Below are 68,532 nucleotides of genomic sequence, written 5' to 3' on the forward strand. Positions count from 1 at the left end.
ATTACCAGGTAGTAACAGATCAATAACTGTATCTTCAACAGTATCCAGTCACATCCTCTTCTACTAGATTTTCATTAGCAAATGAAATATTGTATGTTTCCCTTACAAGCCAGAAAGTTAAAAATAGAATTACATCTGATCAACTAATTTTTTGAGCAGTCTGTAGCATAAAATTATACTTGTTTGCTTTTGGAATCGATACAAGTGAGTATAGAAGGTGGAGAAGTTGAGAAAAAATTAAACAGTGAAGCATAACAAGTTAGGTTTTCTTTATTTTTTGGGGGGCGGGAGTCAGGTTTTTTTTCTTCTTTGTGCAGGTTGAGGTTTCAACCTGGATTCATTGGTAACAAATATGGTGCTGAAACAATGAGTTGTATCTTAACATTTGAAGAAAGGCGTGATGGATAGTTGGTTAACTTAGTTGGTCACTTAGTTGGTCGTAAATTCGTATATGTAAGGTGCTGTGTGTTCATGTAATTGTAACTTTTTAGTTCAACTTGCTTTGTTGCAATTTCATAACTGAACAGTGGTATGTGTTCAGTGCAGTTGTGTCTGAATTTCTCATGTCAAAGAAACTTTGTGTCCAAACTCAAACTCATAAATGAATGCTATTTACAATACAAATTTTATAGGATTCAGATAAGCTTTTACACTTTGTATGGATTGAATTTTAACAGTCTTGTATTATAGAAATATGATTCACAGTTGTTTTTTTGCCCTGCTGAGTTGTAGGAATTAAATGCAAAATTTAGCGAACTCTATTCCGTTCCATGGGTTATGCTGTCAGAGCAATATATCTACCAAGTTAGCGAGGCATAGTGGAGCCCTTTCTTAAGGAACTTGTTTTGCTTGTTTTAGCAGGTATTTAAATGGAAATAAATGTGTAAAAGAGAGTTAAATTAATAATAACCACTAAAAATTAATGGTTTTGGAAACAAGTATGTTTAAAAAATTGAATTGTTTCAACTCACAGCATATTTTTAGCATTTTTTGCACTTTGTTACATCATTATCTTGCTGAATGAACAGCCTCTAGTCAGATCTGTCAGTGTTTTCAGACACAGTATCAGCATGTGTGTGTATCAGAGGTTCAAGGTGCTTTCTGGGATTGTTTTTTGTTTTTATTATTTCGAGAGGGTTTGGTTGGGTTGTGTTTTTTTTTTAAGGCAAAAATAGCTCTGTTTTAGGGAGTAGTGTGATTAGCTATTGTTTGTAAACCCACAGCTGCAAAGTAATACTGCTTACAAAAAAAGTAAACCAGAAAATGAACTGATAATGGTATTGTGTAAATTACATATTTTTAAAATATCCAATTACTGTTAACTTCCATCCATGCTGTAATTTACCTACCCTTCCATTTCCCGAATTCATCAGTAGCAGTGTTGGAAGACAGTGGGCAGTGGTTGGTTGGCACACATCTTTTGACTTCCTACCAAGCCATTAGGATTAGAGCTATTTTAGAGCTATCCTTCGTTCAGGTTGAGAAACCCTTGCATATGTTGTAGGTAGGGCCAGTGTGTTACATCTGTGATGTGTACAGTGTGTTGCAGGTATTATTGTGAGTAAGATGTAAGTAAAGTAGCTTATGAGATACTGTAGGCTCAAGATGGTTTAAGTACATGACATGCCTTAGGTCTTGTTGTAGCTCTGTTTCATTTTCACATATGGCTGTAGTAGTTGAGCTGTGTTGCTATCTGTAGACAGTTCCGTTGTGACTGTTGGTAATATTGTCTATGTGGTAACTCAGTATTGTGTTGAAAATAATTACCTTTCCTTCATTTCCCATGTCTGCTGTAGCTTTGGTAGATGCCCCTGGTTGAAAAATTTCTGAAATGGAATTTCTTGTAAGCCCTGAAGCTGTCCACATTGTAAAATGAGGCTGAGGACCCAGCTGCTGGTCCTGTGCTTGTTCGTGATAGGATGCTATTATTATTTTAATAACGATATCCCACAGACATCATCTTTATAATGACAATATTAAACCATATGACTGTGTGATACTGAAACTGGGGAATCTTTACATTGTATTAATGTGGCAGTAAAGATACTAAATACATGTGTTAGAGTTGGTCATGTGGGAAATGAGTTTCATGCTGCAGAACATTTCTATTCCCATTCTTTGGCATGAAAGTAAGCTTGATGGAAGTTTATTCTGTGGCCTTTCATCACAGGACTTGCGTTGGCATAGCAATTGTAGTTCCTGAATATAGAAAGGTATTTACACTCAGGAAGCTTGATAAAGCATAATAAGTACTGTCCATCTTTTCAGACTAAAATTTTATGTACAAATACATTGTTGTCGTGGATTAACACCAGCTGGCAAATAAGTACCACACAGCCACTTGCTCAGTCCCTGCTACAGAGTGGGGAGGACAATTATGGGAAGAAAAGTAAACCCTGTGGGTTAAGAGAAAACCAGTTTAATAATTAAAACAAAGTAAAATAAGCAATGTCAATTATAATAACAACAATAATGATTCTAATGAAAAGGGGAGATAGAGGAATAAAACCCAGAAACTCCACAAGTGATGCACACTACAAATGGTCACTACCTGCTGACTGTTGCCCAGCCCATGCCCCAGCAGTGATTGGCAGCTCCCAGCCAACTCCCTCCTGGGAAGGATGTTCTATGGTGTGGAATAACCCTTTGGCTAGTTCATTCAGGTCAGCTGTCCCAGCAATGCTCCCTCAGGGCTTTTTGAGCATCTGCTTGCTGGTAGAGCATGGAAAACTGAAAAGTTTGTGATTTAAAATAAGCACTATTAAACAACAATTAAAACATGGATGTGTTATCAGCATTATTCTCATCTGAATCCAAAATGCACTGTACTAGCTACTGAGAAGAAGGTTAACTCCATCCCAGCGGAAACCAAGACAATTGTGTTACTATGTAATGTAAGAATAGCACTATCTCAAGTTCGGCTTTCAGCTCCAAAACTGCAGAAGTGCATCTGATGTCTTTTGGATGACTTCTCACTTCACCTGTTCTTCTTCTTGTTCTATTTTTTACATTTCTTCAGCTGTGGAGTTGGACTTGTCCCCAAGTCACAGTGCTTAAATAATAATAAACGCTCAAATCAATTTTTTTTCTATGCTTTCTGGAGTTTGTGCCACTGGTATGCTTGCAGTTTAAGCTATTGGGATCTTATTTTGGTGAATTTTCCTTTTGTCTGAGAAGCTTCTAAAAACTTACTGTCGTCACTTTGGTGGTAGCTCTTTCTGGTCTCTTCTCATATGGGAAGGGTTAGAAAATAATACTGTTTTATTTTTATCATGTTTTGTTCAGTTGAAACATTGGATTCATTCTTTACCAATGTGAAATCTCAGTGGGAAAATACCTGTAATTGGCATCCTTTTTGAAGCAACCATGCTGTTTTATGTAAGGAAAACTACTGACAGCTTTGAACATCACTTTCTTAGAGTGGTTTTTAATTTTAATGGCATTCCCACAAAGTCACTGTAGCTTAATAATTTAGGGTCTGAGAAGAGTTTTGTTCTCCAGTTTGTAGAACCTTTCTGCATGTAGATTGAGTAGCTGTTAGGTTAACTGTGTGGCTAAGTCCTTCCATCCATGGCCTTGCTGCTTCTCTTGTAAAGATGCATCTTGCTTTCAGACTACATATGAAGGAAATTTTCCCAAGTTCTTGATGGAATTTTATCAGGCACCTCTCCCAATGCTATGATTATATTAGTCTTTATCATCAATCTGCTAGGATAATAGTCTTCCTTGGGCACGATGGTAATGTATTTTGTAGTGCCTACAGATAATAATTTAAGGCCAAAATACTAGTTAATAAAAACCTGTCCAGTTCTGAAAATCTGTTGCTCCTAAGTTTTTTGGCATTGTAATAGGAGAACTGATCTGATAAAATTCAATCGAAGTAAACTTTATCAGGTCTTCAGCCAGAGGTTGGGAAGGGAAATGACCAAGGTGATGGAGAGGGGTACACAAAACCATGGAATGGGTTGGGTTGGAAGGGGCTGTGTAAAGATCATGTAGTTCCAACTCCCCTGTTCCTGTGCCTCACTACTCAAAGTTAAGAATTTCTACCCAACATCTAATCTAATTCTCTCCTCTTGTAGTTGAAAAACATTTCCCCTTGTCCTATCACTGTCTGCCCATGTATAAAGTGTCTATCCCTCTGTTTTGTAAGCCCTCTAAGGACTGGAGGGCTTCAATGAGGTCTTCCCAGAGCCTTCTCATCTCCATGCTGAACAGCCCCAGCTCTCGGCCTGTCTTCTTCAGAGAGGTGCTTCAGCCCCCTAATCATCTTTGTGGCCCTCCTCTGAACTTGCTCCAACAGTTTCACATCTTTCCTGTGCTGAGGACCCCAGAGCTGGATGCAGCACTCCAGGTGGGGTCTGATGAGAGCAAACTACCACATGGGCAGAATCCCCTCCCTCGACCTGCTGGCCACTCCTGTTATGATCCAGCCCAGGAAGCAGTAAACCTTCTGGGCTGCTAGCACATGTCCAGCTTTTCGTCCGCAAGAACCTGTAAGTCCTTCTCTGCAGGACTGCTGTCAGTGAGACACACTCTGTGTGTCCTCATATCTGTGATTGCTGCAACCCAGGTGCAGCACCTTGCACTTGGACTTGTTGAACTTCATGAAGTTCTTGTGGGCCCGGTTCACAAGGTTATCCAGGTCTCCCTGAATGGCATCCCATCCTTCTGTTGTGTCAGCTGCGCTGCTCAGCTTCATGTCATCTTCAGATGTGCTGAGGGTGCACTTGGTCCCACTGTCTGTGTCATTGGCACTGGTCCCAAGACAGAGCCTTGAGGGACACCACTCATCACCAGCCTCTGCCTGAACACAGAGGCATTAACCACACTGCTCTGGCCTTATCCATTCAGTCAATCCCTTGTCCACCATTCTGTGTGCCAACAGAATCTCTGGTGAAATGAAAGAAACTGTTCTTGCAGTGAGGAGTTTTCTTCCTCTGAACACGGTTACTGAGGAAGCAGGTCTACAGGTACCAGTAACCACGGTTTTCCAACTTGCTGCTACCTATTCCATGGTGATGATATCACCATGAAATCATTTAGGGCAGTTTGATTAACACTGTGATTTCTGGCATGAAATTAGTTTAATATATTGAGGACTGGAATTGTACTTACCCAGCTGGATTTGGCATCTATGTTAAACGAGCCTTTTGTGAAAAGCAATTGTAACAACAGTGGTTTAGTTTAAATGAGCTCCTGATGTCATGGCAAAACAACTACAAATTTCAGTATTTTTCATCTAAGCTACAGGTTGATAAGAGTTTCGTTCTGAGCTTTAGTAAGGGCAGGGTAAGTAGCTTTGCTTCTGTCCTGGCCATTACTCAAAAGCACATTTATGAACATTTTACACTATAAAAATTAATCATCAGACTTAAATCTGCTGGTATAAATGAACAGGAGAATCCTTTATGGAGAGTAGTAACTGGACATTTTAACTTGGACTTATGGGGCTATATCCCCTCTTGTCTTGGGACCTTTTAATGACTATTACTGCATATTGTCTACTGCTTTTCCTTCTTGGAAGATGTTTTAGTTCTGGAGGAAGGATTCTGCTCAGCAGCCTGGGCCACTGCAGTTTCTTATAATCACTTTCATCACTTCAGAGTTTATAGTCTGCCAGTTATCAGTTTTTTGATGCAAAGAAGAAAGTATACCTATAGTATTTGGTAACATTTTCCCCTAGATGGATTTGTTCTCAGTGTCTTTGCTTTGTGGTAGAGTGATCTACTAGTATGTTGCTTTGACTTGGTAGTTCCTGGGAAGTTGTTGTTTCCATTTTTGCTTCCTTGTTGACATGTTAGACAGTGAGATAAATTGTTCCTCTTCTCATTTTTATCTTAGTGTATGTTGTGAGTGACTTTGTCACTGTTTATTTGACCCTTCTACATTTTTTTTTTTGCATGTGATTGAAACATCATGCATACTCCCAGACCAGAAATTTTTAAGTTAATTCTGATGCGGATGAGGCTTTCCCCTAGCAAACTACACCCTGAATTGCGAAGTGTGAGTGTTTCTGGTTCCTCCTTTTCATCTGTCATGGCTTACAATTAGCATTTCATTTTTAAACAAACTAGCAATAACAAACCTAAAAGGATTTGACCATGCTTTTTGGAAGGTGTTTAGTCTTTTTGTCATTTTAAGGCCATAGCTGATGGCTGTTAGCCAAGGTGCGTATCCAACAGCTATACTCTGTGATATTGCTGGTTGTTAACTCGGTTTTTGGTCACAGGCTCTCAAGTAGATAAACTGGTGCTGAATACTGCCTTTCTTGGGATTTAAAGACAAGTTCAGGGGATCATATTTGTTCATCTAGAAAATGGTAATCAAGACAAAGAAGTTGTTTTCTCGGGGGAAAAAATCAGCAGAAGTAACAATAGGAGTAATAATTGTAGTACTAGTACTGTGATATTTTTCTTATCCTTTGTACTTGGCAAAATAGCAGTAACACTGAACTTCCCAAATTTTTTATAAAAAAGATCCATATGGTGTGACAAAAAAATAAAGGCAGGGAATGACCTTGGTTATTTGTTCATTAGGACTGTTGCTGTAATGTGTAAGTAAACTATAAGAAAATATTAGCAACAGCTTGTTTTACTGCATGAAATTTTTTGGTGATGAGCGCTGAAGGTTCCCTGTTACTTCTGAGAGCTTGTCACGTTTAAATCTTGTTCTGATTATGCAGTTGTCTTGCTTGGGACCTTTCTTGTTGTACAATGAATTGTGAAACTTTCTTTGTGTTAGTGGTAATAGTGAGCTGCTTTTCACAATACCTATGAATGGTAATGCAAACACACTTCTAAAAAAAAGTACTGATCCAAAAGAAACAAACCATATTTGTCTGTATAAAGTTAATTACAAATAAGTCCTTAAGGCTTATGTGCTCCATTTATTCTGGAATGCATTTTGTAGTTTATTCTGTTCCAGAACAGTAGATGTTATCAAATAGCTGGGAGTGGTCAGCAGACCTGTACCAGGAGCAGGTATTAAAATTGTGTACAACCGCACCTTTCTCAGCTTTCCTTGATTCCAGTTTGGATATAAAGAGGATATCAATAAGAAAAAATTCTGGGAAAAAAATTACTTTTTTAAATAAAATGAACAGATTCACAGAAGGACAGACTTTTATTCTTCAGAGAACTTCAGTAAAATTTGACTCATTTGTTTAAAGATGTTCATAAAGAGGCAATTGAGAAATTACTCATTTTGACTATACCTGCTTTGACAGTAAAACTGGATAAAGAACAAAAATGCAGATGTTCAATCAAATCTACACTTTGTTATTTAAGTGAGGGCTCTTTTGAACTGTGTGTTTTGTAGCTGCGTTCTGGATCTGTCGCAGAATTAGTGGCTTGCTAGCTGATGTCTTGATAAACTGTTTTAGATACCTGACTTCGCAGGAGTAGTGGCAGAGTAACCCAGTACTGTGGCAGTAACATATTGCTGAATTTCATTTGTTTCTAAAATATGTTTCTATTAGTTATATTTTCTACAGGTATTCCTCTGTTCAGCAATTTTAGCTGTGACAATGTTGTTACTGTTTTAAATTGTTACTTGATCAGATGATTTATTTAAATATTATATGTGTACATGGAATTTCTGGAAGGAATTTTCAAGCCTGTATAATAGGTGTAATGAATAAGTGCTATGTATTTTGTAGCTGGTGGAAGTGGTGGGGAAAATCTGATTGTCTTGAGTAGAGCCAGAACGGGTGAATAAAATACCTAAAAATCCCTATTTCTGATTCATATTTTTGTAGACTACTCTGTGTAACTACTTTAGACAACAAACATCAGGGTCTTGGTGGGTGAATTAAATCTTTAATACATGTATGCTACTGAATACCTAGTGAAGTCAAGAAAAGCAAATTTAACCCTGATTTCCTTTGCTTCTTCTAACAGTTGTTACTCAACCAAGCCCATCAGTTGCCCAGCCTAGTACTTCAGAGAGTGAAGAGAGAGCTGCTGAACTGCCGAAACCAAAGAAGAACAGATGTTTCATGTGCAGGAAGAAGGTTGGCCTTACAGGTATGAGAACACTTTGTCAATTTTGGACAAATCTGGGTGATTAGTTGCCTCTTGCTAGATTAAACTTGATAAATTATGTGTTCTACTAAATTTATTTGCAGCCATTCATTTTTCTTGCTCTGTATGTCAGTGTAGATGAACACACCCCCTTTGTGGTAACTATGCTCTTAATTAACAACTTTAACCTAATTAAAAGCGAATCTAGTGATGTTGCTTCTTTTTCTGTGTACAGGATTTGACTGCCGATGTGGAAACTTATTTTGTGGACTTCACCGTTATTCTGACAAGCATAACTGCCCATATGACTACAAAGCAGAAGCTGCAGCAAAAATCAGAAAAGAAAATCCAGTTGTCGTGGCTGAAAAAATTCAGAGAATATAAATTAACCTGCTTGTGAAAAGACTGACTGACTTTTTGTGGGGCTTTTTTTTTTTCAATACATCCTAAAAAACATGAAAGAGCAGGTGCATGGCCATTTTCCTTTGTTCTTCAAAATTTTACTTCTAGTCCTGTCTGTCTAAATGCTATTTCAAAATGTTTGAGAGTTTGTTACAGGCAGAATTGGATAGATACAGCCCTTGAAAATATACATGCCCTTCCCAGAATATAGTTGGATGATCAGAAAGCTGCACAGGAATACATATGCACAGAGGACATACTCTAGTTCACTTGTGCCAAACAGATGTGTGCTGTCTGCATGTATGCAGCAGATCTGCCTTTGAGATGTGCTTGAGGTATTTAATGTTTGGCTAATGTTACTGGCCTGTTTTGGAGAAGAATACATCGAAACGGTGGCAGTCTACTTCTCTCATTTAAAATCTCATTCTACTTTTAGTTTCCACACTCCATTTTAGTTTTCCAGCAGAATGTGAGCTGTATAGGAGGGTCCACCATCCCAGAAAGATGAATGTTGGTGCCATATTTAAGTCACTTAACAATTGCACTGAGAAAAATGGAAAAAATCAGATACATAGAAGAAGAAAATTGTTTTGGAAAAGATTACATTGACTTTAAAATCTTGACAAGATGTTCCCAAATGAAATGTCCTGTTAGGAGCTTATGAACTGGCCTGCAACAGAGTTGTCTGCTTTTCCTTGCATAGCTAAAAATGAGTAGCACAGTATTGTAAGATTGGTTTGCAGAATAAGGTTACATACGTTTCTAGACATACCACAGCAGCTCTATCAAGCAACACGGGTCTAAATAAGTTGCTGAAGTATTAGAGCAGTTTATTATTCATATACTACTTCTGTTCTGTGTGTTCCGAGTTCAAAAGAATATTAGGAGTTAATTTTTCTAGTTTTAAATGTAACAGTTGCACCATTCTGCATGGAAAACCATACCCAACATGGCTGCTGTAGTGGTAGCTGGAACCACTCTTGGAGGGCTGCTTTATCATTTTTAATTGTACTTGGGTATAGGACTGTAGTGTTCTTGGGTGTATTGCATGGGCTGCATTATCTATGGCATTGTACAATAACAACTCTAGAAAAGGCAGTATTCTTCACTGATGCTTGTCTGGTAATATATATCACTTCTGTGTTATAATGGAAGGGGGTTTTGTGATGTACGAAACTTGTGTTTTTATATAAACAAATACAGTTTTAGACTAGTGTTGTGATAATGCCTGTTCCCATCTGTAAATAGTTACGTATGTACACAAGGCGCTACTTCTGACCTTCTGATTTTTATTGCCAGTGTTCAGTCTTAGTTTTTACTTCACTATTAAAAGTGTCAGGTTTTTGCTTCTAACTTTTGTTCTTCTGAGTTATTAGATATGCAAACATGTACAGATAGTTCTTATTTATGTATTGCACATAAGCTACCCAGCATCTATGCTATATTGTATTATGTAAATAATAAAAATAATGTACAGAAGGAAATACTTCCTTTTGTGATAGTTCATTGGTTTTAATTATTGCTGTAATGAGGATATGACCTTGTAGAAGTTGAGGTGCAAAGTTTATACTGAGTTCTTTCAGATGTTGCCTTTATGCTTTAGCCTGCCTTATGTCCTTATTTCTTATTTGGATGGACCAACTTCTTTTGAGACAACTTTCATGAGCAACTGGAGTACAGGTAACTACTTGATGGCCTGACAAAAATGCCAGCAAACAGTGTGCTTAAAGGGAGCAAAGGACGGTATTAGCAATGAACTTCAAACTTATTTCCAGTGGATCTGTTATGATAGAACCAGTGTGCTGACTACATCATTCTGTCCACATCTCACCAGCAGACCTGGGCAGAGTTACTGTCAGTGTCAGCAGCCAAATAGAAACGGTAAATATGCCCGATTTATTCTTCCCAGTGGGAAGAAAAAGGACACAGTACACAGCATGTGTTGCCATGGAGGAAGACATCTTCACTACTGGATTTTGCACAAAAATTGCTTGTATCAGAAATGGATAATGTGTATGCCACAAGTCAGCTGATAGTCAACATAAGTTAATACTCCAGCCGCTGTGTATACGTCCAATAAGGAAACACAGGCATGCTCGGGAACTTCATTTTCCTGGATGAATTTTAGGATGTCATGATGGAACTGCTTTAAAGCACTAAAGTTATTTTTCCACCTTTTGTATTAAAGCAATATCAGCAACTCCACTACAGCATAGAATGTTTTTCTCTTTTTCATCCTTCTTTATTCTTCCCTTCTGAACCTGAGAATGCCCTGTAACTGGATATTTGAGGAGACCTGTCTGGTTTTGATACTGTCTTGGCTAGAGTGGTTTAGGACAGGTAATAGTACTGATACTGTTAGGTAATGATGATGATAGTCTCAATCTCATGGTCTGCATTTTTCTGTACAAATCGGTCGTTGTGAACTCTTGTTTAAATATTTAATCTTGGTACATCTGTACAGGAAAGTATGAAATGAAAAATCCCTCTTTTAAAATTGTGAACTGTATCGTGTAAATTACACTTAAGAGGGGTATGAGCCTGTTCTCAAAACTAAGTCTGCAAGCTCCGCGGAGCTTTGTTCTTTTGATAGTGTATATAGTGTGTATAATCACTCAGGAGCTCTAATTCTGTTGATGCTCACAGAACAAAGGAGGGGAAGATTGTTTAAAAAGAGCAGGTAGTGACAAAGTGTGTGGAATGGGGCAGGGGGGAATGTTTAAACTTACGTGGTACATCTTCCAAGAGAGACCTAATCGCTTCACATATCATTAATCCTCATTTAACATTTGGCTGTTAGACTGAGATCTTCTTAACTCATATATAAACACACTGTTCTGGGAAGAGTCTTCCTCTGTTCCAAACAACTTTACCAGATGATCGGGACTTTTTTACATAAAAACAAATGAATAAGTGAAAACAGGTGATGAAAAATGGATAATCTTCAATCTGAAATACTTGCCTAACCGTGTTATGGCTGTGCAATACTGTGTTCCACAGGATTCTGAACAAGCTTACTGACAACTTACTGTTGACCTCAAATTTGGAATCTAAAGATGACCTTGTGGTTCCAGCCTGTTGCTGCAAAGCTCATGAGCTCCCAGATGATGTGGTTGGTTGTGATGCTTAAGGATGCCATGGGGTCAAGAAGCCCTGACTACCTTCATGATACTTAGCCCTTTGGAACCATGCTTCTGATCATTGTTTACTCTGTTTTGGAAGGTGATTGTTCACAGGTGTAAGGGAGTGTCTTAGTTGCTTTTATGTCATGTTTATCAGTCACTGAAAGGGTACTTCAAGGATTTGACTCATGTCTGGTGTCTGTAATGAGTCAAAACACAAAATGCACGTCAGTTTCTGGGTGTTCCTAAGCTGTTCTACAATATCATCTGATGTGTATGCTTGAAGGAGGAAATGTACAGCAAAAAGGAAATTGGATTGTTGTAGGTATCTGGGTGTGTTAAGCAGCTATGATTCGGTCACAAAAGGAAATTTGTTTTCTGTATAGATGTGTTCTTTTTATGTGTGTTTCATTAGTTTCTCAGCCAACCAGAAATGACAATTTCTCACAAATGACCTATTACTGACTCCCTCAATCATTTTTTGTTATTAAACACCTAGGATATTTGCTGGATTGCACTCTGATTTGGGAGACACAAAGGATTCTGGCGGTACACGTGAAAGTACCTGGATGACATTGAAATTAATAAATGACAAACCTGAACAGTTAAAAAACTTGAACTGGAAAAATAGTGAGAGTGGCTGTATGCGGAAATGTTAAAGCATAATCCAGGAGCAGAATCTGTAGTGAGAGTTAGTTATCACCACAGAGTTTTAAATGCCATTTTACAGACCTGAGTTATCCCTTAATCTACTGTAAACACTTCACAGAAAGTACTTCAGCCTTTAAACTGCCTATTTTAGAAGTAATTTAGTGATGGCAAAAGAAGCAGGGTTGGAGTTTGAGGGGTTTTTTTCACTGACCATTTCTGCTTGAAAGGGCTCATCAGCCTAATAACACAGAACCAAGGACCAGATTTCTGATGGTATGAAGAACTGAATTCTGTAGGATGCAAATTAGCAGAATATCAGAACCCCATGATTTAAATTAAATTAAAATAAAGGTAAAGATGGCAACACTGAAATGCAAGAATCAACACCCAAAATGGTAATGAAAAACACTGGCTTGACTGTTAATTTATGTAGGTAAAATCTTTACAATTTAAAAAAAAAAGTTGAAATTGAAATTATTAGTGTCATAGCTTCCTGAAGAATCTATGTCTCACTCACCTTTTCTACTACATGGTAAGATGTAGATGACAAATTCTTTTTTCAATGCCAATTTATTTCAGTGTGTTTCTCACGTCAGCTCATTGTAGCAATGTGGGAGGTTGGGTTTCTCAGGTGAGTCTTACTTTGGCTCAAACCTGCTAAGTAAGATATTTGTATCTTTATTAACCCCTCTTGTAGTACTAGCTCTTTTCTGCCTGTATCTACAACCAGCTCACGGTGTTTATTCCCAAGCAGCAATATGCCTGCTTATCACAATCTAAGGTTTATTCATTATGGAGAGAAAACAAAAAATAAATGGGATAAATATATCTACTCTTGTACCTGAGTACAAGCATGCAGGGTTGGACTTTGATGATCATTGCAGGTCTCTTCCTACTCAGAATATTCTGTGATTCTCTGATTCTATATTGTGTAATGAGTCCTGGCTCAAGGCAGGTTAAGTCTGACCATGGGCTCCTGAGAGGACTGTAGAGTGAAGTGCCTCCCTCTCTGTAGGCATTTTACAGGTTACCTATAGCCTGAACTCTCCTCCTCCTCCTCCTTCCAAGTTGGCTGCCTCTAATGCTAAACGAATACCATTGCTGTATGATGCTATTTTTGACCCATACACAAGTGACAGCATCTCTCAGCTATGTTACTATGACTGTAGAGCAAATTCTTACTTTGTTTTGTTTTGCATAATGGTTATGCTTTTTTTTTTTTAATATGTATAGGGGGTTGTATTGTATCAAGGAATTTTGTAGGTGAAATATAAAATGCCTTCATCTTTTTCATTTTTCTTCCCAGTTAACAGTCTGTACCGCAAAGGATTCAACTGAATACAAGGCTGATACGTAGTAATTACACTGACCTTCTCTGTTTAAGACTAGCCCGAATATCACTGTAACGTTCCTTTCTCTATTGAGACCAGAGTCATGTTTGCTACATGAACCATCAAAACTGGCATGCCTCATGAAAAATGTTGAAATCCAAGAAAAGAGTTAGAATCACAGACTCCATAATAGCGAAATGTATTTGCCTAATTGGACTCAAGACACCTTAGCTGCCCACTGAACCATTTGCTAAGCTACTGCAAAATGTGGCTGCATCTGAATTAGTTTTACTGCCCGCCATACCCATAGCCAGCCATCCTCACCATGGTTTGAGTAGGGAAAAATCAACAGTTTTAAACTGCTTTGTTTGGGGGTTTTACCAGGATTTTGAGATCGTTTTGGTAGGGCTGTGAGCACTGTTGATGGTAAGGTATTTTTAGCCTCATCCTGATCCATGTGTTTCTAGGTTCTTCCTATAGCGCCTTCCAATGGTACATTAATGAAATCAATATAAATGAAGGCAACATGACCTAAAAAGTATAAACTGAAGCCATGATTCACCACAGGGCCCTGCTCACTGCAGAATTTTTTTGTCAGCATCATGTTTCCACTGTGATCATATCTGAGAGCAGTGCTAGTAACACCGAGGTCACAGGTTCGATTCCTGTGTGGGCCATTCTCTTAAGAGAAGGACTCCATGATCCTTCTGGGTCTCTTCCAACTCAGAATATTCTGTGATTCTGTAAAAAACCTTATTAGTCCCTTTATCCAGTGTCTGAAAGGTGCCATTAGATGTTAACTGGGCCCATTTAGAGATGTGTATTTGGACTTCCCTTTATTGGTTTTATTTTCAGATTTCATTGATAGTGGTCTTGACCTGTAGTTAACGTATTTTGTTGTCTGAAAAGCATTTTGGTGGTGATGTTTTTTCAGCTTGTTGGTGTACTCTTATGAAAGAGGTGTTAAAAACACAAAGTGTTTGCCAAGGTACTGGATAGCAAACATATAGGTGAAGAAATGCTCCCTATAGTTCAGATCTTTCACCTTCGGAGACCTACAGTGCCCACCTATAGTATTTTTGCCTGATTAGTTTCCAATATAGGAAGGCAGAATAAAGTCCCACTGTGAATCTTCACTTGGTAGTATCATTGAGATTGTAGCACAGATCTGAGGAAAATAAAAGCAATTTAATTCACTGTTCCTCATTCCTGTTTATGTACTCTTTACCATAGTGTACATTTTATGTTGTTTGAAACCCACCCAACCTGTGTCATTTCCTGATGAGCATTTTCCTTGAGCAGCCAGCATTTTTAGATTTGACTGAAGTTTCCTTTGGTAGGTTTGTGAGATGTTGGATACATGGTGACTATACCCTGAGTTCCCAAGGAAACCTATGAAACAGTTTGTGCACGGGACTGTTTGACTTGGATAATGCTTCTAGGAGACCAGGTCAGACTAGGTTTAAACAGGATTAGGCTAAAGTAGATTTTTCTTAGTTGTATTTTAAGTAGCATGAGATTTATGAGGGGAAAGTAGATTTATGACCCTGGAAGAATCTTGATTCCTTTCAGTCTGGTTTCATCTTCAAAGTGAGATTGAACTAGTTCCTTTGATTGCTATACTGGAGTCATCTGACGGATAATACCCATATGGATTTGTATGTTTTTACTAGAAGCTCAACTTCTGACTGACCTTGTGTGACCAAAGTCTTGGATGTTTTGTTGCCAGTTCAGTCACCGCAGCAGCTCGTGAAAAACCACCAGATTAAGTGCAAGGATGATGCACAGACAGGCAGGAGAGGTGAGACCACCACACATATATTTGCACACACTTCTGGGGAACTGCAGTTTCAGTCTCAGTGCTAAAACAATTTGGCTGGTAGCTTCAAGCATGTAGCAGTGATGAAAAGGGTAGCAGTGATGAAAAGGATAGCATTTGCCATTGTGGCTTCAAGGTTTGCTAGCTGATTCTGAGCCAGTCACCTGCAGGTTGCAGAAATAGGTTTACACTTGATGTAATGTGATGGCACTAGTAATTACATGTCAGTAAATGAAGGATCAACAGTGGTAACAGTTCACTGGCTCCTCGGCAAGATTTTCTAAGCTAGAGTTTGGAAAACGTATTATGTTAGGAAATGGCCTTGAGGTTCAAGTTTATTTACTCATCATTTCACGTAAGCAGAGGTAGTTGTGTTTGTCATCTGCTGAGGCTGAATCACAATTCAGCGTGGAGTCATTTCTCAGTGTTGACCAGCCTTCAGTAGATAGAGACATTTAACACTCAGTCTGCAAATAGCTGCTGGAGACCAAAGGTTATATCAATGAATAATAGCATTAGGACTTTTACAGCCTCTTCCTCTTTGTTTCCCAGAGCCCTTCATGGTGGTGGGTAAGAGTTGCTGTCCCAATGCACAGAGGTGAGGATGAAGCGCGGAAGGGGTCAGTGAGGACACATGTGGTCCTGCAGTTCTGACTCCAGCTGTTTCATGTTAGCAGACTACTGCCACTAGCTGCTTGACTGTCCTGGAGCCCTAGTTTGGCCCCCTGCTCCACCCTAACATATGGAATTTCTTCCTGATTTGTTTTTGGTCCAGTGGTCTGAGTCAAAAAGCCACATTTTAGAGAGCAATGCCACAGATCTCAAAGAGGGTGGGTGACTTACATTACCAGGAGCAGAGGTACAACATCTGGGGATGCTCCAAGTGCAAACATCTGTCAGCAAGAGGAGCACAATGTCTGAGTTCTAAACTGTCCCCTGGCTGTGTAAAGCAGCAGTGCAGGTTGTGGACCCAGCTCTCCCTGCTTCTACAGGAGTGTCTCTGCTACACACCTGCTTCCCCCAAGCTCTGGAGTGGCAACAATTTCTCCCCTTTCATAACGGAGAGGTTCAAGGGAGGTTGAGCAGCCCCTTGGCTAGGACCTGAACAGTCACTACCCAAGACACAGCTCTACCATATCATGCTGGTGGACAAAACCAAATGAAGCCTAGAGTAACCATTTCTATTTTTACCTTACAACAAACACTGCCCCAAAATATCTGTGAACTCCAGTATGCTTCTCTGTAGGCTAAAATCCACCCACCACTACACTTGGTCCTCATCAGGCTATTAAAATTCTTCAATTGCTGACACTTCAGCACAGGAAACAACTGTGTCACACCCATGCCAAACAAGAAAAGCAGCAGTAGGCAAGAATACCTTTACACTACTGCTGCCAGACCTCAGGAACACCCTCTGTAACTTAAGTCCTGCAGAAGCTTTGGTTGGCCTTTGCTTTTCTCTTTCATTTCACCCCTGGTGGCCTAGTGGTTAGCGTGCAGGACTTTCACTGCTGCAACCACGGGTTCAAATCCCGGTCTCCTGGCCTGATGGAGGTCGTTAGCCCTGTGTGGCCATCCATCTATGAGAAGGACACTCTAAACAAACCTACGTCCTGAGGACCTCACTGCCATTGTCCAAGCTTGCTTGGCCCCGGCAGATGAACCTTAGGATTAAAGGGTGGGCTCAGTTCAGCGCAGGCTGTGTCTCACCTAAAAAATCCATTGCGCAGGCTGGAAAGGTAAAAGACCTTTCCCCAAATCTTCGTTCGCGAAGATGGGCCATTATTATTATTCATCCCCCTCTCGTGGTAGCATTTTAACAGTCTGAAACAAACTGATTTTGTTAAAGCAGTTCAAATAATTTGAAAAGCTGCTGTGTATGTTGTTTTTCAACTAACTGTGGTAAAAGGTTATGCCAAGAGCTTATCTTTGCAGACCTTATTAGTGCCAAAGTACGTTAATATATGCACAGCCTGCAGTGTAAGTAGTATGCTATTTTTGGCTACAAATGCAGAGCTAGTTTTAAAAAAGCTGGCACAAGAATCCCACTATTGACTGCAAGTCCTAAGCAAGTCCACTTTTCTTTCAGCTAAATACACCCTCTTATACCTTTTTTAGGGAAGGTTTTACTAGCATCAGTTAAGTTGCTGACTTGTGTTTATTTTTTTAACTAAGCACAATTTAGTTAGGTAAAGTACAGATACAGAGATCTTATGAAATCTCTGTTTTTTCCCAAGCCTGGTCACTGTGTTTTTAAAAAAGTCTGTAGTTCAAGCATGCCTGTTTTCTGTTCTAGATGAGAGCTGGATCTGAAAATCCCTGCCCCTCATGCTCTCACCTCAGTTGTCTGAATGCTGCTCGCAGAGAAGCAAAGCCTTCTGTTCAGAGATCAGATACATACTTTTGCATTTCAAAACCTCTTGTGTGTGCAGGGTTACAGTCATGAGCACACTTTATAGCTTTTTTTCTTTATACTTCAAGGAAAGAGCCATTCTCAGCCCACAAAGGTGATAACAACCAGCTCAAGAGACTGATTCAGCTTATATAACCTGTGGCTAGCCCCGCTCATCTCCATGCCTCAGCTCCCTACTGACATGCCTGAAAGGGATTCACAAAAATCAGGTGTAGAGGAAGGATGGCCCCAACAGCCCAAGAGGGTCTCATGCTGTGGGTTGAGCCCTGACACTGCCATGCCCATGCAAGCCATAGTCCCACCTACCATCCCTCTCATTAGTCCAGTTTGGGCAACCTGTGTCCCTCCATCAACCCTGGGCTGGCTGGCAAGGCTGTGGGGGTTGTAGCCATTACCTGCTGCAGTGCCAACCCCAGGCAATGCTGGCCCAGCAACGCATCCTCCAGCCATGGCAAACCTCTCCCTTCAGTGACTCAGCATCTAAATAACAGCTTTATTTTTTTGTCCTTCCCAGGAATTTCAATATAAATAAACTACATTTAGAAGAATAATACAATAAAATAAACTAACTGATGTCTTAAGGCTCCCCTTTACCAAAGCTATAAATTAAGGACAAAACTACCCCATTTGTTCAGTTAAAAAAATTGTCAGACATTGGCTAGTCCCAGCACAAGACTTCAGGAACAAGTAAATATTTTGGGCAGGCATGTTTGTTTTATTTGTGCTGATAGTGCCAAACTCCAGCACCACAAAATTGGATCACTCTGGCCATATCCTGCTAAGCACCAGAGCTCAGAGGGACTTCCAGTAGCCCAAAAGGCTATATGAAGGGCAGGACATGGTGCCCCAGTGGCTGTCTATGCCACACCACCACTGTGATGCTGGATGTGGAGCTTCAGCAGTATGTGGATGTGGTCAGCTGCCAGGCCCTGCCAAGTGCACCCCAAAGGGGGTGAGTGTTAACGCCTGTCATATCACCTGTGCTGGTCCCCAGGATGCTGAAACAAGTGACTATCAGATGGAGAAAATGTTTGAAGTCAGCAGACAGAGCTGAGCCTGCAAGAGGACAAGACAGCATCCCCTCCACCAGCACTGCTTCAGCATGAGCAGTCTCATACCCACACACTTGCTGCAAGTGCCAGAGAAGATTGAATGTCACCAAGAGATGCTGACATCACTTTTACTTGTGCTCAAAGGCAAGGCAAAAATGTGCCATCAAAGCCTTGCAAGCTGCCATGAAGACAGAATGTCTGCAAGATGTGATCATTCTTTACAGGGCCTCCATGCAAATTTTTTCCGTATCTGATCTGACTTGGGAGATTTTTACAGCAAAGATTTTCCTGGCTGCCCATTGAAACTGCAAGGAAAACACCACCAAAAAATATTATTTCTTGTCAGGGTAGAGGGGGAATACTTCTTTTCTCCTGTTTTATGATTTTATAGAGATTTGCAACCAGGAATTTTATGTCATATTGTGCTGGTTTAAAAGTTAACCAGCAGGGGAAATGAACTCAACTCAAAAGAGAGATTATAAGTCAGAATAACAATTTATTAAAATAACACAATAAGTACAATTATACAGACAGACAAGTGGTTTTAACCTGCAAAACCCAAATGCATAGCCCAGCACCCTGGGGCATGAACAAAAGTGGTGTTCCTTGGCCCCCTCCGAGTCCAAAGTAAAGGGAGAGGGGAAAAACCTGCTGGTGGGAGAGCTGTTGCAGTCTGGTCAAAAGTGGTGATTGCAGTCCAGTTGAGGGTGGTGGTCTCAGTCTGGTTGAGAGCGGTGGTCTGCAGTCTTCCTCTGGTTGCAAAGTGGTTGCACAAGTGGTGCAAAGGTTCCGAAACTCCCAGTTTATATATTCTCCAGTTCAGGCGGGAGTGCTCAGTCCCTCCCTCAGAGTGGGGAATTCCATAAAAGGGTATCGGAGCAGGGAATTCCATAAAAGGGTATGAGGACAGGAACATCTTCCCACCTCACAGGCCTCTACTGACAACAGTTTCTGGGAAATGGCATGGAAGGCCATAGAATACACAGTTTTGGGTTACACCCATCCAGTGATGAATTGGTCCCAGCCGTTCTAACCAGGACACATATTTAGGTGGTTTGACATGCAAACAGCAATAAATAGGAGTATTTGTTCTGTCTTTATGATGATATGATAAATTGTGAAAATAGGAATCTCAAAGTCCAGTATACATTTTTTTTTTTTAACCTCCAGTGTCATGTTGAGCCCCCTGTTGCTTCAAGATTCTCACCTTCTGCGCAGTGGATGAACCAAGGGAAATGCAGAGAGGAGTGTGGGAGCTATTTATGTCAGTGAAATCACTTTCATACTTAATTTTGTCTAATTATTAGTATAGATTTTTGTGAGCAGTGGAATAATCTACTTATCAAATACTACTTGGAAATACATTTTTATAAAGGTAACATTTAGGAAACTGGGTTAGTCACAATCTCAGTAAATGCAAATCACAGCTCAGTGCACTTAACACTAATACCACAATTAACACTTCAGAAGCCTGCCCAAATTATAAGAACACCCAAAGCAATTATTTAGATGACATTAGTAACCAAGGTGCAACATTGTTTGCTGAACAGGAAAGAATCTCCTTTATAAAAATCCTTGCAGGCTGTTGAGACTGGAAGCAGTTGGTTAAATTGTGCCTGCAGAAAGGTTTAACTCTCCCAAAGCAGCAGGGCAGAAATATGATGCAATCTTTCCCTATCAGAGCAAGATGCTTAGACCTTTGCAGTCAGTCAGCATTGGCTTCCTTTGCTCCAGAGAGGGACAGAGCTGACAGGTGAATCCTTGAGGCCAAGGGAGATACACATCGTTGTTCCCCCTATCTTGTCAGAGAAGCAACAGTGTCCAGCTGGTCTCTCCTGGGCTCTGCCAAAGACATAAAAAGCAGTGGGGCCGTGCTGTTAGCCTTGCCCTCTGGAGTAAAAGGTTGAGTAAGTCTTGCCAAAAGACTGTTGTGCTTATTATGAAGTCATTCTTGGTAATGGCTTATACCTTGGTTTTATAACCTTATGCCACAAAAGAAGGCCAAATGGAATTTTCATGGTCTTTGCATCTATAAGAATGTTGAGGTTGCATGGTAATCTTGGCTTTAGAAAACAGGTTCCAAGTGCTTATCCTTGCTATTAGTAATATTGTGCAGTTCTTTCCATCCACCCCACATTTGTCACCAAAGTATCTGGATGTTTATTGGGAAAATTTAGAAAACAAAATGCAATTTTTCTGAGGGTTCATGTGAATAACAGAAGTGAGTATGAATAGTGATCCAAAGGGATATTTTGCACTTTGTGCATCCATTTGCAGTCAAGCTACTTTAAATTTGCTGAAGTTAGAGCTCAAGTATATCTGTGGTTTGATGCAGATTTTTAAACTTCTCCCAGAACATAAAGTTCTGGTAGTGCTTACAGAATGCACACCAGCAGGAACTCACAAAACACCTCTGAAAGGAGCTGTGAAAGGTGACACTGCTGTCGGTTCCTCTCATATCCCTATTAGGAGGGTAAAATACCACGTCTTATTGTATTCGTTTTCTTTCAGAAAGGATCTATTTTTGAGGTTTTACGTACATAAGGGTAAGTGGGTTGAAAGGAAACACACTTCTCTTTCCTCTCTCCCCTCTTTCTGTGCCCTGTCATAGAGTTATTGCTCTCCTCTTCATAGTGGCTCTCCAGGCACACACCACAGTTGTACAGGAAGGAAGAAAAGGTAGACACTTGAAGCAGTAAATCAGTCTTGGATCAAGAGAAGGATATTAGCTGCACAGTATGTCTTCTAAAGTCTGGCCAACCCTGAATTTGACACTGTCCTTCAGCAATGCCCAGCTCAGCATGTCTATCAGCCTTGGTATGGAGAAACAGGATATATTCATGGCTGCAGGCAAATGCCAAGCTGTTTGGTCCTTGAAAAATTTTCTGCTGCTTCAGGTCTATGAAACCATGTGTTTTGTTTGGGGGATAGGCAGGACTGGCTGTTCTTCTGTGAAACCAGCCCAGTCTACTTCACATGTAATTTGCTATTCAAAGCTAATCTTTCTCTGTTGAACCAAATTACAAAATAAATACATGAAAATACCTTTTTGATAAGTCTAAACCAAAAATATAAGAGGCACAAAACATCCTTACTCTTCCTGGAAACCAATTTTTAAGGATAATGATGCTAATGGAAAAGGTGACATTATACTATTCAGTAAAGCTTGCCGTCTGGGAAACAGGTATGTGTTTAGGCAGCCAGCAAAACAAACAGAAGAAATGACTTTGCCAACCAATACAAAATGAACAGGTAGGACTCAGTCACTGGATGTTACAGAGAGAAACACGTTAATGTAGCAGAAAGGAATTGGACAAACTAAGGAGCTAAACCAAACTTCTCTGCTGCAGTGTTGCCCTTAAACTTATTTGATTTGTTGGCTGAAAGCAGGAGAGTCTACAAGGGAAGGTTTGTGCTGTGCCTTGCTGTCCTTCTGCACATCCTTATTCATCAGCCTTACTAGAAACAGGACAGTTTCGTTCCATAGACCTTTGGTCTGACCCAGGTCTGTCCCTTTCACATTCTTGCATAATGAAGACTGCAGTTATCCCTGCAGGAGGACACAGAGTAAGCAGTGGGTGGTGCACCATTGAGCAGATACCTGCTTCAAGCAGGACAATTGCCTGGCTCTCCTTGTAGGGGAAAGCTGATCTGAAGTTGCTGACTATGAGGAAGAATGATTTTGCATCTTTGCTGTTTATATTTAGGGTAACCAGGGTAGGGGGACACATGTTTGGTGGGAAATGGATCAATTTTTGCGGTGCCCTTTCCCCAGAGGGGACTTGTTCTGCAAATCCCCTCCATCATTTCAGATGACCCCAAGCCCAAGTGCTCAGGCAAGGAACAGGAAGGCTACCTTGGACGCCAGTGTCTCAGTGGTTTATAGGCTGCTTCCATGGCCTCCATACCCATCAGTTTAATGAGGTGACGTGATAATGAGGTAGCGTCATTCATTTTTCTGTATTTCACAAAGTTTTGATTTTTACTGTACCAGTAGTGCCTCTCTCTTTCTGCACAGTCAGTGGTGCCTGAATACTTGTATCTCCCTTTGCAGTTTAACACCTGGATAGAAGCAAAAGCCATCCCTGACAGCATTAACAACAGATGCTCTTTACTTAAGCAGGGATTAAAAATGCTCCTAAAAGAATATATAAAATAAATTCTGTGGTGATCCATTCTTCTGATTGGGGTTAAAACAGAGCAAAAATGCAGCAACATTAATATAAAAGTAGACTGTCTTGGAAACCACAGTTGTACTGAATAGAAGGACTAAAAGAAATGGCTGACCTTTCCTCCCCCAAGGAAAACCTGCATTTTTCTTGGTTTTCTTCTCCAAGCTCCCCTTTTCTGATGGGGAAAGCCTCCTATTCCTCAACGTGGGCACACTACGGTTTCCAGGGCAGGGACAGCCCTGTCATGCCCTCCTGAGAGCCCTTAAGGGGCCAGTGCACAGGGGGCTAATTCTCACTCAGAATTATAATTGACTCTTGTGCTTGTAGTGAATTCTGTTGAATCATAGAATCAGCCGGGTTGAAAGGGACCTCTGAGATCATCAAGTTCAACCCTTGGTCCACTACCACCATGGTTACTAGACCATGGCACTAAGTGCCACATCCAGTCTGATCTTAAAAACCTCCAGGGACGGAGAATTCACCACTTCCCTGGGCAGCCCATTCCAATGTCTGACTACTCTCTCTGTAAAGAATTTCTTCCTAATATCTGACCTAAACCTGCCGTGGCAGAGCTTAAGACCATGCCCTCTTGTCTTCCTGATAGCTGCCTGGGAAAAGAGACCAACCCCCACCTTGTAACAGTAAATCTGCATTATATGAGAAACTGTGGTTTAAACATGTTTCAAAATGTTTTTTTATAGTCTCTTTGCTAACTCATGTTTTCTTCTTCCCAAGACCCCCCACGGCAGTGTTATCTCTGTCTCAGGAATGTCCTGAGAAGATATCAAGAAGTCTTCTTATTGGACCCTTTTAACCCCTTCCTATTGGTTGTTAACCCCTTCCTGCGATTGGGTATCCTGTAAACCCCTTGAGACTTGTAATTGGTTATTCTGTGAATCCTCCAAGACCTATAAATGTAACACCCCCAACAATAAACTCTCTCTCTTGTCTCCTCTCCACATGCTGTGTGCTGTCTCTCCGGCTGCCATGGAAGCGTGGCAGGGGGAGGGGTGAGCACCTAACCCCTCCAGTGTCCAGGACCTGAAGAAACCCCTGATGTTGGAGTTTTCCCCTCCCTATCCACCTTCAACTGTCGGAAATGGAACCCCATAATGGGAGGAATGCAGCTAGATCTGGTGCTCCAGGTGAGGCACCTGAGCCCCCTAGACCACCTGGCTACAACCTCCTTTCAGGTAGTTATAGAGAGTGATGAGGTCTCCCCTGAGCCTCCTCTTCTCCAGGCTAAACAACCCCAGCTGCCTCAGCCTCTCCTCATTGGACTTGTGCTCGACTCCCTTCACCAGCCTTGTTGCTCTTCTCTGGACCTGCTCCAGCACCTCAATATCCTTCCTGAACTGAGGGGCCCAGAACCAGACACAGTACTTGAGGTGTGGCCTCACCAGTGCTGAGTTAAATTTTGTGAGTGTTAAATTAATCAATGATTAAGGGCTGTTAAACCTTTAGATATAAACCATTAACCAAGTCTGAGGCTGAGTCTGGACACAGCTGCACCCAGGAGTTTAGAAAGTGAGGAGGTCCTTACCAAGCAAGTTCCAGGCACTTTTCTTTGAATTACGTTTTGCAAGAAAGACCTAGAAAATAATGAAGAGGATTAGCTCCAAGCACAAGCACACACGAGTCTACAGCTTCATGTCCTGTATGGGGACTACTATGAGGTTTGGCACAGATCCTGCAGCCACACACATATGGATGGTGCTGTTGACTTACACACTCATATAGGACTAAGACAAAATGAGGCAGTGTGAGTTGGGACATGCCATGATCAACCTTTGTTTTATGCTTTCACAGGCTGTAGCCCTCAGCACTGCAGCCTGTGCAGCATCTACTCTTCAGACAATAACCACCTGGCAACTCCACTGATCCTGGATGGTCTACGTTATTTGTTATTGTTGTAGTGGTTTTATAAATGCAATTTTCGTGACCTAAACAACAAGGAGTCAGGTGTTTCTTTGGGCAGATTGTGTCATCTTCTCCAGTGCAGATTTCAATACTACAAGAAGGCTGGAGGACTGTTCAAAGAAGTACCACAACTGTCAGACAGTGTAGCATCCAAGACTCTAATCCCTTTGCCTACCCTGGATTTCAGCTATTACTAAACTATCTGTATGGGTCAGACATTTTGAATGGAAGATTTATATGTCACTGGAGGCAAAAGTATGAAATGGCAGTAGGCATGTAGGGCAATGACTGCATATTGCATGCAAGCAGTTGCTTCTCTAGGTGATGCACTGTACTTTGAAGGTGTGAGAGGCTCACAAAATGTGATGCAACATGATACTGTGACAGTATCATGAGGGTGTACCAAGGGTTTAAAATGACTATAGATGTCTTTCCAGCCAGCCTTGAGTACACATGCTCCAGGAGAGGAGCAGAAGGCCCATGCAGGGTTAGGAGAGAGCAGCATAGGCAAGTACCACCCTCCATTCACAATCTGTCCCCCTCCACCCAGATCTCTGGGCTGCTCCTACTGGTATGAAATACCAGTAAGATATAGCCTTGGAAATACAGTAGGAAAAAGCAGGAGGCCTTTTCTCCTCCCATTTTTTCCCATCCTTCTCTTATTTTCATTATTTCTTTTATTCTTCCTTTCCTTTTTCACTCTTATTTTCAGTCTTTTCCTTTCCCCATTAACTCCTCGAAGGATTTTAGAAAGGAGAGGTAGTACTGACAACCACTGTAACTTTTAAAGAGTTACAACTGAAGTACAAGAGTTTATGAAGGTTGCTCGTGGCACATGCCACTTCATGATGCCTCAACCTTGTCTCAGTTCCACATCAGCACTTACAGCCAGAAATGGCAGCTGTTACAGGGCAGGAGCAGCTCCCAAACCAGGCAGAGGTGCAGCTGAGAGTTGTTAGTGCACACAAACTGCTTTGAGATGGCTTTTGTATCAGAAGTGCAAGTGCAGCAATTTGAACTTAATTTTATTCTTGACAGTTTGAGATGTCATTGAAGTGAAGATGCTCTAGTGATGGGAGTTCCCTGATCTCCAACAGGCCTCCAGTGAGAGTTTGGGCTGCTTGTGTAGGCTGGCTGAGCAACAGGGTGTTCGAGCAACTTCCCAGACTGTTACTATAGAGTTCTTCACTTAAGGGAACAAAACCCATAATAAGTCAAGACAGTGAGTGTTTAGCATGTGCATGCTGCTTTTTATGTTCAGTACTCTAGTCCTGGTCACTCAAACTCACACTGTGTGTGTTTCACCGAGACATTCAGCCCCAAAGGTGGGGCTGAAGACATGAGACATGGGTTCATGGGATGCCTCAGCCACCCCTTTCTGACCTGGAAAGGTCAGAGCAGAGGATTGCAACTGTTCACTTCTTTATAGGTTTAGACTTAAAAATCTGTAAATATCTGTTTCTGTAACAGCATCTTCTGTACACAGTTTGAACTCTTTTCTTTTCACTCAGTTATCCCTTGGAGAACACGAATTTTTTCTAACAATGGTGGAAATGCCCCCAACAGATACAGGAGGGAGGATTACTCAGAACTGGCTTCTGTGTGGTGCAAGACAGCACACTGATCTTGTTTGGTACATCTGTTTGCTATTTCACAAGCCATAAAAATACAACAGTTGGGATTCCTCCTCAAAAATAAAAGCCCAGGGAATAATTTTTAGAGTGCCGAGAGAATACAATGAGTATTAGTGCAGTACACAGCTAGCTGGAATTGATTTCATGGCATTTATGGCCACACATTTAGAGGTAATTCCTAAAGGACAGATTTACTCACAATTAATGCAAGAATGCAGTCACAAACTTGTTGCTTTGGAAGGAAGACAGCTAATTACAGAATACAAGCGTAGGGCAAGCAACCTTCCTTTTGCATTTTAACTATGCTCTCATGTCATGAACTATAAACCCATTCAGCTCAGCTCTATGTGATCCACTGTCTGATCACAAACCAAGAAGGGTCTTTGTATTCTTCTTAATAGCCATGGGAGAAGACTAATGAAAATTACACTGGTAAAGTGTGCAGGATTATCCGATGGCTTTTTTTTTTTAAGATTGCAAACCAAGTTCTGTGTTGCCACTTATGCAAAATGTGTCTATATTAACTCATTGTAGTGAAACAGGTAATTGTAGCCTGAGATTTACTGAGCACATACCCAAAGGCTCTCAGATTTTCAAATTGACTCACAAACCCTCTACATCATAAGAACTGTGCTTTCATCTGGGCTTTATATTGCTTTAAATAGGTAAGTCTCAATGTAGTACTCCAGTGAAATATTGCAAAAGCATTTATTACTGCTATTTTTCAAAATAAAGTATTAAGCGGCACAGTTTCTATGCTGAAAGCCTAAATGGGCCCTTCTATTAAGAACATTAGTATATAAAGAAGTGTTCTTTCACTTGTCTTTTCTCGCTGGTTTGCATGACTTGTGTTGATAAACTGATTGATGAAAATACAGACCAGCTTTATTTCTTGTGTACACAATTTTGAGTAAGTTGATAACAGCTTGCACATAGTTCTGAAAATTTCAGTATACAATTCCTCAGTGTGTAATTAGTGGTCCTCCTATGGCAGCTTCTAAGAAAATCCGCTTCAGGAGAGTTTCAGAGCTGCATAGACTGGAGAAATTTTTATGCTTAAGCTTTGAAAAGTAAGAAAGTGAAGAAACACACATCAAAGGAGATGTGACTCTGTATGCTTGCTGCCAAGCACAAGAAGCAAGCATTTCAGGACGGTATACTTCAACACAAAAAATAAAATTTAAAATAAGTAACTAAATAAATAAAAAAATTAAAAGGTTACTGAAGCACTGGCTTTGACTTATAAAGCCAACAAGTCTGGTAATAAAGATGCATCAAAAGCTGTAAGATTTCTGGATCTGGAAAAGGATCCCCTAAAATGATGCTGTACAGACTTTGCAAACTCCTGTGATGAGGGGTTGCCCAAGTTTCCCAGAAAACAGTGTATTTTGCTGAGTATTTTGGTCTTCATTCTTCATTAATCAGCTTGGCGGCTTTCTCTCCCTCCTCAAAAGTCAAACACAGAAAGAGATGAGGGTTGGTGTAAACACAAGGCCCCTTTATTTTGTTTCAACAGTACACGACTTCCCATTTAGCATGACCAAAACCAAGCAGAACAGTGGAAGTCACATATACCATTTTTCTTAATACATTGCTCTTCCTCGAAACTGCATGAGTACAACAGGAAGGATAAATTCAACAATATTAACTCCAGTTAGGCATTTTCACATGTGAAAGTACCAGAGATTATGTGCAACAGGTCACAAGCAGACAAATCAAAGACCAGTATCAGGAAAACCTACTCCAGAGAGATGTGAACTCTCCTTTGGGGAAAGAGTTTGTCTTGAAGCAAGGGATGCAAACCTCCTTGGCTAAGGAGTATGTGCAAATGCTTTTTAAAAGCTTTATCAGTAAAATTTATTAAAGAGGTACACAACCCAGCTTCAAAGCCTCAAGGATGCAGTTTAAAGCCTTCAGTTGTCACTAACGCTAGCCCCGTCACCTAAAGGCTTATCTCCAGGGAATTTTTTTACCTAACTGTGCCCAGGAGCCCTTGGCTAAGGAAAGCCATTGGTGATTTAAGTGCAAATCATGGTAAAACATTTTTATGTTTTTGTCAGCTGCTCACGGTTTATGTCTTGGTCTTGGCTGAGTCTAATTTAATTGTTACCAGTTGACTCAAGTCATTAAGAGCCAAATCATTGAGCCTGAGAGCTGTGCAAACATAATAACACCTATCTGGAGGGACAAATATTTTGACTGAACCATTAGGCAGTCAATGTAAGTAAGATTGCCTTTCAACCTTATCCTTCTCCCAGCTTCACTTCTTCAGCATAATTATTTCCAAACCAAAACCAAGTGTATGAGAAACCATAAACCGAAGTCAGAATTAAAGCTAATACACATTTCTGAGTCATGACAGTGTAAACAAGTGTGAATCTAGGCATGACTACTGCATTCACTTCTACAGAAGTGACTGCCTCTGCAAAAGCCACAGGGAACCTCCTTGGTTGGAGCACAACTCTGATTCTGGGCATTTTGTAAGAAAGAATTTCCACCGAACTTTCCAGGAAACTGCCCTCCAAAAATATTTCTCAGTCTTTCGACAAAAACTAGCAGTTCTATTAACCTTAAACAACAGATTGTTTTTAATATTGCTAATGTCCTTTTGGCTTCCCAGGAATTGTTTCTGTTGTTTTTGTTACTCTTTTTTGTACAGAGAGCCTTGCAAATGTAATTTGCTAGTTTCTTGTTGAGAGAAGCACAAGTTGTTGCACATACAGCACAAAGGCTTAAAGGGCCCACAGCTTTAAGCCAAAGCTCCTAGACCTAAAAGTTCAGTATTAGATACATGACTGTGCAATTTAAAATGTGCTGTGGTCTCTGCAATATGCTTAACTTCAAAACAATCTGATTTTTAAAACAGCTTGTATTTAGTCGCTTCAGTCACACCAGAGGTTTAGCCTGCGTTGGGCTCAGTCAACAGGTACATGATGGTGTCTGGGGCATACAAGAACAGAGATTCTTCCCTGGGATCAAACTAATTTTGCCTCTCTTCTGATCAGTGCCAAATGTTTCGTTGGATAATTGTAGATAAAACAAAATGTGCCCTTGAATTACATTTCTTCTGGAGCTCTTACATGTAATTCTGATTTAAATCTTGAAGCAGAGGTTGAGAGGTTTTAAACTGTTATATAGTTACACTGTGAGCAGGTACAACTATTTGAGCTTGTATTATTAAGCATGTAAGCAACTCCTTTGGAAACCTGCCCAGTTTTTGGACCTCAATGGCTTTCTGAAGGAATGAAGTCCATGAGTTAATAAAACATTGTCTGAGAAGCTATCTTCTGTAATGAGTGTTTCCCACCTAAAACTTCACTGATGTCATCTTCTTTTTATGAGTTCCTCTAATCTACCTCATTTCTGCTTTGCAATATTTTGTATTCTGCTATCACTCTTTTCAAATCTCTTCTGCAATTAATTTTTCCCTTGTCCTTTCTCCAATTTTCAAAATCCCTTGGCTTTTCTTTCTTTTAATACTTTCTATACCATAATTTTCCAGATGAATTGACCCCTTCTACACACAGGGCTGCAGATAAGGCAAGACCATTTATTCATACAAATACAGAATTTTAAAAGCCATCCACCTTAACATTTGTTATGGATTGTTCCTGGAAATGTTTAAAAGAATATTTTTAAACAGCTTGTCAGAGCTTTTTTCTTTTAAAATTTTATATTCTTTGAAAGAATTTGGGCTTTTTGTTTTTGAAGACTTATGTATTCTTTTTAAATTAATAATCCAGAACAGTTATGTTCACTTTTGCTCAGTAAAGCCATAGATATTTAGCAAGACTTTTTATTACCTTTTGCTAACTTCCATTGCATAATCACAATTAAAATATAAAAAAAAAATCTATTTATCTGAAAATATTTTTTAATTAAAATGTTTCTGATCAAGTTCATTAAATCATTATAATTTTTCCATTCATGAGTGAATAATCAGGCACACACTTTTAAACAGGGTCATTTTAAAAGTTTCCTTTTCCAACAGTAAGTCCACTTACCAAAACTTTCAGTACAATGAACAAATACACATTTTTCCCCTACAAAGCCGTAGGATTGCACAAAAAATACAGAATAAATATAAACATTAGGCCAAGGCAATATTTTAAGGTGCAGAACTCCACTTGCCACACATGAATAATTCAAATAATGCTGCATAATGCATAGGCAATTCTTACTAGTATTTCAAAACCTGAAGTGACACAATGAGATCAACATATAACAGTAATTCAAATACATTCTATTTATAATAAATAAGAGCTTATCTGACCGTAGAACAGAATAAGCATATTGTCCCAACAAGCAAGCTCTTCACAAATATCCTTTTTTTCATTTGTCTGAATGGTGTGCTACCACTGAACATAAAGACAAATTAAGAAACAAAGATCTCATCCACCATCTGGTAAGAGAACTCATGGGGAGAGACATCTGGAATTTGTTGATGGTATATTTTTCCAGAGGTTTCATCTTAAATCAGTCAATTTATACTGTCATATATCTGTCAATTTATACAAATTGAAAATTATCCCTTAAATATATTCATAAATATGTAAATATATATTTATAAATATATGAATATAAATATATTCATATTTATATCCCCTTAGTGTTCAGTTGTCTTGGTTTAACTTTTTTCTTTTTTTCTTTTTTTCCCTTTTTTTTTGCTTTTTGGGGTGTGAGGAAAATGGAGGAAAGGGGAAGAGAGTTGCTTCACTTTGTATTCAGCTACTAAGTTCTGTGACAGCAAGGATGGAGGGAGAACATTCGAAGTCCTAGTCTCCATTAGCATTTTGCTTTGAGACAATAATGCTGTTCTGAAGTGAATTCTCAATCATTGTCCCTTACTGAACCTTGGTTCAGTTTGCAGGGTGGTTTTCGTACACAAGAATTGAGCTTATTTTGGAGGAAACTATGGTGGAGGCTCAGCTGCCTTTCAAATACACTCCAGTCTCTAAAATAGAGACTAAGAATCTGAACCCATTATTTGGCCTGCTTCAAACTGCATATACAGTTGGGGCATTTATCCAAGGAAATATAATATATGTAGTCTTGAGCTGCATATAGTGTACATGTACAAGCCTCAGTAGTAACTGCTGATCCTCCCTGACTGTAATAAATATCTTGGCAATGTACACACAGGCAGAGACTCCCAAGGACCAAAACTTCTCAGTGGGATCCTCAGTGACTTTCCCAAAATTACTTCAGAGAAGTTTGACTACTACATGCTTCTCTGTATGACCTAAAACCTTAAAATTTCTGTGTATAAGCCATTTTCCACTGAACAAGCGTTTGGGGCTGCCTCAGATGACTTCACTTAATTGTTTTTTTTGGCATACGTTATTTCACCATTCAATTCTAATTAAGATGTTGCTGTCAAAAGAGCCTCACAATTTACTTGTTACCTGAAGCCATCACTGGCTTTCTCAAATATCAAAGTCAGAATTCTTTTCTTTACCCCCAAGCACCTCAGCATAATCTTGGTCCTCCTTGTCTTGGGCATTGCAGGGCGGTGTGGGCAGTCCATGGCACTACCTGCAGGCAGAGCTCCTCTTTCAGATGAGATTCTTAAAAAGTTAATTTTCCACTTCTAAGTATGGGTAAAGTCTGGATACTAGACACTAGTAAAGCTATAGGTAGCTATATAAAGGTAGGCTGAATTCCTATCTTGTTCCTGAATTTAACAAATATCAAACTGCTCATGACACAGTGAATAGTCAGATACAAAGCTCATTGGAGCAGTCATCCTAGAGAGTCCCTTTGTAACTGGGCCAGCAGTGTAGTCTTGAACTTGTCAAAATTGTTCTGTATTCCCAGTTTGCAAACAAGCAACCTCTCCACACCCACGTATTTTAAGAAGAAATCCTGAATCTCTTTCTTAACAACACCACAAAATAATGGAAAAACAATTAAGTCAGAGACAGTTAAGACTACCACTAAAATAAAAGCATTGATTTAATTCATAGCTCTGGAGGCATAGTAGTAGAGCACTAGCATACATTGTATACAAGGCTGTGTGATCTTTCTTCACAACAGAAAATATTCTTGCAGAAAAGCCAAAGCTGGAAACCATGTAACTGCCTAAAAATAGTTCCAAACAGTAACTGGGAGGATTAAAACATGTGTCTCACAGATCTTTGGTTTTGGAAAGTGAAATCTGGTCAATTAAATTCATGTCAAAATTCATGAGAAAAAGTGCTCCCTGAATCAGGAAACCAAGTTAAAAAGCTGAAGACTGCATTTGCCAAATGACTGTGCTACTGTGTAGGTGATTGGGACACATGAAAAACAAAACGGTTGAGAAAACACCCTGATGGAATGTGGAAATCTGGGTAGGAAGGCTGTACCTCGGCCAAGCAGCAGCTCAATGCAGCACCCTGGGAAAACACCTGAGTGAACTCTCGGTGAGCCATGTGGCTGCAGGACTGCAGGACTGTTCCCTGCTGTTTAGTAGGGCTCCTCAGCTTCAGCAAAAAAAACACACTGGGCAGACTGTACTGCTTTAAGTGCCCAAATTAGCTGTTACACTTCCCTTTGATGCTATGCTGTCTCATGTAGATATAATCATAACGATACATAAGCTCTGAAAATGCTTTTAAAATCAGAACATTATGAGTGATGTTGGGCCAAGCACTCTCTCTGAAGTAGACATGAAGTGAAGCTTTGGTGCAGTGACCTCCCTTGTTTTGTGAACAGAGGGAAGTCCTATATCCCCAGGCAGTGAGATAAAAGTGCAAAACAAACTTTAGTGAAATCAACGAAGTTTGAAGCAGGCCTTAAAACCATATTCAACCCATATTTATAGTATCTAGACACAATACTGTCTCTAATGACACTGAAATTAAAGCTTAGATCCTTTGTGTTGCAAAAAACATAACAGAGAAACAAGAAGCAATTCCCTCCTCAAAAAAATCTTATTTAAAAAAAAAAGGGTCTGATAAAAAGTATGGAAATATGTTTTTTCAGGAAATTAAGTCACACAGATTTCTAAAACCAAAAGGGTGTATTTTATACCCAGAATTGTACAGAGCTGGAAGTATGACTGCCATGTTGAAAGACACAAAGAGCACAACAGAGCCGAGCTGCTATTTCCAGTGACAATCTTCACCTCAAGTCAAAGGTGGTAATGGCCAGAAAGAGCCCATTTCTCTTGGATATTTTTTAAATGCACTCACTTCCCTTACAGAAAGGAGAAGGGGCATCATATCATCCTGTCTGAACAGCCAGGAGGAAATGAGCTTGGGAAGATTTTGCAGGAGGTTGAACTAGATGGAGCGCTCCCTCTAGTCCAGAACACTCTCTTAATTTGTTGACCATTGTGTAGCCTGCAGAGATATCTTAATCCCTGCTCCTAATTTAACAGAAGTTTGATTCAGCTGTCGCTCACGTGAAGGTAATTCAATGAAGTGTCTGACTACAAATGGCAATTCTAAACTCTATGATAAGGACCCTGATTTATTTATAAACACACACTTCTTACTTAATTCCTCTTAAAAAATAATGTTTTAAATTAAATAATTACTTTTTTCTTTTTTTTTTTTTTAAATAGTTCCTAAGAAGAACTGGAAACTGTTCTAAATTCCCCAATTTTTTTCCATACCTGGTGATAATACTATGGAAATTGCCTTCTTTCATGATATTCATTAGCTGCAAAATCTATTTACTAGAAGTGTTTTTATTTTAATTTATATGCATTATAGTCAACGAGTATCTCATTGTACCATATAATGCTTCATATACTATTTTTAAACAGAACAGCAGGTGTCCTCTTTAATTAAGGTATTTATCAAATCCCCTATCAACGCAAAAATGCTATTTTTGCAGTGAAATTTAAATAGAACTCTAGAACTATGACAATTTTGGTAAAGTAACTCTTGAAAGGTCTAACAAAATCTTTAACCTTTGCAAATTTTATAACATAACATTAAACAAAAATGAGGTGTCATTCCTGATGATCAGGCACTGTGTTTAATCAATCTTTTCCAAATCAGATGAAGAATGATCAGCAGAGTATTTTGCAAATGGCAAATGGATTTATACGGAGCTTGAGAATGGAACCACTTGCTTTCCAGCCACATACACTTCGGAAATATTCCGATCATCACCTGAAATAACATAGTCAAAATAGAGATTTGCACATAAATATATGCACTGATATAATTAATGAGAATTACGCAGTCCACTAAATCAGTTTTGGAATACATAATTTGCAATGACCTTCTCCTAGGACTGAGAAAGTTCATTTGGAGAGAAACAGACAGAGCTACCACAAAGACCAAAAAATGTTTAAACTATCCATGCTTTTTTTAAGAAAGAAACATAGCATTCAGCTGTTGAAATGGTGTAATGGATTTTATGTATATTCATTAGATTCAAACCATGAAAATATCATATATCTGTACAGAAAATGCATCGTTGCACAGTATTTGAACTGGCTCAGCAGCAAAGATGATTTGCCCCAGCTTCTCAAAAAGGCAAAAATCTAGTTAGAGGGTGACACAACTGTGGCCAGAGCTAATATCAGTTACCTCAACATAACAACACAGCAGCAGTGCAGCTCTGGTCCAGACAGTGCCCTGTAAAGAGTACCTGCTCCCTTAGGGGTGGGATTGTTTGGATTGGGTTTTTTTTTGTTTTAAAGGCCATCATTTCTGTTTGAAAGTAAAAAACCCACAATGACAACTTGTCTACAGCAGTTCTTCTGAACTGAACTGGTCCTGAACTAGTGACTAGCATGTCATTGTTACTTTATTGAGAAATACAATTTAGCTCGTGCTATAGATAAAGATAAATGTGGTGCAACTGATCATATGAAACTGACTATTTAACTATGTCTCAAAGATCAAAAGTTAAACCACTCAATTCTTACTCAGTATTTTAAAATGTATATTAATAAATACAAGTCAATTTTTATTTATTAACGTAAAACATTAACAGCAATTATCAGGGACATGTTAATGTTTACGTAAGAGTTGAATAAATATACTTGGTTACTGTAAACAATTGTATATTTAATTATGTATAAATTTATTATTAATCTCTACATTAATTTAGACAATGTTTGATGTAGGAAATGAGAATTTTATGTGGATTGAAAATCAGATCATACCTAGATACAGGAACTTCTGGAGAATGTCCTACAAAAAAATGGGAGAAAACCAAATTCAGAAAGCAGTATCTGCTGTCCCAGATAATAATTATTCAAAGCTTGAAAGAACTGATAAAAATTGTTTTCCAAAATATTCTTAATAATAGTGAAATCAAAACTTAACATGCACGTTTTCTCATAATTAACTTTCAGAGGAAGAAAACACTGCACAAGTTTTATGGCATAAACAATTATGTGCCCTTTCCCTTATTCAGAGTTCTCAAATTCACTTACTCATTGAACAATAAGACAATACCTAAACATTTTTAGGGTCCTAAGAACTGCTAACTTAGCTAAAAACATTTAGACTTAAACAGAAAAATAATTCTTTTACAGAGTTGGAATTGTTTCCAGACAGTCCGGCCACATCAATAAATTCAAGTAACTGCTGTTAACTCTCTTTCTTAGTCAGAGAAGGTTTTTATATGAGAAGGTGTGTCCATTGCATGAGGTCAAAACTGCTTTAACATAAAAACTGCGCTTTTAACTCAATGTAGCTGTGTTGGGTTCTTGCTTAGTTTTATAACAGCAGTGCAGTAAAGGCAGTCTAACCTTTCTCTGGGAACAGGTTGCCATTCTTCAGTTTGAACTCGAAGTGTTGACTAAAACTCAATTGCTTTTCCTTGGCTGCCATTTGTCAGTGCAAATAGCTAACTCTAATTGTCATCTTGGGCTAATAAAACATGCATTAAAGGTCTTACATACATTTTTGCTCTTGGGGTTATGGGACTGTCACTGAGGACAGCAAGATTCTGAAGAAAAACAGACACTGAACCTCTAAGGCTGAAGCACAGACAGCAGTGGTACAGTACATCTGATTCCTGTCACCAGAATAACTCTCAAGAGACTTATTCTGTCTGTATCATGGACCTTCCCCACAACATTTCCATTAAATTTTTTTATCATTAATCCTGTTCTGATTACCTCAAAATTATCAGCAGAGAACAAGTCAAAAGGGCTATCTGAAGCCTTCGTGTTGATTAGCAGAGCATCAAATTCTTTGCCCACCTCGAAGTTTCCAATCACATCATCTAGTCCTAGAGCTGAGGAAGAAAATAAGCTCACAAACACATCTTCAGCACCAGCCTCTTTCCACCATGTAGAAGCACCTGGTAACTTACTTGAGATATGAATATCTCAAACAAGAATTGAGATGATTTTGAGGAAAAACACAAAAGCAAATTCAACAGTGAGTATGTCAGCATCTGAATTCTTAAGAAACCTAAGAACTTAAGAAACAATTTGTTACATTGCAAAAACATTAAAACTCCAAAAGAGGCAATGAAATTAAGTCAGAGAAATAGTAAAGCAGCATTAGATTTAATTTTTTATCAAGTTTAAGCAACTTTGACAGGTTGACTAGACCTATTAGAGTAGTAACATATGATAATAAAAGAGGTATACAGTGAGGATAACTAATTGTAATTAGCAGGAACAAAGAACAATGTGGTGTGGAAAAAAATCATAGCCAGATCTGAAGGTCTCATAACCACCTGTAAGGCTTGTCTTGTAGTCTATTATTTAGCTTTGTTTTTTCAAAGCTTTCTTACAACCTCTGGTTCTCAAGTCCTCATACACTGAAAACCTCATCTTCACGGATGCTTGAAAGTGCTTAAAATACCTAGAGAGAGGCCTTTGTGTCTCTTTCAAACAAACTAGGATAGTTTTAAGTTGTAGAAAGTACCAGTGAATTAAATCAACTTTTCCAATACTCCAAAACTAAGTTATCAAAGAGGATAATATCGGCAAATCACTTGTTCACTTGTTTTCAGATTGCTGTGATAAAGGAACTTCAGCCTTCAATGAAGTTTGTGTGGCAGGAATATCACAATACCTTAAAGATGTTTAAACTCCTACAAGTGGTGAAATATTTTGACTACCTACTAGTTTCAACTAAAATGATCTCACATTTCTTCAGATTTTTGAGCATAATGCAATTTTTAGATTAAACACAAGAGGGGGACAAGTGTTCAGGACTCTTAATAAAGCAAATCATTCCAACGAAGAATCACTCATTTAAATTTCTGCTACCGGAATTTCTACTTCCAGTGTCCAGCTAGTGGAAGGTCGTACAAGTAATTTATATTCTACCCTTGAATATGATTCAGTAAGGATAAAACAGCTCAAAATCAATATATAAAATCAGTACTTTACTAAGTAAACCTAAGAAAGAAAAAACACAAGAGTAGCTGGGAAGGGAAATCATGTATGAGTTTGGGATTTTTAGAAGTTTTCCTTTCTGTGTCTCAGCTGAATTATTCTCACACTTTATGGAACAATACATATTGGGGGAAAAAATCCTTTTTTTTCCCCTGCCCATCTTCTCTCTTTTCTATTTCCATTACACCCTCCAGGAATTCAAATATATTCCTTAGAAGACCTGTTTGATGACATTTTCACTACATCTTTCAAACTGCCAATAATAGTTCTCAATCGCGCTTTCTGACATCTACAAAAATGTTACACTGAAAGACCAGTTCTTTAGCAGGTAGAGACTTCATTTCTGCTAACTGAAATACTAATAAGTTTTTACTTACATGTCGATTTGGTCTTTGCTAAATCATACCAGTTCCACTAACATTTTAAAACTGTATATATTAGTAGGTGCACGCTGATCATGACAAAACTTGCCAGTGAACCAGGATAACCCATATACTATATGACTATTCTGCAAATACAACTGTGTTGTAAACAACCATGGTGAGTATCGTTTAAATTTTGTGCTTTTCTCTAAGTGAGGAGTGTCACATGATGTTTTGATTTGAGACAAACTGCCTCACTGATAGCTCAAAAAGCTGAAACAAAATTAGAAACTGATGACAAACAGGATACATGATCCTACAGTAATTGCACAGTTTTTCCTCTATATGATGGTTGCTGAGAAAAAAAATTTCCAGTTGGTGAGATAAACATACAAGTACTTACGACCTTATGACTAAGAAGTCTGAGGATCTTTGCAAAGCAAATGTACAACCCTGAAAAGCCATTAAGATTGCATTATTAAACTCCCCACATCAATGTGAGTACTCTTCTGTAATAAGTGTAGTATGAGTATGAGAGACTGAAGGATATCTCTGCCCACCAGGTACCACTTTAAACTTCACTCCAGCACCAGGAAATCTGTGAATCTCCCATGAAGACAGGGAGACATAATATGAAAAGCAGTTGTAGCACTCTGTGTACCCACCAAAGAATTTTCTTCTTACCTCGGCTTCCTCCCAGAGTGGCAAGTTGAAAAGCTTCTTCAAGAGTTAGTCCTGTTTCATTGACTTTATTGATCTGAAGGCTATTAGATGCCATCATTGTTTTCCTGATAGCATCAAGCATAGAAGCTGAATATCCACCAGCAACATCTAGAAGGGATCAGACTCTTAGAAACAAGCTTTGGGCATAATTCTCTATGTTAAATTTCTACTGAAAGTTACAAAGAGACAGATGTGGTAAACACAGCAAGTTTTAGCACTAAGCACTGCTTCTGAATACATAATTCCCAATAGAGGTGTTCTCACACACAATCAGGTGAAGAGAACACAACAAAAAATCAGAAACCTGGGAAATTGTTGTTCAAGCCCTGTTTACCCACAAAACAGGAATAAAACTCTTTGTTAATTTTTTTTTCTTTTGAAACACTTCTAGACCAGCCCTAGATTTCAATACTCTACACTTCCTTACTCTAGAATTAGTGGGGGAAATAAAAGCAGGACCACAAGTTGGAGACAGGCTGACTTCTAAATATGAAGGGGTGGGCATGTTTTTGTATCTCCCAATGGTTTCCAAAAGAAATCATTTTTACAGCAAACTACTAACCTGTGCCAAGACCAAGCTTCACATTGTGTTCCAGGACCTTTCGCACATTTAAGACACCACTGCGCAACCTGGATTTTAAGAAGAAATATGTTCAAGAAGAGCAGGGCCGCAGAGCCATTTTATGACAAAGGCTCTCAGAATGTGTGCAATAGGATTGATTTATAATTTATTCTGGCTGGATACTGCTATTTCTGCCTAATAGTCCAGTTCCCAAAACATAAGAATAGTTTTGGGGGAAGGGAGATGGCCTGAATCTGCCATTGATAGAACAGTCAAAAATATTTTTTTTCCAAATAAATATTCATATAGATATAAATATAGATATAGGTATAGTGACTAGACTGAAAGATCACAAGTCAGGCCAGAGCACACTACACAGAAGTGGATCATAATGGTCATGTTCAGTCCAATATGTCATTTATGGTGGAGTGAGATATCACATTAATAGCATTTCAGTGGTAGTGTGGACTCAGAGTACTACATGAACAACAGTTTTATTTAATTACACACCATTCTTTTTTAATTTTTTTTTTTTTACTTACGAAAAGTTAGAATTGGGGCAATGTGAAATTGCAGCTCCACGAAGACTAAAAAGTTTCATCTCTTCTTCAGAAAGATAACAGGCATGAGCCATCACTGTCTAAAGAAAAAGAAAATCACCAATTTACTCAATATTGCATTTACTTAAGTGGCTGTGTGTTTCGCTGCACTGCTTTCAATAGCCAACATGACATGTTACCATCAAGTGAAATTAATGTATTTCTTGAATGAAGCTCTTAAAATTCACAAGTGTAAATTGGTATTTACCTTCAATATGCCTGAGATATTCCCTCAGCTTTTTTTCATTTATTAATGTAAGAAGATAGGGTGCTGACTGTTGCAGTGATTCCTGTGACCTAAGAGCTTCAAGGAGCAAAAGCAAGAATTCCCCAGTTGTCCTAGCACTGTAGTAACCTTGTGTTTTATATTTTGTAGCTAACACAGAGATTAAGTAGGGGTTATCAGACACAATGGAAGAGGTATGTACTCTTAGCATGTTTCTCACTGGCCCTCTAAAGGTTTGCACCAGGTGGAGATATATAGATATATACAGATATATAGATATATATACACATATATGAAATATTCTTTAAGTAAAATAATCAAATTTGTTGTGCAGCTTTTAATTCTTAGCCTACATAGCTGACTTTAAAAATAAGTTCACTAGCAGCATATACAAAACATAGTATAGGATAGTATAATTTAATAGTACATAAACCAATTATTCCCAGACAAATCTAATTGGCATTACCTCATATACCAAATGCCCGCTGAAAGAGAAGAGCAAGAGCTCTGTCATATCTTGCAATCTGCTGATAAAAATGAGAATGGCACAGAGGCTGTTTCCACTCAGTATCTCCTAATAGCACTGTACCCTTGCCACCTCTACTCATCAAGCTCAGTGCAGCTGAAAATGCAAGGACAGCCACATCTTCAGTTGAGGACATACATATGGTTGTTGCTGAAGCATCTGTGTGGATCTGTACTGTTTTTTAAAAAGAAGGAAATATTTCGGCAACAGCTTCAAAAAAACCCATGTTTTTAAAACACTTTAAAAATTGATTTGATGTCTTAGTTTTGGTGGCTGGACAGCAGAGAATGTCTGAGGTTCCGTTATGCTTGTGTTTAATAGAATGCTTTTCCAAACAACCAGAAGCCTGACTCCAGAAAGCACCAGTAACCATGATTTTTAGTTACCGTTTTCACTTCTGTGCATATAGAAGTCTGACAGAATTAAGAACCATGTTTTTGCAGCACTAATATTCACTTTAGTACACTCACTGACACATCAAATCAGCACGCATAGGACTGTGCTAGAAAACAAAGCTTAATTCTTGTACATACTTCAGTAGTCCATATTAATTTCTCAAGTAAAAAAGGACAGTAAACAAGTAATTTATTGGGATACAGTTTCAAACACAAAAATAGCAGTTAAATAGCTAATTCCTGGGGAGTTTCCAGCTGCCCTTTGTGCCTCTGGAAATTCTCTCCTAAACTTTTAAGTCAATTGACTGATATTTATGCATTCTGACTGTAGTTGAGCTGTTCATATTCACTTTTACATGGGCTCTACACTATCTAATAAGGTGTGTCCTGGGACTCCAACCTGTAATTACTGTGGGTTGGTATCAGATCTGGTTACATTTATCTCACCAGCATAAAGCTTTAATGAATTTCAACTCTTCAGACCACTGTGCCTTTCAATGCTGGGCAAAGTCAGGTAATGAGATGAGAATGCTTTTGGATAATCAAACTGTAATGTGTACTTGTCTGCATGTGAGGTTGAGACTCAGAACACAACAGGGTAGGATGCTTTCCCTCAGGAAATTGACAAAAAGTGAAGTCAGTCCTACCATAACACCATAGAAGAAATCTTCAGGCAAACCAATGTGCAAAGACATTGTAATATAAGGATAAGTGAGTACTGTCCAAGAATTACCAGCTCCTACAATACCAGCTCCTTCTAATCCCACTGCCCTAATTCTCTTTGGAGCCCTTGGAAAATGGATCAGGGACCATAAAACATGTTTATTGTTCATCTCCCCTAAAATGCTTAGAAAAACTGTGGGCTTGTCTAAAGTTACAACACCTCAACAGAGAACATAAAACGAATCCATACTTTACTGCATTTACTTGAGAAGTTTATACTGTTTTATCAAGGTCAGAGACATTTGGGGTAAACCATCATTTTCTCTATATGGATTAATCTTAGCTATGTTGTGGAAGTTTTTATGCAGCTACCTTGCTGGTTAGCAGCTTGTTTTTATCATACAAATCAGTGTAATTCTTGTAGGTAGGAAACATGTTCTCCACAAGTTTGACTTCTTCTTCATTCTCACTTATGTGACTCTGAAATAAGAGAATACACAGCAGTGAAAGCTTTAAAGAGCATTGAACCTCACACTACAACCTTCTGAGCAATCTACTGGTGCTAAACATACGATGATAGAAACTAGTATCTGTAAAACTACAGTTAGATCTAGTCCTTAGGTTTCTCTTTTCATCAAAGAGATCCCTGGGACCCAAAGGAGTAGCTCCATTTGTTCCTTTAAAAGTGATATGAGGTGTTATGCATGTCCATCTCAGTAGTGTAGTGACATAATGGCCAATTTAGGGTTTGGAAAATGTCAAAATAATAGATAAAACATGATATGACTGTGAGGTAAAAGAGAGAGCCAGCCTACAACAGAATGGACCCTGAGATCAGGGTCGCTGATAGGCAGCTCCTCCATGTATCTGCAAATGGGCTGATTGATTACTGGCCTCAAATAAAAATCTGACCTTTCCATACTCCCATTGGGGCATATATTTTCAAAATGTCCACTTTGTAATTAAAAAAAATCAACATGTAGCATAGCTTTAAAACAGTAGAACTGTGTAACAAAAAAAAAAAAATTCATTTCAACACACCTTCAAGCTTTAAAATATCTCTTTTTTAAACACAGAAACTTTATCAACTAGTAATCCTACAGCTATATTAAAAATGTTATGTAAGATACAAAGATAAGTAATACTTTTATCTACTGAAATCTGTTCTGCAGAGAAACAATGGAAGGCAGGGGGACAGACTTGACTAGAGAAAGCAACCTTCAGCAATCCAAGGGTTGCTCTACCCTTTGGTACAGGGTGCCAGTCTCCTTGTGTGACCATGCACCAGGACTTGCTGAATTGTGCATCCTCCCAGCTATGAGCCTTCTTAATTCCTGTACAAGTTACAGTGTTCTTACAGAGTACCATTTGTAATTTCAGAGGAATTAAAAAGAGACTCCAAAGTGGAGAGGCTTAAGTGTTTTCCTGCAATCATGAAAACTCCCTGGTCAGTATGCTGTCTGTCCAAACTATTGAAATTGTATACAGAGCTCTCAGAGCTTACCTGCACATGGAGATCGCGAGCCTGTGCTAAATCTCCAAGTGCACACAGCAAGTCCTCTGTGCAGGAAGGGCCAAAGCGGGGGGTTATTACAGGTTGTACTCTCGGATACTGAAAATATTAAAAAGACAGGCTTTGTAGTCTACACACACACGTGCATGCACGCACGCATATATATATATATATACACACATATATATCTATCTATATATGTTAGTAACCACCATTAAGACTAGCATTTACATGGCAATTACATTTTGTCTTCATTGCTTATTGCATACTGCATCCTTATCAACTCAAATTAAGCTGTATAGTTATTTTCTTACTTTTATTAGACATTTCATCACTGAAACAGAGAATCGAAGTGTGTGTGTAAGGGGGGGTGTTTAAAACAATTTTAATGAACTTTATTAAAGAATTTATTTTAATTAGAAGTCTCTCATTGAGTCACTGAGATTCTACCAGTCTTCAGGAGCACTGGATACTTTTTCATCGTTGCTGACAGTCCTATATGCATTACCAGAAATAAGTCAGATGAATGACCAGACATTTTTCTGAGTTCCCCTTCTGTGACAATCAAAGATGTAATGATGCAAAACTGTAGGTTTCTGTAAAACCAAGGCCATTTTCTTGTTTAATCTTTTCTACTCATAATAGCAACAAACTATTCCCATACTACCTAGATAGGAAGAATAGTGGTAGAATCAGATATGCTACACAGCAGGAACAGGGGAGGAAACACCAACAGTAGAGATACAGAGGTTTACACCTTGCACATCTAGATGAAAATTTTCATAAAAAATAGACAACAGCATTACAATTCTGCCTTCAGTCGCAGGAGAGAGTTGTGCAGAAGTCAGCATATGATATTTTGGATTGCAGTTTCCTGTATCATCTCCCACATACCAGACGCTCAGGACTTTGCAGATTAGCCAACTTTGCTAATAGATATCATTTAGGCATCAAACTCAAGGCATCTGCCCTTGAATATTTTGAGATACAATGTCAAAAAAGCCACTGAAAACTAAAGGCTGATAGGAAAATACCTCTGCTTGTAATATTGAAGTGTAAACAACTATGTTTACCTCAGGAGTATAAACCTGAATTTCTTTAGAAACACAGTGTAAGATATGTGTTGACCAAAAATACTAATTTTATAATGGATTACTAACTGTACTGAAAAAACACTGATTTCTGCTGAAGAGAATTTCTTTAATTAGTCTACTTATATACAGCAGAGGATCAACTGAATTCCCCCTTTCTTTAACAGAAAATTATGCTTTCCAGGAAGCCAGAAATTTTAAAGTCAATAGAGAAACACACAGAACATTACTCTGCTTTGCTCTGACCACAGAAAACTCATTTTACACTGTTACAAGTCCATTTTTCAACAACATGGCTAGCAGAACATTTTTCAGACTGATGGCATCTCTCGTACAAAGAAAGAGGTTTATTTCTCTCATACAAAGAAAGAGGTTTATTTTATTGATTTTTCATTAAGACAGCTTTGGACAGCATGGTTAATGATTTCATATATTCACAAAATATCTTCTAAATACAGAAGTGGATGCAAAGGAGAACTCTACTTACCTTCTTTTCCAGCAGTTCTTTAACAAACCTGAAAAAAGGTAAAAATAAAGTTACTACAAATCTGTGATCTATGTCATAAATTATGAAAAATATAGAAAATATATACTTGGATACCCTGTTAAACACTCCAGATATAGATCAATTTTTCACAAAAAGCCGAACCAGATTTTCAGATGAAATAAAAACAGGCAACACGATACAGTCAGAATAGTCACACCAAATTATGCTAGTTTTGAATTTGACCCCAAATATGCCGATTATTTTTTTTCATTTGCAATAATTACTATTAGACAAGTGGCAATTATTCTGAGTTCTCCCTGAAAACCAAATACATGCTACATTAAATGAATTGAAAGCATAATTATAAGGTACAGATGCAACATTAGAGAAAGAAAAAACAAACCATCTTAAATTTGTCTGTCCGTGAATTTAAACTGCAGTGTTAAATAAATTCTTTTAAAATCCAGTTTTTAAAAGATGCAGCAATATTTTATACCTCACTTTCAGTAGTTGCAAATGTCCTTGTTCACTTAAAGAACCTTGATTTTCTGGAAATTATTATATTAATGTTAGTGTACAGATTATCTACCTTATGGAAAATATAGATTTACTTACTCCGTTAAATAAAAGGAGTTACCTCAGATCTCTACAAGAAACCCCAAGCAGTCAATATGAATAATGCAGATGAGCAAATAAAACTTCCTCTGATTTTGGAGGGAGGAAGTTCTTTGAAAGCTCATTATGTTCAGTGTATGTAATTTCCAAAATCCAGATTGAGATGGTTTCTGGACAGGAACTCTGTGAATTTGTATGTCATAGTTTATATTCAGAAAACTGTGCAATTTTAATTACAATAAGCATTGAATCAAATTTATCAAATATCTTCAGATGGAAAAGAAAATAATGCTGGAGGATAGATTCACAGCACTGAAGCTGGTGCTAGATCACCAGCTGGAGGTAAAATACCCTAGTTCAACCTCTGCAATGACCAAAGGAGTTTGAGCCCACCCTTGTCTACCTTGGAGAGCCAAAATGCAATGTGAATTCAATATCACCTGCCTGCCTCTCCCCTTACTGATTAACCTGATATAATAAAAGATTCACTTGAGCTGAAACTGTAACAGAAGTGTAACGCTCAGATGATAAGCCAAAACTTCAGTATGGCTGTTTTCATTCTTTTTCACATTCTTTGAACAGTGTGAACATTGTTTCAAAAATGAAATACCTTTACCAAATATACCCTATACTTTGTTGGCTTATTACTTCTCTATGAGGAAGGAAGCTCAGCTTCAAATCTCTGTCTTCTGTAGCAGAACAGACTTGAACATACATACTCCTCTTTCCAAGTGATTATAACTATTAGTAGCATATATTGTATTCTGGATTTCCATTTCCTACCTTTTCATTAAATCCCCTTTGACAGAAAATGGTACATTCAAATTTTTACTTGAATTTAGATTTAATATATGAAGCACTTGGAATTGTATCTTATTTCCATGCATAAGATATAAATAGTTCTGGTGGTAACTGTAAAGAACTAAAATCAGTGTGGTGGTAGATCACATTTCCTTGGAAAAAAAAACAAACAACAAAAAAACCCACTAAACATTGCCCTCTTAAAGAGAGAGGTTTTTCATCTTTCTGCAAATGTATAGCTGTAATTCAGGTAAGTTCTCCAGATCCATGCTGAGAAGCACACAGCCCTCTTCTCTAGTCAGTTCTGGAGTACTTGTGGCACACTCTCTCTCAAAGCTGAGAAACATTTTTTATTAACACAATTAAAAAGGAACGAGTTGGAGGCACAAGACAGGTATTTAAAAGAAAGCTATTTAGATAATTCGGAAGCTTTTAAAAATATCAGAACTGGGAGTTCTGCTGCTTTCAGGCCCATTCAGCAGGATTTGTGCTGTATTATGAAAACTGGGAATTTGTAAGAAGGAAAACAAATGTTAGCAGGGCGAAAATGATTAATACTACACATTTTAAAGATGTCTTTAAATATAAACACTGTTAGAAACTCATGACCATTTTTGACTTTTCTGTCATGCCTCTAGCATGATTTTCAAAAATAGGATAGCAACTTTACACAAGTGCCATAAGATGTTTATATTCCTCTTGGGTATTGATATTTGAAACCTTCATACAAGTAAACAAACAGTCCCATGAGAAGAGCTGTATGTCTGCTTCTGAGCAAGGGTGCAAAAGACACAAGAAACATAAGACAGCAGGATGTCGTACTCCAGTCTTGGGTCTCCTCTACAAGGGACATTGTTTGATTCTCCTTCATTCACTCAGCTGCCTATTAGAATAGTTTGACTGGTGCTGTGACAGAGAAGAACCACAGCATGTTCAAAATGGGGTATATGGAAGCTAACTTCCACAACTTGAATAAAGCCTTATCCTAAGGCTTTGGTGGAAGGAAATAGCTCAGAAGATAACGGTGGCAAAGGAAGTGGCTGCCACCCTACCATCCCATTTCAGGTCACATCGCTCTACACACATCTGTGAAGGGAAAATAGGAGGCAGAAACCACACATATTCTCTCAAACCCTAGAAAGGCTTCTCCCTTTCTTTGCAAAAGCCAGAGAGATGCTACTTGGGCTGTGCAGCAACTGGGTATGCAGAAATTGCCAGAACTGTAGGGGACAATACTGCTGGAAGAAAAAAACCTGTTCCTAATAAATTCACACCTGTAAGTTCTTAGTCAGATTCACATTCACTATTCATATGTGTGAAAAATTTCATTTTAAAAGGTTAGGCCATCAATTTAATCATTTTACCTTTCTGTCTCTTGGACAGACTCAGCAGTAATCTCTTTGTACTGTGGCACACTGTCATTCATATCCATGCAGACTTTTCCAACAAACGCTCGTTGACCAAATTTATCTGTTGAGATGCATTAAAATATAAATCTCAGAATCACTGGTTCTCAAAAACCACAATCAACCGTTATACTGAAATATGAAAGCAAAGTCCACCCCCCCAGCTTAATTTAAGATTAACAGAATTCATCCTCTTGTCTTATCTCTAAGTTGGGACTATTCATGTGACTTTTAAGGATAAAAAGGAAAAAGGAAGAAAGCAAACAAACTATATTTAAATAGGAGTTCTCTTCTTGCACATTAGTACCCAACTTTATACTTGTTATTATTGAGAACTAGATTACTGTAGTTTAACCACAACCAGAATTCATAATGGTACTATATGAAGAATGGCTGTGAAATAGAGGATGAGAAACACAAGCACCAAAGCACAGTAGCTGTAGTAGATGACTACCCTGAGATGAGAAAAAGCACAAAGATCTCAGCAAACCATCTCTCCTTAAAAGAAAGGAATGAGGTGGTTAACATGCCTCCCACACACAGTTAGAGGGAGAAAATTTTCAGAGCTATTCTAGCATCTTTCTTAAGATTTATCCATGATAGATGAATAAATCAGAATTCATGTGCAAGACATGCATATAATATTCAATTCTAAGCTGTCAAATGTGTTTCTAAATTAGATTTCTTTGTCCACTTTTACTGTTTGAGTTGCTGAATGCAATGGCTTCAAAATTTTCCTACCAAATCAGAAAGACTAGGTAATTTTTGAATAAAACTTATTACATTTACACTTCTTATTACATTTTTCTGCTTTGGGAGCTGTCTGAGCCTTGAGAAATCCTGCAAGAACCACAACATTTTCAAACAGCAGACATTTGCAACTGTGAACAGAAGGGAAAGATCCTGATGCAGCTTTCACTTTTCTGATTTCAGAGGGTGTGTGAAGATTTTTGACATTGATTATCCGCTACAACTTGGGAGTATTAGGACATTAACGTGCCAACATTTAGCCTTTTAAACTTCAAATAACAAAAGGTTAGAAAGAATAGAGAGCTGCAGCTGGAGAACAACTCCAGCAGACCTAATTCAAGCTCAGCCAGCAGCTGATTTGGGAGTGAGGAGACAAGCAGAAACAACACCAGGACAGAGGCAGTGAAGTGATTAAGTGTAACCGAAGTGGGTTTTGGGGACAGAGGTACAACAAATCAAAAACAAATCAGTAGACAGTCAGACCCCTAGCAAGTCTGAAACTCCTAAACTCTGTTTCCTTCAACTAATATGATACATGCGGCATCCTTCAAAACTTACTGTTAGTCTTACCTATAATTTCAGCAAGAAGAAGAGAAGTATCTGTGTAAATTGTTGCAAAGTAGCAAGCTGTAGTCGTGCCATTCTTTAGAGTTCGTCTCTATAAAAAGAAATCAGTTTCAACTGTCTGAAAAAAAAAACAGTAAAGCTGCCAAAAAGCAGAACAGGCAGGCTCATTTCAAACTGTGAGAACATTTAGTTATTGCGAAATTCTGCAGTGAAGTGGGAAGGTAAAATATAGATTTTTAATTTCATAATAGCTCTTTTAAGTCTGAGTGTTAATAAATACAAAAATTCCTCACAGAATTTTTGCAATGACTAAGCCCATAGAAACCACTCTATATTTCCTCCCTCAAACAGGAAATACTCCAACTTATATTTAGAAATGCAAACAAGTAGTCATTTTTGTTATTTCCTGGTTTTGAAAAGCTCTCCAATTTTCACAATGAAGCACTGTTTATCTGGTCTTAACAAATCAAGGCTTTTGGGAAAAGCAGTGGTTTTCTTTTGGCCATCTGATGTGGCTGGAAAAACTAGTCAAGTTTTTCTGTATCAAAACCATTTGCTGTTGCCAAATACAAAGCAACAAACTTAAAAGTAAAAGTAAACTAAGCACAGCTGCTCAGACTGTAATCTAATTATTTATTTAATTATACCATTTGAAAGGAGATGGTGGTTGACACCTGTTCATATTACCTTTGGAGAACATAACGGCAAATGAAGTGCAATTTTAGTTACATTAATTCATTATGTAATTTATAGCTTCCACTGATCTTGGGACTGGTGACTATATTGACTACTCATCCAACATAAGGGTTTAAATTACATATTTGGATTCTTGCTACCAAGTAATTTAAGAATTTTCTTCTATTTGTTTTAGCGTGATTGAAGGTGGGACATCCAACACAATATTGAGAATGGCTAGGGCTAACTATCTGACAAACATGAAGCCAAGCTGTCTTTTCTTTACAATATTCAAATGAAAGTCTTTAAGGGTTCCCAAAATGAGTCTCAAAAATAACAATGTCATTACTGAGATAAACTACCTTTGTCGTTTTTAGCTTTTAAAATCCAGAATTCTCTACTTCTGGAATTCTAACAATGTTAAATGAAATCCAAAAACATTCTGTTTCCAAATCATCAGCACGAAGAATTGACTTTCCTAAAATTGAAGGGACCAGAGAAGGTGCCAGCTGAAGGCTGGCAAATTTCACCTAAATTATTTCTTTTGCTGAGTATAGAAAGTGTTTACTGGAAATAAGATTTTGGGTTGAAAAAATTCACTGTGTTTTCATTACAACTCCAAAACTACAATGACACATATGAAAAAATATCTGCTCCCTGTAGGTTTAGTCCTGTTTCTAACAGCTGAAAGTTATTGTCAGCCTCTATGAACACTGCAAAGTGACTGGTACTCTGTAGCTTTTGTGGGTGAAGGCATTTTCCTGACCTTGTCCTTTTCGATACACATGGGGAGAGCCTTACCACTGTGTTGAAGCTCCTACATCTAACTTGCATCTCTCACTCGCAGTTCCTTTCCAGACGATACTGTTAAACACCTTGCACAGTGAGTACTGAATGTGAACTGTAACAGCGTGTTGAGGCACACAGTTGGAAGATGAAATCACCTCTATGCTTTAAGCAGCTAAAGGCACGGTGTCTGTCACTAGAACTTATGACCAAGCTGCTCATACATGTTTTTATTATGGCAGATGGTAGAAAGTAATTTCTTCTTAAATTTATGTGGCAAGGACAGTATAACTAATCATTTCAGATTTGTTATATTATTATTTTGACAACATATGTTGTCATAGTAATAGACAAATGGAAAGCAAATTATGCTGGCCAATTAATTTAATATATTGAAGATATTTCAGTCTACATATTACAGGATAAATTTCAGTTGTAGGACAAAACTATTACTTTGCAATGTGACCTGGCTGCTTATTGTCCAGTGGACCTTAAAGCCTTCATAGTGTTCAGCACTCATCTAGCTCTAACAAAGTCTTTGTGCCACAATACCATTGACTGACTCCATCTAAAGCCTCTGCAGTGAAATGCCCCTGCATTCCTGCTGCAAGGACCTCAGCAGTAGATATGCCTTCCTTAACTACTCTAAGACACCTCAGATTTGTTGCTTTTTCTCTTTGGTGTAGTCTTTGCACAAGATAATTTCATAATAAAGGATTTTTATGCAGAAAAGTAAATATCCCTTGAATTATTTTTTTTTTACCAAGCTTGGTTATTTCTGCATTGAAGTTGTCTGCACCTTCTGGCTATACTAACTCTGAGAGTAGTCATAAGTGTTGGTCATTGTACTGAGAAAGGATGATAAACAGGTTCATCATTAGCCTTGTGATTAAATGAACTTTCTTGTCAACAGAACAATACCGGAGCTAGTAAGGGACAATCTCAGTTGGCAATTAGAACAGGGGCCATCTGTTGGTTTTATCTGGTTTCCACGACATTAAACATGCTCTACTCTTTCTGCTGACCTTCTGAAAACATATCTACATTTCACAAATATGAATGTCGTCAAGTAGGTAAATGTTGTTTGCAGGACTTACAACAACTCTGGTGTATACTTCTTCTGCAAAACCACTGTCTTGGTATTTGGCTTCTGTTGGAAACGTGTAGGTAGTCAACCACTGCAAAAGAGGCAGGTCTACTCTTGTACCAGTAAATAAATACTGAGGGGCATGAATGTGTGTATCAACCAATCCTGGCATGAAGAATTCACTAGGGAAAGAAAATAAAGTTATAATAGTCCAAAATGTCTCAAAATGTTCCATGGTAAGTAGCTTTGTTTTAAACAGTATGTTTGAGCCTCTGACCTCCTGACCATTATATTTACAAAAATATCCCAGTTTTACTCTCTCTCTCTCTCTCTCCCTCTCTCCCCCCTCTCTCTCCTCTCTCTCTATCTCTCTCTCTCTCTCTATACACATAAAACTAATGAATTTTCAGGTTTAATGGAAGAACAGCCATTGTGTCTACAAATGCAGACACAGACATTAGTTAAAAAATCTCTCCTTGGTATCTTGACAGGAAAGGCATATTTATAATGGAACTGTAAAACTATTTGTTGTCATTTAATGTTCAGGGATGAATATATTCATACAGGGATGAATATATCAACATTACTAGGAAGTTGCTATAATTGTTTTGGTTTGGGCTGAAACTCCATATTGTAAATTTCTCTCACGTCTCTCCCCTTCTCCCTAACTATTGAATGAACAGTGGTTTCATCTCTTTGTAGTTCCCCTTCTTTCTGTTTTTCCTCTATGCTATAAATACTGAAAGATCTTTCTCAATCTGATCCATATTCTCAGCACCTTCCACTTTCCTCAGGCTATTTCAAGTTAAGAAAACATCTGATGACTCACATATACTATATGATTAGCCTTTCAACAAAGCATACAGATTTTTTAACAACTGATTACTAAAAGGATGCTGCAGCTAAGACACAAGACGTTTACAGTGCTGCTGCATACAAAGCATAGTAAGTGCACTCGAAACTATTTCACTTCACCAGAAAGCTAGGGGACTTCACTGGCTGAAGTGCTCTAGGTGCAGTACAGTGAGAAATCCAAGGCTCTGTGTTTAGAAGGTTTACATCTTCTAATCGTATTAACTTTTATTATGGAGTGTGACAAAGTCCAAGGCAATGAGTTTTATATCTGCAATGTCAGTGTTACCTACATTTACTAAGTCTAGAGTTCCACTTTAGTTAGGCACAGCTCACTGCTAACAAAATGGATATAAAATGTAATCTCAAGAAAGAACAGCATTTACTTCTGTGACTACAGAAGTGGTTATGTGTGAAAATTAAATATGGCATTTGGTTCTGTGCAGTGTACATCAGCCAGCAAAAGTCAGCCATGTCTGCAGTCCCAAACTGAGGAATGCAAAAAGCACACAGACTGTCTACCCTCCGAGTCCCATCCAGGACACAGGCAGCTTTGAGTAAAGAGCCCTCATGGAGCTGAAATGGAGTTTTGCCCATTGAACTGGATTTTATGTGTTTCCTGTGAAATTGTATTCACAGAGACTCACTCTACTTCATTCAAAGAATAAACTGCATTTGCCGAAATTAATCTAAACAAAACACATACTGTTTACTTAGTTGTCTTATGTCAGATGTTTTGAAACCCCACTTCTCAGCCAGTTGCTCTTGCTGATCACTTTGTTCCAAAAACACAATCTGAAAGAAAGAAAACATAGTTAGGTACTTTAAGCCTGTACCCCACATCAGCTTTATGCAAAGGCAAAACAAGTTATATATTAAAGCAGATTTTACGCACTTACTACAAAGGTGACAGGTTTGCATTGAAATACTTGTTCTTCCTGACTATCAAGCATGATTTTGAAATACCTTTTCACAATCCAGTGAATAACCGCACCCACCTTGTAACTTGGAATAAAACAATTAATTCACTTTCAGGTAATACCCAGGCAGACCTGCAGAGACTTCAGTGTCCACCAGCATTCCTGCAATGTAACATCATGCCAGCAGTAGTCACTTGCTGTGGAGGTGTGCAACAGCCTTATGGGAATGCAATTATAGTATTCACAACCAAAGGGGGCAAATAATTTGCTTTGCCTAGCAGTAATTGACATCAAGGTAAGTATTTTCTAATTTTCTGTTTGTGTCATTAATGTTGGGGTTCTTTTTATTTCTTCAGTGCCTAGGATGACAAAAGAAATTGAGGGGAAAAATACAGATAGCATTTTCATTTTACAGAATGGGCTAAAAGGAGGCTAAGATCTTTATTTATTTCAAAACAAAACCCTACAATCTGGAGCCAAACTAAACCCCATTTGACTCCTGGAGAACACTGACTGTACTGATGATGAATCGCTGTTGCCAAGTCATAATTTTAGAACATTTTCTATTTCTTTTTAAATTCCATGGTATTTTAATCTACAACATTACTCTTGGCAACTGAATTCTCAACTCTTTGATTTTCTAGTCTATCAATAATAGGCATGACAACTCTTCAAGAAACAAAGGTTGTGGAGCCTAGGCACTCCAATGCCCACTACAGGCTCCACGTGGGATCCAGGTTTCCTCAACACTCAACAGAGTAGAGGACCCTGATGCCTCCCTTGGCCAAAGATTGCCTAACCTGGGCTTTTAAGAATTCTTGCTATCGTGGTTTGACCCTGGCCAGATGCCAGGGGCCTAGTAAAACCACTCCACTACCCTCTCTCCTCCCCTCTGCATCAGTGCAGAGGAGAGAGGAAGAAAAAGAAACAGCAAGGGAATTTCATGAGTAGAGATAAGGATTGAGAGAAGGCAGTGTAACAAGCAAAACAAACTCAGAGTGAGGATAAAACTTAAATTTATTACTAACAGAATAAGAGCTAAAGAGTGAGAAATAAAACAGTCTTAAACACACTTTCCAACCACCCCTTCCATCTCTCCATCCATCCCCCTGCATCAGTGCAGAAAGAGAAGTCTACCCATAGGGCAACAGGTCTTCCAAGTCTGCGGCACCTGTGGGTCACCCTTCCATGGGCTGCAGGGAGCAGCCTGGCTCCACCATGGTCTTCATCACGGACTACAGGGGGGCTAAAGCTCCAAGTCCTTCCCCTGTCACGTGGGGTCCCTCTCACGGGAGACAGTCCTTGATGAACCTCTCCAGCGTGAGTCCATCCACCCCTCGGGCAACAGTTCTTTTTGATCTGTTGCCCCGTGGACAACTTCCCCAAGCGGGTGCAGTTGAGTTGTACCGATGCAGATCTCCCACGGGGGCCACAAGTCCTACCCAGAAAAAACTGCTCCGCCGTGGGCTTCCCCCTCTGCGAGCCACAGGTCTCCAAGCAGGACTTTGCTCCATTTTGGGCCTCCCACAGGGGGTCACAGCCTCCTTCATGTATCTTCCTGCTCCAGCATGGACTCCTCCATAGGCTGCAGGAGGGTTTCTGCACTCCAGTGGTTCTTTATGGGCTGTAGGGGCTTCAGCTCTAAGTCTTTGCCCTGCTTCTGGGGGTGGGAGGGGGGAAGGTCCCACCTCCTTCTCCCCCTCCCTCCAGCTGCACTGGCCTTGGTGACTGCTTGGTCTCCCGGACTGGAATTTCTTCTGCACAACAACCTTCTCTTCTCCTGTTCTTAAATATGTTATCACAGAAGCGCATCTCATTGGCTCAGCCTTGGCCAGCAGCAGGAAATCCCTCCTGGAACTGACTACCATTGGCTTTTCATAGGGCAGTAAAAGCTTCTAGTAGCTTCTAACAGAAGCCACCCTATAGCCCCTCCCTGCTACTAAAACCCAGCTATAGGTTAAACCCATGACACTTGCCTAACCACGGCTTCTGCCAGAAACCAATTCATGGTCTTCTAACTCCCTTGGTATAAGAGCTCATTTCTCTAAGTTCAAGGGAATAATCTTACTGCTACCAGTATCCTTCTGCTCCTGGGAAGGTGTCCATGCTGAGGGCCTATATCACCATTATAACAGGAGTTTCTAAGGCAGCAGTTAAAAAAATCCCCAAAGAAACACCAAACAAAAAACAACAAGTAGTTTGGCAAGTACTTTGGCAAGACCAAGTAGTTGTAAAAAAGGCAATAGGAAGGAATTTAGGAGGAAGGGCAAGAGAAGCAAAAAAGCATTGTTTAGCCGTTATTTGCATGCCATTTTTTGTATGTGTGACCTCTTGCATAGAAATTTACCATTTTCTAATTTTTCCATAGATGAAAATAAGCAAAGGCGGATAAACAAGAAGTTTTTAGCTGACTAGTGTTTTAACATATGGCTTATATAATTTATATGGTCTAAAGAACAGATGTTTTACATTTTAGTCAGAAAAAAATATTAAAAATCACACCTTATAAATAAATACCACACTAGCAAAAATTGCAAGATTATAGTATTCCATTAATAATTCACTTGAAACTGTATCTCTCTCCTTCCAAAGAGGAATACAGCCAACTTAATGAACTGTATAGCTGTAGAATGCTTGTAATAAAGACCTACTGAAATTTCTAATGGGCAAAAAAGAAAATGTCATTCAGATACTGAAATCAAAATGGATGCAGAATGAGTAATGTTAGATCTGCTGGGGGAAGAAGGGGAAAGAAGGAGAAAAAAAAAGAGAGAGAGAAACATGAAACACCAGATGACAAATTCTGGAAACAGGCGTTGCCATGGAAAAGCATTGGCTGTTATGTACTCTTAGGGTGCAGATAAATAAAATACTTACATCATGAAAAAAATGAAGAAAATGTAGTCACAAGAAATCAATTCTAAACCTGACAACTGGTCCATTATGGTCAAATGAGACTATGGGTAAATCAGCAAGACATCTATACTCTCTTCAAACAAACTTGTCAATGGAACTCCTTACTCAAGATGTTCCCCATTGCTTTGGGATGCATTTGCTCTGGACACCTTTCTAAAACTGAATGCTTTCAGGTCTTTGAGGTCCTACACTTGGACATTTGCTCCAGTATTTGCTTGTGCATTCAAAGTAACCAACCTGGTGGACAGTTCTTTAAATTAGTTCTGGACCTTAACACTGTAGAAGCAAGAAAAAATTCTACAGCAGTGTCAATACAGAGCCAAGAAGTGCACAGGCATTTCAGCTTGTCAAGAAGGAAGTCAAGGAGAATAATTGGCACTTTGGGAAAGTTATATTCACAAAAAACAGGATCAACAGCTGCAAAAACGACTGCTCAAACACTTCCATAAGTTCTCATATGTCAACCATGTGATGTGGCTAAAGGATCCAAAGTTGAGGAGCTGAGACCTCCCTAACTCAGGCCTTTTTTATTCCAAGTGATGCCCAAAGCTCCTCCATCAAAGCATAGGTGGTCAACTAAACTGTGCATCAAAGCTGATGCAGAAAACCTTGAGTGCCTCCAAGTACTACAGTGCAAATAACTTTGCTAACGAGAGAATGGAAAGTGAATGATACTGGCTGAAGGAATACAGTTTTTTTGGATCCAACAGTGCCTGTGTTTCTTTATTTTTGGCTATGACATTCAGAGATGAACATGGGAAGGGGTCCATCCCTTTTTTCCCCACCCACATGCTCTCTTCCCTCCCTGCTTCCACAGTCATTAAATGACTTTTGCATTAGAGACATGAGGCCTATTGCTTGCCTAGTTCCCAAAACTGGAATTTGAGGCTTAATGAGAGACAAGAACACTTATTAGACTCAGTTGCTAAGGGAACCACAAAACCTGCTGAGAAATTTTGAGCAATGAACTCCATATGGATGTTGGTACCTTGGTACCTTCCTCCTTGTACAGCTAACACACATTGTCTTGCTGTACCAATTGCTTAAAAAAACACTTAAAAATATTAACTCTTATTCCACAACTAGCAAGAGTTTTCAAGACTTCAGCAGGAGCTTTTAGCTTAATACTTTTTCTGTTTACTTAATATTCTACTCAGCTAAGTTAATTACTCCAACGTTTCAATGATAACTCACATTTTGCACCTGTGTCTGTTTTCTTTAGCCTAAGGAAGGCTGCTCTTTCTACTTGCTATTCCTCAAGAATTACACTACACTACCCCTGGTGGCCTAGTGGTTAGCATGCAGGACTCTCACTGCTGCGACCACGGGTTCGAATCTCAAGTCCCCCGGGCAGATGGTAGCTCGTTAGCCCTGTGAGGCCATCCATCTATGAGAAGGTCACTCTAAACAAACCTACGTCCTGAGGACCTCACTGCCATTGTCCAAGCTTGCTTGGCCCCGGCAGATGAACCTTAGGATTAAAGGGTGGGCTCAGTTCAGCGCAGGCTGTGTCTCACCTAAAAAATCCATTGCGCAGGCTGGAAAGGTAAAAGACCTTTCCCCAAATCTTCGCTCGCGAAGACTGGCCATTATTACACTACACTGCTCTGCAAATCACTCAGTTAAACATGGTCCCTACTTTGCTAACTTGAAGATAGTTTGGGTTTTCATACCTGACAGCAGTGTTTTCCTTGCTAAACCTTCCTTTTCATCTAGAGGCAAAGCAGAGAGAGCTGACATTTTGTGTCCCTTGAAGGACAGGCAGGGTCTCACACTGCAGTACAGGACCCAGCGGTTCACAAAAGCTGATCTGTTCACAGCGTCAGAGACCATGCAAGATTTTTCTACGATGGAGCAACATGAGGCAAAAGAACAATACCTATTTAGTTAAATTTACTTCTTTGGGAGTAATACTGAAGCAGGTTTGGTGTAAATTTCAATAATAAAGATAAGTAATTTTCTAACCACTATGTCCTTCTTGAAAAGCCAACTCTTCTGTGATTCCAGTGGTTATTCTGAAAGAGATTACATTTCATGTAATAGAGAGGGAAGAGAGCATATGGGAGGGATGCCAAAACTCACTGAAATAGTAAAATCCCAAGAACTTTTTAAAAAAAGAGAATAAAATAAAAGCGATCATTACCATACTCGGGTGGGTATTTCATTTTTGGGCAACACTGTTTTAATGGAAAATATTTGAAAGAAAAAAAAACACTTTCTGCCAGTTTATGCAAGGAAAACAGTATAGTGTGAATCCTTGTTCCCTAGGAGAAGAGAGTGAGATCCCTACGTATAGCTTTCTAAGGTATCTGTTTTTCAAGAAAATCACTTAAAAGTCTTGATTTCCTATGGATGCTGTGTAGAGACACTTTAATGGAAATTGCCATTAGAGAGAGTGGGATGGGGTATGACTTTCTGTCTTCTGCACCTGAGTTATACCAACTAAATCCTTTTTTCATTCAACTCTATTGTTTTTAGTGGACACCAGCCAATATATAATTACACAATTCCCCTCCTGTACATCAAAACACAGCTTCTCATAGACTTTGATACACCTTGCACTAGGCATCTATAAAAGATGATCCTCAACATCTATAAAAGATGCCTGGAAACAGGCCCTCACAGATATGTGTGAATAGAGAAAATAAATACTGTTAGGTCTCAAAATGTGCTTTGCACAGATTTCAAATGTTACTGAAGCCTGACACAGTGAAGCCTGTTATTTAGCCACAAGAAAGAACTTTTTAAAATTTTACATAGGGTGCCCATATATGTTATGGAGTCTATAAGAAATCACTAGTCTACCTACACCACCTGCACTGTGAAACTGAGTTCCAAGTGTGATGCTGTTAAGGGAATGACACAGCTTCCCTGCCAGACTCGATCCTGCATTATCAGTAAGTGCAATGCTTTTTGAAGCTTGGCTTGTACCACTAACATACCCAACATCCCTAACTCTTTATGGGTACATACCATGGGATTTTTTGCCAAGAAAATAAAAAAGTTCACTCGGAAGGCTGTGCAGGGGGCACACTGCAATTACTCACGATCACTGTTTAGATACTTTGAGAATGAAAAACCTGCTTCTGAAACTGAAAGAAAACAGAGAATCTGAAAGAATGCCCAGTCGAGGCGCGCTGCTTTTCTGGGAATACTCAGCACACATCTAAAACTGGTTTCGGCTAACTGCAGACTCGTGCTGAGGGGACGCTCCATCTCGGTTACCTCCGGCTCCTGCAAGTGCGAAATCTCTTCTCCGCGGCGCTTTCCCCGACGGACATGAGTGCGAAAATTTTCCGCTTTCTCAACATAGCCCGGCGGAGCCAGCCCTGCCCCTCACCACCCCCGGACGCGGACTCGGGGCTGAAAGGGGTCATTTCCACCGCCCCTCGCGGACCCTCGGGGAGCGCAGGACTCTCAAGGACCAGCGCACCGACGGAGCGAAGCGGGGCAGCCCCGAAGGGTTCACCAGGCACCTCCCCGCGCCCCCCGCCGCCCGCACCGGACCGGCGGCACCCGCCCGAGCCCCCACTCACAGTCCCGTCATCGTCCACCCCCAGAAGGTGTCCGTGGAGGATCTCCATGGGTGCGGAGGCGCTGGAGTGCACGAAGGTCCCCTTAAAGACGTGGGCGAGCGGAGGGCGCTGCGGGGAGCCCATGGCGGCGGGCTGAGCGGGCGGCGCTGGGAGCTGCCACCAGCGGGCTGCCGCCCCTCGGTGTCTCCCGGTGCCGCCAGCGGCTTCCTGGAGCTGTCACCATTTCCCCACCCCCTGGTGACTTTCTCTTCGGGGAGTGGTTTCGACGAAGAGAGGGCGGGAGGCCGAGCCACCCCCTTCCCCGACGCCGCCGGACGGGAGGTGCCCGCGGGCGGTGCGAGGAGTGCCCTGAACCCCGAACCCTCCGCCTCCCCGCAGTTGATCCCCTCTCCGAGGGATGGGTCCTCCCCCGTGCAAGGGTCGCGCAAGCCCGGAGCAATGCCCGGCGGGTTTTGGGGTCCCAGTTACTCCCTGGGAAGCAGTGGGTAAGCCGACAAGGTGTGTGTTAATGCTTTACTAGTGTCTGGCAACTCACTTTTGCAAACAACATGAGGTTGTAACCACTTGCAAAAGTTTCATTTACAGTAGGTTGGGTTTGTAGGTTGGAAAAGACCTTTAAGATCTTCAAGTCTCAGGCTGATTCCTCGGTCCTCGGCCTCTGTACTGCACGTTTGTAGAGTATAGGAGTAGAAAACAGATGCCAGCTGAAGTACCAGAACTACCAGAAATAGGCAGCCTCATTCAGTGAAGATGATCTACAGAAAAAGAGAGCAACTTCAGGAAAATGAAAGACAGGGAAAAACTAATTTTTTTTAACTCAGAGAACTGTGTTCCCAGAACCATATTCCCTCCAGCAACCGAAGTCAAAGTATATCATGAACACATGCTAAGAGGATCACTATTGAAAATATTGGGATAAAACTTCAGAGACAGAATGATGTATACCAAGGACAACACCATGAATGTTCTCTGAATTTCTGTTTGAATACACTCTTATTCATCAACTTGTCAAGTTATGAATGAACTTGGCACCAAGGGCACTGACACTATTGCTCTCAAGGCTGCATTGCAAAGTTTGTCATTACATGGTTTATCATTAAAAGACCTTTGCACTTCCCACTATGCTGACACTATACAAATGCATAGCAGATTATCTTTTCAACAAGCTTTCCAGATTAATGCTGGTAGGAGAGAGAAACACAGTGGAAAATCACAGAATAAATTTAATTTTGATCAGCTATGGACAAGTCACCAGCCTTTAAGTTGCCTCCCTTGTATAAGAATACGTTAGGTTGCTGAGAATGAAGTAAAAAAAAATTGTATTTACTGATATCAATGGAATGTTCTTACCTGGATTTTGAGATCAGCTTAGTTGGGCAATAAAGGGTGTTCAGAATAAAATAAACATGTGACAGTGACTTTTACATACTTATATTGGCAATTCTTGTGATAGGTCTTGAAGTTTAAGAAGACTGTAAAAATAATATCCCAAGATAAAATTGAGTGTTTTAAGACACAAGGCAGTTTTTTGTTGTATTTCTATCTTCTTTGACATGAGAATCTAGCACGCAAAACAAATCACAAGTTGGTCTTGCAGGTTAATCTAGTTTGGAGAAGAAACAGGCATAAGAATCTTTCGTGCAGTTCAGTTTGCTAACAGTAATCTGGCTTCCTTGAAGAACAGAATAATAAATGTTTAAAAATAGAACCAAAACTCTTCTAAATTAGCACTTGCAAAATCTCTCTTCCAAAGTTGTTTCTCAGGGTGATGCTATTGTGTTTCTTAAGGCTGCAGCTGAAATGAGCTGTATTCCAAGCTGTTACTCCAGGTGAGGAAAATTGGTTTTTGCTGTAGGAAGGATAAAAAGTGAGAACGAGGCTATTTTTGCTATTGAATAATAAAGGTAGAGGAGGTGGAGATGAGAAGTAGGATGAAGGGACCAAGCCCTGCAGAGGTAAATTCACTTGGTCTTTCTGTGAAGAGAGGAGTGAAAACAGCTTTCTCCAGAAATAGCTGCAGCTCCGTACGGCTTGCCTTTGCCCTGTTGGCAGCAACTAGTTTGATTTTCCTCTCCAGTGTGCTGCCCTAGGACAGCTGTGTGCTTCACTTAACGCAAATCAGGCTACACACAGCTTTTGGTTCAGAATACCAAGCTCTTGTGCTGGCTGCCACCCAGACTCACGTACACTGCTGTCCAAAATAATATTCAGCAGAGCTCACAGTTCCCGAGAAACCTTTTGGTTGTGTTCAGTAGGGAAGTGGGCTGCTCCCGAGAATCTCACACTGCTTCAACTTTGGTTTTCCATTGAAAGCCTCAGAGATTTCCTCCAGCTTCCTTACAAAAAGAATGATAGTCCAGGGATTTCAGTGAGATATAATCCAGAGAGTATTCATTCAAGAGAAGAAAATAAAAAAACATTTACAGTTTCTTCCTTCAGCACTTTTGGTCGAGAAATGTCAATAACAAATATTGTTAATGATAATTTGTTTCTGTTAGTGGGTTCCAAACACTCTGAAGTTGTATAATTTCAGTGTCAAAAGAACTAGAGGTCTCTTCTGCTTTTTCCAGCTGTCACATGGGAGAGCATGGGAGCCGTGGAAGAGTGGTAACACCCTTCTCTCCTCCCAGAATTTTTTTGGTTTTTAGTTTGCAACAGTTACACATGCGTGGCCTAGATACTTGCATGACTCAAGGTGAGACCTTGGCCAAGTATGAAAAACTGAGTCATTCTTCCAAAATATTGTAAGAACCTTACACTGATGCATGTTTAGTTTTGCTGGGATATGCTGGGCCAAGCACTTTACCTTTTGGGATAGAAATGTAATGCTCAGTTGTGACTGTTACATAGTAATTAAGTTAATGAATGAGTGAAATACCATGCTTTTTCTTTTTTTTTTTCTTGTTTTTTTTAATTGGTTAAGAGTCTGAAGAGAGAGATTTACCTTTTTTAAAATTATGCTTTTTTTGATAGCATTCAAAATAAATCTTAACTTTTGAAACTCTTTGAAATTATCATGTATGTGTTAAGACATTTAATAATTAATAATGTGTACTTTGTTCTAATGCTGTTTTAAAAAAAATCTGTCTCACTATTCACTAGCTTATCAGACTCTCTGTGTCTTCTAAATTATTGACTTCTGAGCAATTATAGAAATGACTCCTTAGTTGAGTCCTGAAGCCAAACATATTTCAGATCAGAAGAATAATCAGTCAATGTACTTCCAGGAGGACAGGGAAGATTTTAACAGGATTAGAGTGCCTTCATTCTCCTTAACACTTTCAGTTTCTGGTCTTTTTTTTTCATTTGTCACACTAAACAAATTAATAATTCAATTACTTGTTTCAAAGTTTCAGGGCACCCAAGCTGATCCTCCAACATCTGAGAAATAAAACGAAAAAGAAACCTGCTTCTCTCCGCTGCTTTCAAAAAGTAGTTGATGGGGTATTTGCCACCAGCCAAAAACACCTGTTGTCAAGAGTCTGTTGAGGCCAATGCCTGTGGAGCCTGAGCACCAGATCACAAAAATTATTATTCTGATCTAGCAATGAATGTTATTATAGCATTTATTATGAAAAATGTACCTTGTCTATAATTTGTAACATAGCAACTAGGTAAATGGATTGAAAAAATACAGTTGACTTAAATGCTATTAAGTGATTTTTTTTTCTGTATAAGAAAGAGCTGATTATGTGGCTAATACTTGGGATTACTCAGAAAAAAAAAAATTAAGCATGATTTAAATATCTCTTCTCAAGTCTGAAATTAAGTTGAGAGTTAGATGTTAATCCAGCACAGGCTACTTCAGACACCTCATTTTCCCACAAACATTTATATAATCAGAATCTGTTTATATTACTTAATTTTTCCAACTCCATCTAAAACTGAAAATTACCTCACCCAAAAAGAATAAGAAGCAATGACCACACACACAACTCCATGTCATTTACCACCATGGGTATTCACTCAGCAGGTCCCAGATAGAGCTTTCAGCCTTTAAAATCCAAGTCTACAAAGGCTTGAGAAGCCCAGCCTCAAACACTGCAAGGAGAAGCTGGAGTTACCTTCTGATGCTTCCACCTCCAAAAGGGGCCATAGTACTGTCATAAAATATCCCATAATTAGAATTTAGAGATGGTATGTCCTACTTATTCACTGACACATAATTAACTGAAACACAGATTGGCCAATGTTAGTTCTAACAATTCTGAAGTTTTTCTCTTTTACTGTCAAGGCTTGTTCATAACAGGAATTGTAGTAACTAATCCAGTAAAGTTCTTTAGAAGAGCCAGGAAATACACAAATATCAGTAAAAGTCATCTCTCACTAGAAGCACTAGCATGAATGGGTGAAATATGTCAAAAGATTTTGATGGCAATCTTCTTTCTGTTTTCCATAAGACACACAGGATCAATCAACACATTTGCTAGACTTAACCTCTGATCATGTTAAAAGAAACCAGAATGGAATTTGGGTGTCTGCTGCTGTTAATAGGGGTTTATGGAAAACAAACCGGACATGACTTCCTGTTCCCTGAGATCTTTCAGTGATAAAACTTTATCTGTGGAATTACATTGCACGGTGAATGCAACACATTTAATATAATGGGATCAGCCGATCTCTGGTCATGGCAACATTATAAACCACTCTGCGTAACTCTCTTGCTAGTCTCATTTTCATGCTTAAAACCAATAAAAAATAATATTCTTCATATACTCTTAAATGTCTAGAGATTTACCTAACTTTGCATTGCTAACAGAACATAAAACACTTCAGACATGTTGTGCTGGTTTAAAAGTTAACCAGCAGGGGAAATGAACTCAACTCAAAAGAGAGATTATAAGTCAGAATAACAATTTATTAAAATAATACAATAAGTACAATTATACAGACAGACAGTTGGTTTTAACCCACAAAGCCCAAATGTATAACCCAGCACCCTGGGGCATGAACAAAGTGGTGTTCCTTGGCCCCCCCTCGAGTCCAAAGTAAAGGGAGAGGGGAAAAACCTGCTGGTGGGAGAGCTGCTGCAGTCTGGTCAGAAAGTGGTGATTGCAGTCCAGTTGAGGGTGGTGGTCTCAGTCTGGTTGAGAGTGGTGAGCTGCAGTCTTCCTCTGGATCCCACGAGTGGTAAAAAGGTTCCAACCCCCCAAGTTTATATATTCTCCAGTTCAGGCAGAAATGCTCAGTCCTTCCCTCACAATGGGGAATTCCATAAAAGGACATGGGGACAGGAACATCTTCCTATCTCACAGGCCTCTTAACGCCTAGTTTATAGCCTGAGGAGTCAGGCTGCTCTGGGCAGAGGGTGTAAATGCTCTATTGACAACAGTTTCTGGGAAATGGCATGGAAGGCTATAGAATACACAGGTTTGGGTTACACCCATCCAGTGATGAATTGATCCCAGCTGTTCTAACTAGGACACATGTAAACATAAATAAATTGTCATAAGGAATTCAGTGAGCAGTTACTATTTATTTCCCATTTATTGCTGTCTACACGTGAACACTTGTCCTGCTTTACTTAGGAGCAAATTCCACTAATACTGGCATTATTTTCTTCTTAAGTGATCTGTGAACTCTGAACCATGATGACTAATCTAATTTAAAAATTTAATTAATAACATATGCATCCAAACATACTTCTGTAAAATCATTTAATAATTGCAATGTAGCAACCAGCAGCTTCGTTTCCAAGCTGTTCAAAGGATCTCTTCATGTGTGCCAGTGTCCAGTATAGTAGTAAAATTGTCATGAAAGGTTTCATGCTCATGTTGGAGACAGTCTACTAGAAATACAAAAATATAACACAGTATTATTATTTCATCACTTTATTCCAGAAGGTAATAAAACATAAATGTATAAACTGTGAGAATTAAAAAAAAATTAAAAATTAAAAATCAGACACTTATTGAATTCCAGTGGTACTAGCGATGTGTTTAAACTGAATTAACTAACTTACTTATTCACAAGCACATAGTTTCATGGAATCTCCAGCAGAGGAAAGACAAGGACCTGTTAATGTGGGTCCAAATGAGGACCACAAAGAGGAGGAGGGGGATGAAGCACCTCTCCTATAAATACGGGCTTAGAAACTTGGAATTATTTAGCCTGGGGAAGAGACAACTAAAATTGAGATTTTATTTTGTCCTTTCAATATATATTTTTATTACAGATATCTTATACAATTATTTCTTGTAAGAAAGACTTTTACCGGGGCTTTTAGTGATAGCACAAGGGGTCCCATTTTTAAACAAAAAGACAGTTGATTGAGGTTGTACACAAGAGAGAAAGAAGTTCTGTACTATAATGGTGGTGAGACACTGGAGCAGATTCCCAGAGAAGCTGCGGATGCCACATTCCTGGAAGTGTTCAGTACCAGGTTGGATGGGGCTTCAAATAACCCGGACTATTGAAAATTATCCCTGCTTGTGGCTGGGGAGTTGGTCTAGACAAGCTTTAAAGGTCCAAAAACACTCAAACCACTCTGTGATTCTAAGTATCTGCCTTCTTCTGAAGATACCAGTCTTTTTCCTTTTTTCTTTTTTCTTTTTTTTTTTTTTTTCCCAAAAGTAATATCAGTGTTCACAATTTTACAGTGTGCTTTTCCTCTTGAATCTCAAGCTGACATCAGGGAAACACAGTCACACACCCTATGCTGGTTTTGATGACTCCAGAAGAGAACCCTGACAGAATTCACAAAAAATTCAAAATGCTTCTGCCAAAAATAATGCCAAGGCAAAATTGTTCTGCTGGAAATGCATCTGCAAAAGTTGTGGAGAAGCTTTATTGCCTGGAGCATTATAAACACATACATAGACAGCATACTGCCACAAAGCAGAACACGAAGACATAGAGAGAAGTGTTGCAGAGGCCACAGAGGAATGTTAAGAAGCATTGGATGGCTTGCCCTGTTTAGCCAAGTGTTGTCCAAGAACATCGTTTCGTCATGCTTGTCATCCTTTACTTCTCTCAAGTTATTGACTAGATGGTAACTAACAGCACTTTTTAAGTTTTGTTTCTGTGTGACTCCTGTTTATACTGTACTTTTCCTGCTGTTAATCACACACACAGAATCATTGCGGTTGGAAAAGATCTCTAAGATCATTGTGTTCAACCTTTGACCTATCACCACTTTGTCAGCTGGATCATGGCACTAAGTGCTGCATCCAGTCGTTTCACACACACAGAAGAGTCTGAGTTGGAAGGGACCCATGAAGGTCAAGTTCAGGTCCTAAGTGAATGCCCTCTTTTTTCCAGGCTGAACATCCCCAGCTCTCTCAGCCACCCTTGATCAGACTTTTGCTCTAGAGCCTTCACCAACTTCATTGCCCTTCTCTGGACATGCTCCAGCACCTCAATATTTGCCTTCTAGTGAGTGGCCCAAAACTGAACACATGACTCAAGATGTATTCCCTTTGACCATAGATGCAACTAAATTTTATATGAAAAAGAAGGGACAATTGTGATCCTGTAGTGTGATCACCTATGTAATATGCACCGTTGGCAACACCTGAGGTTATGTGTGTTTACTTGTGTTTTCTCAAACATCTCTAGGAAGACCTTAATAAATAGTTTGCCAGTAATAGAGATTCATTATGGCCTTCAATAAGATGTGCCAAACTATTTTCATTGATAGTTACCTTTCCTGGAAAAAACAAACAAACAAACAAACAAACAAAAACAAACCAGGAAAAAACTGCCTTATTTATAATTTCAATTTGTTCACCTTCAATTTCCAGACAAACAGTATGTTTATATTGAGTAGAAAAAACTCTTTATGAAAGCTGTGATTTCGCTGAGATCAAGCAGATCCCCTCACCTTGACAAGCTAAATAGACCATGTTTTTTCTTTCAAAATACAGCCTATTTTCCCAGCTTAAATGTTCCTTATGTCACTTTTCTGATTTCAATTTCTGTTGTGGACATTGAGAACTGAATGCCATATGCCAGAAACAATCATGCTAAAGGCAAATGCAGAGGTTATGTAATGTCCCTATTTATACATCTGAAACCAGCATATTTGCCATTTTGCTTGTGCTACTGCACTGACAAGTCATTTTGGCTCACTTATCAATCACAGTCAATCCTATGGAACAGTTGACTACAGAATAAACGCAACCTACATTACTCCCTCCTGAGGTTATACCTTACACTTGTTTTTTTTGAAGTATGTACTATTTGCTTGAGACAGGACAGTCAAGGTCACAGAACTGGACTCTATTATTTGCTACTCTTCCTATCTCTGTGTCTTTTGCAAATTCTACCAATGACAATTTGGTTTGGTTTTTTTTTTCAAGTGACTAGTAAAAAGAGTGTGGAGTCAAACAGCAGTATCCTCACAATTCTAGTAGAGACACCCATAATATACTTCCACGTGTATAGTATGGCTAGAGATCTGTCTTTGTTCTCATGAGCTGGTGGAGTGGTCAACAGCAGACTGTATATGGTACCCCATCTTGTGTTTTATCTGATACAACAGACTAGCTAAACATTCAGATGTTGTGAGAGCAGTGGGACCTTCACTCCAAAGCAGCTGCGTTCATCAACTGGCAGCTCTGAAATTCTTTCAAAATTATTAAATTATAAAGCATGTGACGCAACCTGTCAAGGTGTCCCAGATGAG

General features: G+C 39.1%; 2 protein-coding genes across 5 annotated transcripts in view; one reads left to right on the plus strand and one right to left on the minus strand.

The window, feature by feature from the left end:
• The window catches only part of ZFAND5 (zinc finger AN1-type containing 5), a 16,689-nt gene extending 6,779 nt beyond the window's left edge, over window positions 1–9,910 (plus strand). For 2 of the 3 annotated variants that reach the window (XM_027708966.1, XM_027708967.1), the window contains exons 5-6: window positions 7,902–8,027; window positions 8,260–8,485. In XM_027708966.1, the coding sequence (XP_027564767.1) occupies window positions 7,902–8,027; window positions 8,260–8,408 (275 nt within the window). In that variant the 3' untranslated portion in view covers window positions 8,409–8,485. Of the gene's footprint in view, window positions 1–7,901; window positions 8,028–8,259 lie in introns of all 3 variants that reach the window. The other variant, XM_027708965.1, reaches the window with a different exon arrangement.
• A 23,406-nt stretch (window positions 9,911–33,316) lies between these two features.
• GDA (guanine deaminase) lies at window positions 33,317–60,090 on the minus strand. Of its 2 annotated transcripts, XM_027708957.1 has the most exons (14): window positions 59,907–60,090; window positions 53,241–53,329; window positions 51,693–51,864; window positions 49,138–49,225; window positions 47,776–47,881; window positions 44,996–45,023; window positions 43,409–43,516; window positions 42,277–42,384; window positions 40,038–40,135; window positions 39,496–39,563; window positions 38,895–39,041; window positions 36,613–36,731; window positions 35,650–35,677; window positions 33,317–34,645 (listed from the first exon to the last, which is right to left on the minus strand). In XM_027708957.1, the coding sequence occupies exons 1-14, from the start codon at window positions 60,027–60,029 to the stop codon at window positions 34,575–34,577; spliced, it is 1,353 nt and encodes a 450-aa protein (XP_027564758.1). In that variant the 5' UTR covers window positions 60,030–60,090; the 3' UTR covers window positions 33,317–34,574. The 2 variants fall into 2 exon arrangements, with proteins under 2 accessions (XP_027564758.1, XP_027564759.1); XM_027708958.1 differs by lacking the exon at window positions 43,409–43,516.
• Between the last annotated feature and the right edge of the window lie 8,442 nt (window positions 60,091–68,532).

The sequence above is a fragment of the Neopelma chrysocephalum genome, unplaced genomic scaffold (genome assembly GCF_003984885.1).
Source record: "Neopelma chrysocephalum unplaced genomic scaffold, ASM398488v2 Primary Assembly neopelma1_96657, whole genome shotgun sequence".
Lineage (NCBI taxonomy): Eukaryota > Metazoa > Chordata > Aves > Passeriformes > Pipridae > Neopelma > Neopelma chrysocephalum.

Excerpts from the sequence above, each read along its gene's own strand:
- GDA (XM_027708957.1), bottom strand. The coding sequence starts at position 60,029 with ATGGGCTCCCCGCAGCGCCCTCCGCTCGCCCACGTCTTTAAGGGGACC. Across the intron at positions 43,517-44,995 it reads AAGAACTGCTGGAAAAGAAG|TATCCGAGAGTACAACCTGT; the intron begins GTAAGTAGAGTT and ends TAATATTTTCAG. Across the intron at positions 39,564-40,037 it reads TGCCCCAATTCTAACTTTTC|GTTGCGCAGTGGTGTCTTAA; the intron begins GTAAGTAAAAAA and ends CTTAAAATCCAG.